Source organism: Toxorhynchites rutilus, chromosome 3 (genome assembly GCF_029784135.1).
Source record: "Toxorhynchites rutilus septentrionalis strain SRP chromosome 3, ASM2978413v1, whole genome shotgun sequence".
Classification (NCBI taxonomy): domain Eukaryota; kingdom Metazoa; phylum Arthropoda; class Insecta; order Diptera; family Culicidae; genus Toxorhynchites; species Toxorhynchites rutilus.
The window spans coordinates 322,984,614-323,045,561 of record NC_073746.1 but is presented as its reverse complement, the minus strand read 5'-3'; the positions used below and the strand labels follow the sequence as shown (position 1 = coordinate 323,045,561).

Sequence of the window (60,948 nt, the reverse complement as noted above, 5' to 3'; positions counted from 1 at the left end):
GTCTCCCAAATACCAGCCCAGAAGTTCGTCACATCGCTAATATCTGGCAAACCTTCGCGGTAGTCGGGCTTCTCGTCGCCAATGTGGTCGTAGAACGCTTTTTCGTTATCTCTGAACATCCGATTTTGTTCCTGGCGCTTTGCAGAGTCAGAGTAACGTTTCAGCCGTTTAGTTAGGACGCTCAATTGCTGTACCAGTGTGTCGAGTTTTTCCGTCAGCTGGTGAGCTCCCAGCTGGCGAAGTTCAGTAGGCCGCACGATCACAGCAACTTGGCGACATAATTTCGCCGATCTGCTGCCTCTTTTGTACGCCATCAGTCTTCCAATTGCGGCGCGCTTGTTTAGGATCCGTTGCTCCAATCTCCTTCGCCATGGAGGCTCACGCCTTTCACGGAGATGTTGGAGCAGTCCGCCTCTTGGCCTAATACGGTATCCTAAACTTTTGGCGGTCGCCACAGCAGCACAGTAAACTTTCAGTTGCAGCTCCTCCATGTTCTCAGCATCAACCAAGTGCAGCGGAAGAACGTGCTCGTTCATGAGCTTTACTGCACTTGTCAGCCTGCGGGAATGCTGCAACTTCGGGATCCTGGGGCGCGACAATGGGTCTGTGTCGCGGAACTGTGAGATCGCCTCGTCGTAGTGGAAGACCAGATCGCGTAGTAGTTGTTGATCTGGCTGTGGGTCTTCCGGCTCAGGGGGTTGTTGTACTGTGGCCTCCACTGGTGCTGATTCGCGTGCCCCACTCGCGAATGAATTGCTCAGCCGTACTGAACTTCGTCTCGACACATCGCTTGCTCTGTTGTTCCTGGAGCTTATTTCTCTCTGCACCTGCTGCTTGATCTCGTCGATTTGCGTTTGGGAGAGCATGTTGTTGCGTACTATCGCTCTACGCCTCGCGTTCATCGCGTTCTGATCAAGCCTCCCGACGAAGTCTGGATACGCTTCCTCGAACATTGTTAGTATTCGAGGGCGACCGCTCATGTCCGTCTCCAAAGCAGTGCAGATGTAATAGGCGCGGATCACGAATTCATTCATTTCGTGTGTCCACATGATCCGGCGCCTAGTGGTACCCACAAGTGTGGACGACTGTCGTCTGGCAGTCGCAACACGTCTCGTAGGCGCAGCGTTTCTTGGGTGATGTCGATGGCTGCTGTTTCCGTGTGGCGGTAGCTCTTCGGGTTGAACCCGGCTGGTGGCCCGCTCTTGCACATCGCCCTCCAGCCGCTGGCCGCTCGCTCTTACGCCCGTTCCAGGATCAGCTCCAGTTCGGGGACCCTCCTCGGGTGATCGCATTCTAATTATTCTTCGTGATCGTAGCTCCATTTTATTGGGTGTATCTCCTTTGCCCGAGAGACAGCGGGTTGGCAAGGCCTCCATGACCCGGGAGGCCTTCCCCGGGAGAGATATAGCGCTCTGACTCGCTCGCACCCCCTCACTTAGCCACTTTCGACACCCGTTCTCGGAGCCAAGACCAGGTGTGTGTTTCCAGTTCACGCCCGATCTAAAAATGTCGTCATATGATCTTCGTGGAGGCGTGAGATAGGAACATTTGAGACCAACAGGCAGGCTCCTACCCTATGTTGATCCCCATTTGAGAACCTGTCCACGTTATATAAGAAGGATGAACCTAAGAATCCTTCGCTTGCAGGAATGTCAATACTAGTTTTGGCAAGAAACTGAGCTTTGACAGCCGTATTGCTGTTCTGCTGACAAACCACCTCGAAGGGCAATTGGCCCACTGATCCGCTTCGAGTGTCAGGTAAGGGATGTAAAGTCATCCTTGAGTTAGAAAGCTTAGCCTGAACAGCAGTGAGGAGTTCATACATGATAGGGAGAGTTTCAGATTCGAATTCAAATCGATCCAGTGAAACGCCTGCCCCATCCAAGAAACCTCTGTGTTCCGGAGACAATCTAACAGATGGACTATACCCCAAACAATTTCGGTTTATCGGCTTTCCAGCCATACGCAAACCCTCCGGTAAGTCCCAAGCTTGAGGAAGTGCTTGGCCTTGAGGGTGCACAAGATCCTGCAGAATCTTTTGTGCATAAACACCGGGGCAAGGATACGAGCTGTACGCCCCCAAGTGATTCTCTATCTCCCCGAAAAACCCAGGAATTCGTTTCAATTCCTCCCCCACAGGTACTTCGGCAGTGACTAGTCTTGGCTTTTCCATGCCAAACTTGATGTCTCTGCCTGAGGGTATCTTCGTGTCGCCGAATCCAGACAAGAATAACGAAACAGACTTTGGGACTGTGAATCCCGTCTCCGCAATCTGAGCCACAAAAGTATGCTCTTCGGGCGTAGTTCTACCTCCAGCCTGCATGTTCAATTTGAGCATACGTGCATATGTCAAGGTGCCCACGAAATAGTCATGTGCACATTTCGGTACTGACTTGGCATATGAAGGGTTTATACTGCAAACCTCAGTATAAGTTTCCTCCTGGATTAATGGTAGTACAGTGGCCCCCGAGTATATTTTTTCTCGTGTGGCGGCGGCCATGAAAGCACTGGAAGGTCCTGGAAAATAAGCCTTCTCTGACAGCGGGTCATTTGACAACTCCGTCGATGTCTTTGAGAGATATTGGCCCTGTGGTACCTTTCCTGGCGGTCTTGGATTGACCGTTGGACTACCCACATTTGTTTTAGGTATTCCTTGCTTTCTGGGTCCTCTTTGTCCGGATTTCTTGCTCCACGAAGCGGTGCTTCGTTTCGAGGTCGACGCCTCATCACTCGTATCCTCTTTGTTATTGAGTGTCTTAAACATCTCTAATAGTCTAGCCTCCATGGTGTGCGCTTGCTTGCGACTTTTATCATGGGTTACCAATTTATTTCTAAGAGCTGAGCTAGTTTGAAATAAAATTGGGTATTTCTATTTTTTTTTTTTTTTTTCTATATCAATTATTTTTAGTGTTACATGTACCTAATCATACGCTAATAGATATATGAGAGAGCTGGGTATGCCTGCATGCCTGCCTATACTTATCTTAGGTGCTCTGGGGTGCATGGTCTTTGAAGACCCATTTCTACGTCATCTTCTTCTATCGCCCTTTTCTTTACTAAAGCATGACCGTTAATTATCAAATGGCTAAGAGAATCAAAGAAGCATACTAGTATTGATACTAACCAGTTCTGGGTTTTCCTGAGGTACCTTAAGTTGACAAATGTGTTGACAATTGTGGCTATAATCTTGAATATGAAGGTAACAAATAAGAAGGTAGAGAATAGGTTCCCTGCATACATCATCTTAGTTGAAAATGCCGAAAATACACCACCTACTTTGACTCGTAATGTATCGATTTCAGTCTCTAGAATCCCATTCGTAAACCTATAATTTCCGGGTAGATCTCCTCCTCCTCTCATTGCTGTTTGGATTCTTGAAGAGACAATTTTTTCTTCAAGTGGAGAGGTTAGTATCTTTTGGTATTCCTGTATTGTCTCAGAGGTGTAGAGCCCTCCTGAGGCTAGGTCCTCTAAGGTATCGAATGTATATGTTAGAGGGTCAGGATTGATGATAGCAGGTGGTGGGACTTTTGTTAATCCTACTGATGTTTGTGCCACCCAGACACCATTTAAATTGAAGATAGAGCCAAGATCCCCTGAACATTGTACGATGGTTCCAACATCAGTGAGTATTCTGGAGCGACCCATCATGAATTGAGTCTGGTTTTTGAAGGATACAACCAACTCATCATAGCAAACCCCTTCTTTAAGTTTTAGTGGCACGACATCTACGGGTTGATATTTGGAAACATGCACGGCCTCTCCTCTCGTAACGGCGGTATATCCTGCTTCGTGGAAATATTGAAAAGCGAAATCACGAGGTGACAGAACGGCCAAGGTCATCATATTTTCAGTTATTCTATTTTGAATTTTGCATCTTTCATTTTCGAAGAGTCTGAACAATTTTTCGACTTGGATCATAGTATGTTGCATTGAGTAAACTATCTTGGAATTTATGTAGTTCAACATATTTACATCTCTAGAAGCAACAGCATCTAATTCAGGGAAATTGATGATATTGGAGGGCATCAATGTCACGAATAATCTGGGATGCTCTGTGTAGCGAGAGGTATATCCACATATCACTGTAGTCCTTTCTTCGAGCTTAATCTGGAAGTCATAACCCGAGTTAGACATCTGGACATAGGATACATTCTTCCCATCTACTTCTGTTGTCACTAGGTCTGCAGTCCCTTTAAATATGACCGATTGTCTACCTTGTTCGGATTGGCATTTGGGCTTTTCAGTTGACCAGAAGACATATCCCCAGTCAGCAAGTTCACACATTTCCGCCTGAAGGCCACACCTCATTCCGTTAGGGAACATGATTGTCTTATCCTCATATTGGGCTATAGCATCACCGGTCGTATATGTTACTTCTAGCGATGTTAGGCGTACAGACTGCTCATATGACTTCCCATTTACCTCAAAATCTGCACCTCCGACACACCCTTTTGAATCGGAATATGAACCATGGCTAGTGAAACTGACCGTCTGCTTTCCCGGTTCTCCGAATTCAAACCTTCTATTCCCAAATTGGGGTATTTCAATGAAATTCCTGTCGACTAATGTTTTACAGTCTTCTCTATTCACTCGGAGTAGTTGCACATTTATAGCTGAAGGGGAATCTCTGCCCCCCCAAGAGCCACACCTATAAATCAGATGGGTCGCCTTTATTAAGCATCTTAGATATTGAATCTCTTTTGATCCAGAAGTCTGGGTTACCATCATCCGCACTTTATCAACCTTAGGAGTTGTATTAGTTTGATTGCAGTCGGGGGTTTGAACCAGAGAGATAGTCGCCTTGGATATCTTAGACCCATTGCAATCATAGGCCACGAGGCACCAGGCACTGGCAATGGCAGCGAAAAAGAAAAAGGTCATGAAGTTGTTCATCGTATCTATTGTGAATAATACTCATTCACAATAGTCAGGTTTTTCTGATATTTCCGTTAAATTTGTGGGTAAATTTGCTAGTTTTCCATACACCAGATAAAAGGGTGTAAATCCTGTGGCAGAATGTACTGTGTTATTGTATGAGAATTCATAGAACGGTAGCCATTCAGACCAAGTGAATAGTTTCCCGTCGCATTGTATTCTCAGATATGTACTCAGTGTTTTATGGGAATTTTCTAAAGCTCCAATGGATTGATGGTGATATGCCGTTGAATTAACTTTCTGTATTTCAAGTATCTTTGCAATATTAGTGAATAGCTCCGACATAAACTCAGTTCCTCTATCAGATGCAATCACTTTTGGTACTCCGTATTTCAAAATTACATTAGTTACAAAAGCGTTTGCAACAGTTTGAGTGCTCTTGTCAGGTATTGGTGTTGCAGTAATGAATTTTGATAATTCGCACTGCGTAGTCAGAATGTATTCAAATCCTTCTGATTTAATCATTGGACCTACTATGTCCAGATAAACTTTTTCAAATGCAGTTTCTGCAGTCGTTGTGATTTTCATAGGAATCTTTGTATTGGTTAGTTTATTCATTTGACATTGTTTACAACGTTTTACAAATTCCTCTATATCTTTGCTCATACCTCTCCAATAGTATCTCTGTTGGATAGTGTTGAGCGTTCTTTTGATTCCTGCATGGCCTGCAGTTGGCAATAAATGAAAATCATTCATAATAAGTAATTTTTCATTTTCGTCCTTGACTTCTTTCATGTGTTTTCCAATTATATATATTTTCGGCATGCCTTTTAATTTTAATGCATTGATGTTTTTTTATTAATTCATTTATCGTTGCAACGTTATTTTTTACAATCAATGCTCCTATTTTTTCTTTTTCAGTAAATTCAATGATTCGGTTCATCATTCCCCGTAGGTGAATTGATGTCGTCATCAAAGGGATTACTATTTTGTTTTTGGAAAACTTTACGTCCTTTGTTTTTTGGTCTATCTCAAGTTCTACACTGTCTATGACGGATGGTGAAGGGTGATCAATCCTTTCTTCACTCGTCATTTCAGATGAACTTTGTTTCGTCGATCGTTCCATAGAACGTGTTGTTATTAGACAATTCTTGTTATTTAGTGATTTAAGTTCTTGGATCGAAATTCGCGATAACGCGTCCGCTATCACATTTTCCGCTCCACGTTTGTAAATCACCTCGAAATCATATTCTTCTAAAGCCAATCTAAATTTTGTTAATCGGCTTGAAGGGTCATTAAGAGAAAAAAGATATACTATAGGTCTATGGTCAGTATATACTATAAACTTCCTTCCCCATAGGTAAGGTCGAAAATGTCGTATACCCCATACCATAGCCAATAGTTCTTTCTCAATAGTAGGATAATTTTTCTCTGCTTGATTGAGCATTTTACTGGCGTACGCAACCGGTCTGTCATTACTATTAGATAGAACAGCTCCAATCGCAATACCAGATGCATCAGTGTGCAGAGAGAATATAATAAGATCATCAAGGTAAACTAAACATTGTGTTCCATTGAGACCTGACATTGCAGTCGTCATGAGTCTTGAAAAAGTAGATGGGCTTGTTTTCAATCCCATCGGCAATCTGGTCATTTGGTATTGTCCAGTTGCTGTAGAAAATGCCGTCACAGGTCTATCTTCTGTTCTTAATTGACATTGATAGTATCCTTGTGACAAATCTAAGTGCGTAAAGTATTTAGCTCCTGCTAAGGAGTCGATCACTTCTTCAATATTTGGAAGTGGAAACTTGTCATTCTCGAGAATATTGTTGAGTTTTCGATAATCAACAACCAGTCTCCATTTTTTAGAATCATCATCCGATTTTTTGGGTACAAGAAAAATCGGGCAGTTCCATTCAGAACGAGTTTTTTCAATAATCCCGTCTGATAACATTTTCCCAATTTGTTTATCAATCTCCTTCTTTTGAGATTGCGGCAACCTGTATTGTTTTGAATATATTGGCTTCGCATCATTTTTTAGATTTATTGTTGGCGTAAATATATCTGTTTTTGTTAGCTTATCATCCTTTAAACAAAAGATGTCCGCGTACTTCATACAAATTTTTCTTATCATCTGCTTCTCCTTAGTTTGCAGATGTGTCATATTAAGTTCCTTGAGCAATTCGCTTGCCCTATTTGTGTCATACTTAGGAAAATTTATATTTTCGATTTGATTATAATTCTTCAAAGGTTTGACCTCAATGTCTAATGATTTGATACATGTTGGTTTGTCCGCTATATTCACTAACCTTACTGGTATCTTACCATGTTTAGGTGTAGCTAGTGAGTTAGCTATAAAAACTGAAGTTGTGATCTGTTTATTTAAAACCAAACAGTCTTCTTTATATTTAGTCATTACATATGTGATTATTTCTGAACGAGGAGGTATAGTTACAAAAGCACGATTATTAGATATGAAGGGAATTACTATTGTTGTGGGATTGTTTCTCAATTCTAAAGTTAAAGAGTTGAAATTGATGATTGCGTCATTTTGTCGTAGAAAATCTGTACCGAGTAAAGCTGGAACGCTTTCTGGTAGTTTCTCTATAACATGTAACGTAATAGGAAATTTAAATTTCTTGTGTCCTAAATTCACATCAATTGTTCCAATGGAACAAGATGTACCATTTATGCCATTAACTTTCAATGAATTATCCTTACAAATTGGTATATTATCTGGCACAAGTCTTTTTGATATTATTGAACAACTTGCTCCAGTATCAATAATAAAATTAATTGGATCATCTAGTAAGTTCAACGGTATTCGTAGTAATCCATTACATGAGTTAGTCACGAAAAAGTTCGCCAACCACATTGACTTCTTCTTCTTCATTCCGCTGTTGCCTAGTATTGTTCTGTTCTGCTACATTCACGTGAGCATTATTTTGTCTGTTGCGGTTGTTAGTGTTACTATTATTGTTATTGTTGTTGTAATTGTTGCCTCTGTTCCCATTGTTATTATAATTCTGAAAATTTCCTCTGCGGAAATTTCCACGTCCCCTGAAAAATCCGCGGCCTCGCCTGAATCCAGACGCGCGACCTCTCCAATTATTGTAGTTTCCTCTCCAATTATTGTTATGTTCTCCTCTAGTGTATTGCTGAAAATTGCACCATAAAGCCATTTCATTTCTTGGTTTCGATGTACCTGGGTTGCACTCTAAGGCGTCAGAGATAGCTTTGTTTATGTTAGTGGGGTTTCTAGCCCTCAGCAGAAATTGCGTAGTCGGATCGTTAAGTCCTTCCACAAAAGCTCTGACTGCTATCGGTTGAACAATATTCGTAGCAGCCGCTTCTGATACAAATGTGCCTTGCGACACATGTGCCGAAGCTAATTTTGTTGCCAAATTCTCTATCTCTGTCCCGAAATCCGTAATATTTTTATTCTGTTGCTTTTTTGAAAGCATTTCACTTTCCACGGCTCTTGGTGTAATTTTTACTGCAAATTTATTTTTTAATGTTAAAAAAGCTTCATCTACCGTTTTTGTATTGTCTATGGTACCGTGAGCAGCACCAGATAAAGTAATTTTCATGAATTTTATTATATCTGCCTCTGGTACTTCGGAGGAATAGTCTTTTAAGAGTTGAACACTCTCTATGTAGCTTGCTAAAGTGTTTGCCGATCCATCGAAAGGTTTAACTACTTTAAGGGCTAGCACTAAAGTTTATTCGCAATCTTATTATTATCTTCAAATAAAACGGAAATATTTACATCTATCTGGTTGTCAATGTCTTTATCTAATTTTAATAACTGAAAACTCTCTTTTATAATATGACCCAAAAATCTTATTTTCTCTATAAATAATTTGTCTTTGCTTAGATCTTTGTTCTTATAAATCAATTTATTAATATCTTCACGTATTTTAATTAGTCGATTTCTCTTTAAAATTTTAGTCTCTTTTTTGTGTTTGTTGAATTTCTTCAAGTTGCTGTGCAATCTGACAACTTCTTCATACAGTATAAAAAATTGTTCCATTCCACTCACCAACCTCTCTACGTATCAAAAATTTATGTTCCATAATTTTTCAATTCCAGCCTCCGATGCCAGTCCGATGTGAAAAACTTTCATAGCTGCATCCTCTCCTTCCAGTTGAAGTATCTTTTGGAATTCCTTGAAGTGACGAGTCTGTTGACTATTGTTGAATTACCCTCGTTTAATCGTACTATTTCTATCTCCAATCAATCGCTCACTGTATGCACAATTTCTAAACGGAAATCACAATTTCTGTATCCTTGCTTTGTCCATAACTGCATAATCACAATTTCTGTATCCATGCTTTGTCCATAACTTCACTTAGTCCATAAATCTTCTGATTTACTATTGGCTCTAAATTCATATCATCGTTTAGTCCACAATTTTCCGCGTTTTTCCGGCACCCACTACTTTCATATTTGCGCTGATAGTTGGCGAGCGGCTCGTTCAGCTACTCTTTCCGTGTGTTGCCGATTCATTTTAATCACTGCTCTTAGCACAATATATCCGGCGAAGAATAGAGCCAACACACATAGCGCCACCGTTTGTGCTGTTTGGTGGGCCTCGCTACTACTCGACGAGGTTGCCGCTACAACCTCATCGGCACTAAAAAAAACCCATTTTTCTATCACTTTAACTTATCACAAAATTGGTAGGATCGCCATGTGGTGTCCCGAGTAACGGACGTGATATTTTGTATTTAAAAGACTCGACTGCACGTCTCCGCAGTTGGAGTTATTCTCAATTATATTGTTTCGCTTCTCTCTTCGTACGGCTAACTCGTGTGGTGGCTACGTGACCCTTTACGCTTACTCAGCACACACGCGTTCATCGCCTGGGTGGCGTGATCGCGTTATTGCTGATCATTATGTTTGCATAAATATGATGCTTATTGCTTCTTTCGGAAGGGCCGTATCCACCACAACGTTATCTGGATTTATCATTAATTGTTGGACCGTTTTATACGCGTCCCCTTTCAGTACCTGTTCTAATCGGTTGAGATTCTCTAAGTTTGAGAAACCTCCTTCTGCTGATGTATCATTAAATATTTTTTTAAATTTCGACCAATCCTTGGCTGCACCGAAGAATTTTGGTAAACTTGTCAGCGATTGTCTTTTCAGATATATAGTCCAATCACCGGACATGTTCGCTGGTTGGTTAATGGAATGCTCTGCCGATTGGTTAATTGTTTGGCCCGCGGATGAACTCGAGCCGTGTCCTTTTACCGTCGCCATTAGTTTATTCATTGAGTCCAATTGTTCCTGTATCTGCTTATCCTTCTGTTTAGCAGACATTTCCAGAGTTGCAAGTCTGTCTTGGATCTGCACACATTTTGGACAGTTCCATTTTTCTTCCTTTGTCGGTGCGACCGTTAAGTTCACGCAACCATAGTGAAACCATCGGTCGCACTCGTCACACGCGACCATATTCTGCTTATGGTCCGGTGCAGTGCATAAGCGGCAATTTCCGCTTTGATTATCCACGAATCGTATCATGGCTATGCTGTTAATAGATTTGTTTACTCACAGCTACTTTGCTGATGCTCAACCCTTTGTCGATGAGCACACACTTGGACTTTTCTCGGTCCTGTTGGGTCCTGTTACCCAACTTATATTTGTTCACGCTTTGAACTCCTTTGGATTTCTTATATCCAACCCTGCTCACTCTTACGACGATGAGCACACACTTAATCTTCTCAGAGTCCTGTTGGATCTTGTTATCCAACTATATTTTGTTCACACTTGAACTCCTTTTAATCCTGCTCACTCTCACGACGATGAGCACACACTTGGACTTTTCAAAGTCCTGTTGGATCTTGATATCCAACTATATATGTTCACACTTGAACTCCTTTGGATCTTATATCCAATTAATTATTCCGCTCACTCTTATGGCGATGAGCACGCACTTCTGATTTAGTTAGTCCGGTTGGATCCTGTTATCCAACCATATAGCACTTGGAACTCTTTTCCAATTAATATTCGCTCACTCTTATGGCGATGAGCACGCACTTAACTTTTTTAAGTTCCTAACTTGTTGGACTCTTTTCCAATAAGTATTTTCCTGCTCATTCTTATGGCGATGAGCACGCACTTCTAACAATTCTTTTCAATAAGTATTGTCTTGCTCATTCTTATGGCGATGAGCACGCACTTATGAGTTCGTTGGGTAAAGAGGCTCCTCCTCTCTGGAGCCACCAAATGTAAGCGTGCGGCGAAGCAGCAAACTCGGTTGCGCGAAGGAATCAACCGTAATGAGTCTGGCTTGCACGTTACCGATTTGAAGTAGAGTGTTGAGTGAAATTATTCAAGAATAAACTGAATAAACCGCCTCCGCACTTGTTCCCAACGGAACGCGTAACGAACGGAAGTGTATCAGAAATATTTCTTATCAATAAATTGAACTAACTGCCTTCGCACTTATTCCATACGGAACGCGTAACGAACGGGACTTAGACAATCTATCGATTTTATCCCTTCGACAAGTTGATTCAACTGCCTCCGCACTTATTCCATCCGGAATGCGTGACGAACAGAAGTTGAACAGTTTGCCGACATCTACTACTCGGGAGGATCAACGAGAACAAGATCTTCACGAACTCCGCGCGCAAATTATACAATTATTGCAACGGACGTTGGAAGTCTGGATGCTGCTGATCTCTCGTTAGAAGACTGAAGACTGTGATATATTTCAAGGAACAACACTTGGTCTTAGTTTCGCTTAAGACTACTTATGGCTGCGGAAGGCAGCCTCAAACTACTTCCTTTATTCAGATATGGTCGAGTTTTTATACAAGATTTTTGCTGACATGATATATCTTAAATCTAGGTCAAATATCGGGAATGAAGGAGAAAATTCTATTCTCATATAGTAAAGTTCTATGCGTCACTCGGTCAAGAATTCAGAGCGTATATCGAATGAATGATCCTTTGTTTTAGTTCCAGCCACAGCCGGCCGTTGGTTTTATGATCGATCGCGCGTTCGCTTATTTTATGGTTTGTTTTGGTTCTATGTTAAGCGGGCGCCCCGTGACCTTCTAAACTATAAATGCTATAGCTGAGCCAAACACATGCTCGCTTCAAGCGATAAAACCTAAACGCTAACTGTTCCAGAAGCTATAAAGTGGCAATGAATGAAAATAGTGAATGACGCGTGATTCTAATCTTGACCTTGATTTTCTACTACTCTCATTGGAATAACAAATTCTGTCGATTTCTTACAATAGTACTTCGTTTTTACGTTTCAGCTCTACTAGTTGTTTAATAGCTTGGTGGAGCTCCTTTCCTTGTTCTAAAATTAATTGATTCTCGACTGTATCTTCTATTTTTGATATTTTTGATAGCTTAGTTATAAGCTTGTTTGCCTTATCTATTCCTTTATTTAATATTCTCTTGGAAGATCTATGTTTCTCTTTGGCTTTTAGTTCGTTGTAAATCTTCCTCAACTCGTCGAGTGATTGTTTCATATAGCCTGTCGCTACCGTTGGTTTAGTTATACCTCGGGTGAATAAATTCACCGAAAATTTGAATATATATATATATATATATATATATATATATATATATATATATATATATATATATATATATATATATATATATATATATATATATATATATATATATATATATATATATATATATATATATATATATATATATATATATATATATATATATATATATATATATATATATATATATATATATATATATATATATATATATATATATATATATATATATATATATATATATATATATATATATATATATATATATATATATATATATATATATATATATATATATATTGTACAGGTTTGCGCTATTGAAAACGATCGATGCGTTTGTATAAATCTTGTCATATTAAAAAAAATTTTTTTTTTTTTTGAACATGAATATATCGCTAGTTACATTTATCTATATTTGTTACTCACTAAAGATGTTGCTCCTGCCGTGGATCCTGGTGTAGCTGTTGTTGTCGCGTTCCGTCGTGTATAATTTATCAGACATGAATGAGAAAACGCTGAGGTGAACGCAATTTTGAGTTTTTGTTATGTGCTTTTGCGTTCCATCGTGACGAGTTTATTCGTGTTGAACGGTCCCAAGTCTTTTATTGAATTAACACATTGCTCAATGGCTTACTGCGCGGGTTTTTTTTTTACTTAACGCATTGTTCAATAGCTTACTCATTTTTTTTTTCGCTTAGCACATTGTTTATTGCCGCTACTGAGCGGTCTGCTGCACTTTATTTTCACGCGGTGTTCGTGGCTGGTATTGAGCGGGGTGGTCACACTTTATTTTCACACTGTGTTCATGGCTTCTACTGAGCGGGGTGGTCACACTTTATTTTCGCACTTTGTTCATGGCTTCTCCTGAGCGGGGTGGTCACACTTTATTTTCACACTGTGTTCATGGCTGCTATTGAGCGGGCCGCGCTGAGTGCTATTCTCTTCTCGCGTTTTTTATACGCTTTATAAAATGTGATCATCAACTGTATCACTACTATTGCTAAGATTAGCCACAATTTTACACTGTGTGCTTCGTGCTCCAGGCTATGCTGTTCCTGGTTTTGGATTACGGTGACCTGCGTGTCGCCGTTTTGATTCGTGTTTTTCGAATCCAGCACCATCACTGTTATATCTGATATGTCGTAAATTTTTTGGCACTTTTACACTTTATTAATCGATTCGTTCGATAACTCTAAGTCTGTTCCGAAGACTTAGACTCTGTTCACGGTCGCCATATTCTGTTCGGAGTTTTCTACTGGAGAGTTTCGGATTGAGGTACTTCACCAGTTTGAGGTATTTACCAGATTGATTTTATTTCTGTCGTTTTGCTTACAAGAAAGTTCTTAGCCTAGTGTATATAATAAATGGTTCAATACTTCCAAGAGAGGGATAGCTATAGTTACGCTATGCTATGTGCCATTCGTTAATAGTAAATAGATGTAGGTCAGGTCGCAATGCGATGCGGAGGGCTGAGCATTGCACTTTGTGTTAATGGTATTGTCGCCACAGCACTATCTTGGAATTCGTTCGTCAGTTCAACGAACGAAATTTCCAACGAACGACATGTCAAATAACCAACCGATGTCATGAGCAGCAGGCCAGTCGATGTGCTGATATTCAGTTTGTTTTTGTTTACTTTCTAAAAAAGCAAAATATTTCGAAGTAGTTTGCGATTAGAAGCATTTTCGGTTAGTTTTGATAATCATTCATTCCGTTCGCCAACAACAGGCCAGTCCTGGAACCGTATACCACGCCCTTTATGGACACTACTTTTTGGGTATTTCCCAAAAGAATTTGGCGATCATTTACGGAAAAAGCCTGTCCACTATTTATGGTTGGATTCAAAAGTTTGAAAGCGAGGGACTTTACCGAAGGAAAAAACGAGCTCAGGTCTTCAAAAAGTTCCAGTCGGAAATGCGACAATGGTTGGTGGAGCTTTATTGCAAGCATCCTCTTTTATTTTTGGACGAAGCCAAGGAGATGTTGCAGGCACATTTCCAGATGACAATAAGTACTTCATCCGTCTGTACTATTCTGCACGAGGCAGGCCTGTCGTGGAAAACCATTGAGAGAAGAGCTATTCAAATTCGTATGGAAGAAATAGTGCGGTTTGTGAATGAGCTCCTCGCCGTACCATGGGATATTTTCAATTTAGTTTTCCTCGATGAAGTGAGTATTGACAATAGGGGCACGTTACGTCAGAAGGGATATGGTGTCGTAGGAAAAAAGTTAATTTTCAGAGGAGAATTTTGTCGCCGTGCTCGTTCATCGTTCTTATGTTTCCTTGGCGCTGATGAAATCCTGGATAGTTTCTGGACTGAAGGCACTTTTAACAGGCTAAAGTTTTTCGAATGCTGCCGAGAGTTTGCCTTGCGGAATCCTAAGGTTCAAAGATATCCAGGATTCCATTCAGTATGGATCATGGACGGTGCGAGGATTCATTGCGACGCTAATCTCATTCGCTATCTTCGATCCATTGGGATCATACCCATATTCCTTCCGGCGTACTGCCCCTTTTTCAATCCCATCGAGGTGATCTTTGGCCTCGTGAAAAAACGTCTTCAGAGAGTACACCGGGAAGGTGAACAAATTCTGGCTGAAGTATGTGAAGCTATGAACTACTTCAATGTTTATCCTTGCCAGAAACTGTTTGAACACTGTGGATACTTCCCTGGAGGATTTTTCAGCCCTGAGAAAGGCTTAACGCAAGATCCAAATGAGGTCGATTTGAATATTGTTCCCAATTAATATAAGAGCAAGTTTTGAAACGTTCACTGTTAACAATAATGAACTATCTGAAACAAATAAATAAAACTCATGAAGACCGTGAAACTATTGCAAATAAAACTTATTTTATTTATTCAAAACCGTAAAATCAAAACAAGAAAAACACTTTAAGAGTGATCAACATCGGGACAATCAGTTACTTTCTCCGCCAACACTTGGCTCACTTCGGACTCTTCTGGTCGGATTGCTGATTGCACTGCGGTGATAAAATCTCCAGCGGCTAATCCTTTTGTTATCATTGCTTCGAGCTTGCGGGAAACGTTGTTAAGTATTCCAAGTGCTGCTGAAATTTCTTCCCTTATTTCAGCCGCTTCTTTCACCCAACCAGCATTCACAGTATGAGCCACTGTGACACCCCGATGTACTGACTGCAGGCGGGCTGCTTCTGACACATTTGTCCATCGGAAGTATTTGGCGAGCTCCAAAGGCGGTGCGGGATCAATTTTCAATTGCTCTTGCTTGTGAGCAGGCGAAGAGTGGATGAAGTTGGCCCACAACATCCACGAGCTTTGATGTCCCTCTAAATCCAAGTGAGTTTCCTTAAGCTCTTTAGCCAAAGCAGCACAATCACGGGTCGAGTGGGCTCCGGCTCGGTCTGAGTTTGTTGGCGTAATGAGCGTCTTCAGTACCATTTGGTGCTGGGCATGCGTCTCCACGTTGGTCGCATATGGATGCACAAAAACTTTGATGTTTTTATCCTTCCATGTAGCAAGGATTCGTGGAGTGATGGCAGAAACATTGTAGGTCTTCCTTTTGGTCGTGTCATGCAGAATGATGAATCGTTCAATGTCTTCTTCATCTGACATTTGCTTCTCAGACCATGTCGGAACGTCATTGTCAAAATCAACTTGCCGAGATACGTGTTTCTTTGCAAGTTTCCACATGAATCCGATCACTTCCGGCACTGTATCTCCACCGACATTCATGGTTCCGATTTCTCGAGGGCGCATTTGACTGCGAAAAAGTCGTCGAAGAAAGGTCCCTTTAAAGAAGAATTCCAAACTCTTCGCAGCATCATCTGGCAACAAAGTCACATCATTTTCCTCGGATGCACCACTTTCTTCGTTTTCAGCTTCCTCCGTCGTATTATCGGGCAACAATGAGAATTCGACATTCCTCGAGTTCCCATCGTCAGAGACCTGGGTCGTATCCAACAAGGATTTCGAGAATCTGAAAGTTCCCGACGATCCAGCCACCGGAGATCCCGCTGTTTCCTGCTCCAGGAACTCTATTCCGTCGTAGCTGCAAATAGTTCAATTCTGTTGAAGATCATCCTATTTTTTTAATAGTTTGTTACTTACTTGTCCTTGTTATTATCCATGTTAAACTGGAACTGGAGGATTAATGTTCTTCAAGCATTTTTTTTTTATTTACCACAACGAGGTGAAACAACGAAAATGTAAACAACAACAATAACGCTGAGGTAAACAACTAACCATGGTGCACCAATCCATGCAGGTTGTTTTGTTTGTGGTAGTCGTCTTTTTATTGTACAAGATCAATAAATGTCAACAGATGAGCATTTCGCATAAACATTCATAGTGTAAAAAGAAGATTTTGCTACGTTTTTTTTAGCTGCATGAGTTTTGATTAAAAAAATCTTAATTCCGTTGCTTAAAAGCAAAATTTGAGAGTAATCAAAAATAATTGCCGTTTTTCATGCTTGAAAGAAGGACTACCATGCATCTAGAAACTATGGAACTTCGTTAGTCAAACGAACGATGTTCGCTTCCAATTTTTCTCCGGATGGCCGATAAACAGATGGAGGTTAGTGAGTCATGTCACTTAGCGCTAGGGCGCTTGGGACTTCTCACGTTACAAATAATGAGTATGGATTCGGGGAAGGAGAGTGTGACACATTGGGTGGTTTATGACATGGAAATGGGAGAATGAATGAATCGGTGTTTTATTGGAAACATATGGTCTAGTGTGGGAATGAGGATATCGGCACAGCACATCTCGGCAGCTTGTCGATACTTGTTGACACTTTATTTGAGTTCCCCGAGTGAGCGGTTTACATCGTCTTAAATACTAGTTTCTTATCTTTAGTTTCTAAGCTGACATCATCTCTCTTGCTTCTCATTCGTTGGCCGTTCTCTGCCTGGTTGAAGATAAGGCTGTTTGTTTTATTTCATGATATTGGATATTATAACTCGCCCTTTCTTAAGAATGAAACGTCTCGATTCATCCAAATTTGCTAAGGGGATTCATTGGGATACTTTTTTGTTTCACCGTGATTTCTTGTTTTTTCTTCAGGCATGAAGGAATTATTTTGTATAATATTAAGAGGCAAATAACTCCTATGATTGTTGCGGTTAAGGTTGATCCTGTTATAGCATCTAAAAACTCTGGGTCTGACTGACTGTCAATTAATCGTGTGTTTATTTCCATGTCTCTGCTTAAATACTAGTTTACACTTATTTTCTTAACTCTACACAAAACGTAACGTAATTTACTGGGCGGAGCATCGCACAGGGAAATGGTACAAGTAGAAAGTGAAAGAGATAGAACGAGGACGGAGAAATGTTCTTGTGCTTGCAGTTGGGTTTCCGCCTTGCACGCACAAGCATATCTCAAGTGGGTCATTGAAATAAAACACTGACGCTTGCGTCGTGCGACGAATTGTACACACGGTTCAAGTATCATGTTTACTTCTTTGGTGGGAATGTTGTTTCTGCGGTCATAAATTGTTTGGTGGGTGATAAACAATTTATGACCTGTGGTTAAAGAGGGTTTGGGATCTCGGATAATTGAATTTCACCAAGTGTGAAATGAGATGAAACATTTGTAATTTAAGTGTTGGAGGAGATCTGTGGGAAAGTTCAATTTTGGAAGGCGCAGTGCCACACTGTGATTACCAGTATTTTCATGTTTTGTGCATGAATTTGTTGTTCCAATATTAATTCGTCTATGTTTACTTTGTCTATTTGTTGTAAGTGCTTTACATTTGTCTTTGTATAAGGTGTGGGTTGCTTTAGTACTATTTTCTCATTGATTGTAAATTGACATTCAGTGTGGATTATGTAAGTTCCTGATAGCTCGTGTGTTTTTTTTCCCCAAATATATATTTTAATAAGACACATGTGGCGTTAGCCTGACGGGGCCGGGAGTTCAATATTTTGACAATTTTTGTCTTACATTGTTAAATTATTAAAAAAAATTAAGTATTGGGTATAGTATATGTATAGTCGTATGGTTAGGACAAGAATGAATCTTTATTTCTAGTTTTCCTTACACGAAAGTTCCTTACGGCTAGATTTGACATAATTAACATAAGGTCGAGCGAGAGCTGTGCGCTGTGCCTTTGGGTTCATTTGCTGGCACTTGGTGCGCAGATGTGTGTTACTAGTTTGCATGGAAAGCAGAGATCGAACCATAGCAAGGTCGTTAATGGTTAACATATGGAGCTTAGTGAGTCATGTCGCTTTGCGCTAGAGGCGCTCGGGACTTCTCACGTTACAAATAATGTGTATGGATTCGGGGAAGGAAAGTATGTCACATTGGGTGGTTTATGACATGGAAATGGGAGAATGGATGAATCGGTGTTTTATAGGAAAACATATGGTCTGATGTGGGAATGAGGATATCGGCACAGCAGACCGTTGACAGGAAATCATTAATACATTCTGATCAGCGCAAAAGTAAACGAGTAAAAAGCCTCGACTATACAACTCGACACTGGCTCTGGAAATCACCAATTGCGCCCGAAGTACGAATGCACGTCTTACCTGGTTGGCTGTTTGACTCTCTCTCTCTAATACGAATTCTCACCCAGCCTAATTGTGTAAGGGAGAGAAAAGATCTCCCTTCCCTACTCAGACAGCCGAGACCGTGTCGGCTTATCTGCTTGCCTAATTCTGCCCGCTTATCTGTGCGGTTCTATTCCAGCGTGGGAATGAGTTAATACTTCTCGGACTTATTTAAAAAAATTAATTTCGGAGTGAAGCTCCTTTATTCATTATTTGAATTAGAACTTTGAACTGACTCTTCACAAAGATTGTCCCTGCCTTTTATACTGGATGAAATAGTTTTTTGAACTTATCCTAATTCAGCATATTTGGTGGGAACGCTCTGGGTGGCCTGATGTTTATGTTTATATTATCGGGAACGGTTCGGATGGCGTGATCGTTGATGTAGCGTGTGAATGTTTATGTTTCGCAGATTAATATTCTGATGACTTGCATTTTGTTTATTGCGAGTGGCTGACTGCTGTTGCACTAACTCCTCCCCTCTTAAGTGACTTTGTCCTCAAAGTTGGATTGTTCGAAATGGTGTTGGTGTATCGAGAAATGCTAGAAGTTGTTTTTTCCTCTCATCTGATAATTCCTCTGAATTGTTGATGTCAGGTTTATTTTCCGTTGTTCTTGGTGGTTCATCTATTATGATGGTCTCAGCGTTTTTGTCGAAGTGGACGGTTATGTTGGCCTTTTGTTTACGTCTGGAAAGGAATCGAAGAATTGCTAATGATAGTTTTAGGATTAGCGATTTGGATTATTGTAGATAGTCCAAATGATCCGAAGATATTCAGTTTCCAATTCAAGGAATGATTTTGCAGATTTAATAGTTCTAATTTTTCACGATGATCGAGGGTTGAATTCTGAAGGTATTCCAAAGGTGGTGCGTCTATGAATCGTTTATGTAGCGTGTGAATGTTTTTGTTTCGCAGATTGATATTTTGATGACTCGCATTTTGTTTATTGCGAGTGGCTGACTGCTGTTGCACTAACTAATGTTCCTTTCCTTTTTATTATCTCTACGCCACCGCATTAACATTTGTTTCTTGTGGTCCTAATCTTTGCTTGCCTCATCCATCAATCTCGTATTTTATTTCATTCTTATTGTCTTATCTACAAAATGTCTTGTAAAAATCAACAGTCCATTTATCGGCGATCGATACACGCCGACCTTACCACGCGAGTTGGTTGCCGGTTAGTAGTCGACGTTCAGCAGAACAGACCGTCCACAACTTAACCAGAAGCTAGACAATGGAAAACCCGCGTAACGAGAATTCCAATGGTAACTTCCTTGCAAGGGAGGGGTTTGGTGGGAACCGTCCTGCAGTACAGGCCAATTCTAGTTCCAAGTTTGTTATAAGTTTTCTATGTTTCACTTGCAGCACAAGTGAAACAGAGTAACTCTGGATTGTAAGCAAAGTGAAAGTTTCAACAAAGTAACTTCCTCACGCCGGAGGAAAACCTTTCTCGGATGATTGAGGACCCGAACGTTTAGATACTTGTCTGATATTCATTTGATACTTTATTGATACTGATTATTTACAGTGTTTGCTGGTTCTTAAATACTAAGATATTGATTTGTCAGCAATTTTGATGTCCCTCGCTTCCCAGTGTGAAAGGATTCACAATTTCATTCAATAATATTTTTGCCACCCGGGAAGCAGAGGGCGATCAAATTCGGTATCCCTTTCGAATCGGGAATATGCGACTATGCTATACTTTTTATGTATTAAGTGTTCTTCCAGTCGCTGGTTGGGTTGAACCGCGACGAAATCTAATTGCTGATCCTAGCACAACTGACCTATATCCATACTCGCTCACGCGTATCAATTCAGCTCTTTGTAACCTGATTCCCCGCTCGGTCAGTGGCACGGCAGCGTACACCCAGGTTTTTTCACGCGGTTTTTTGCGCGGTTTTTTACGAGGTTTTTCTTACGCAAATTTTCCAATTAACGCGGTTTTTTTAAGCGGATTTTCAAAAAAAATCTATGGATGGGTTATACCTATGATATAACCGCAAGGCTGACGTAGGACTGCCGTTGGCTTAGTAATCAATTGTATTTCTTCAACTAGCAATAATCCCACCTCGGATGTTCCTCATTGGGTACGATATCGCCGCTGCGCAGAGCTATCTTTTGTGAGTATTGATTAAAATATTGATTAAACTAGTGAATGAATAGAATTTATTTACGTATTCAATTGCAAACAAATCCCAATTTATGTCAATTCATGCATTATGGTAGTAGTTATCGCAGCAAATAATTGTCAACATTTTGCCTAATCATCAAACGGTACGCGTAAAAGTTTAGTGAGCTGGCGACATGAAGAGATGTCTTCCAATGCATTCTAGAATAATCGAGCCAAAGCGTTGCATTTGTATCCGCTTTTGTAGACAGTGTTAGCAAAACGAATTATGGAGTGTAAAAATGCATGGGGGTATGAAAGTATTGCCGACTTGAATGTATCTGCAATGTCGATTTTCCAAACTTCTTGGATTAGGAATCTGTGTTGGGAAAACACATGAAAGTACCCGTAGTTTGCATCTATTTTTCAATGCCAATTTCCCCAGGGTCCATGTTTTTGAAATCTGTGTTAGGGAAACATTCCAACTTGCAAAAACGCAAAAGAGTACAAAAGCACCCGCTGCTTGCATCTAATTTGCTATGCAATTTTTCCCCTGGCTCCATGGTTTTGAAGTTTGTGTTAGGGAAACATTCCGATTTGCGGTAACACAAGCGAGTTCAAAAGTACCCGCCGCTTGTATCCGATTTCCCCAAGCTTCGTGATATTGAAGTCTGTGTTAGGAAAGCATTCCGATTTCCAAAAAATCAAGCGAGTACAAAATACTCGCACCTTGAATCTACTTTGCAATGTCTATTTCCCCAGGATCCATGGTTTTGAAACCTATGTTAGGGAAACATTCCAATTTCCAGATTCACCGCTGCTTGCATCTATTTTGCAATGTCGATTTCCCCTGGTTTCATGGTTTTGAAGTCTGTGTTAGGGAAACATCCATCCATTCCAGCGATCGTACCTCAATCGTTGCGCAATCTTAACTGAGTGGATTTCCGAGAGGTACTCGCTTATATACCGATTGGTGTGATTTCAATAGCCTGTTTTGAAACCAATTTTAGGGCTATTGAAACAAGTTTTTGAATGAAAAAGTGCTTGTTATAACACGTAGATATTTTATCTTTCGAAAGAAGTGTTTATCATACCATTTCGTTCAGTTGTTTAGGAGCTTTTAACGTTCGAAATCTCGTTCTCCGGCGTAACGCTTCCGTTTTCGAAACTTTTAACTTACACCCCAGTATAGAAATGAAAGACGTAGTCCTACGTCAAAAGGCCAGTGCAATATCACATCTCCTCCTCAGCTCACACTTTTCTCTCATGTTCCCTCAGAGCATATTACGGTAATTAGTGCTTGTAACGGAGCTTAGCGCTTATGATGAAAATTAGTGCCGCACCTTATCACGATTCTTACGTGGATTTTAGGTGTTAGGTAACGGGTAGCGGGCTGTTCAACGGGGCGGGGTTTTTACGGGCAGCGATTCGTGAATGGATTTCCATGTCTTCTTAGCTCTGGACTGTCCATCAGTGGTACTGCACGTACATCGGCAGTAGATTGTACAGATCACAAGGGAATCTTCTAGCAACAGCAGATGACCTCATTCGTGAGGAAAACCGAACTATAGCTACCAGTAGCCAACGAAATTGCAGAAAAAAAACTACGGGTTTTCGGAAGCGAGTAACACTCAACTTTTTACTTCCATTCTACGTAAGCATAGTCCCATTTGATATCTATCATTAGGTGACATGTTTTTTTACGCGGATTTTCCAATTAACGCGGTTTTTTTACGCGGTTTTTTTTACGAGGTACGTATCCCCCGCGTGAAAAAAAACGTGGGTGTACTCATATTGTCGCTTTACAGCTGGTGGAAGGGAAATTGAACGAACGCTAATACTGCCGTAATCTCGCAAAGCGCAGAGCGCAAGCGCCAAAATTGACATTTTACTTTTTTTGTTATAGATCGATAAAGAATACCAAATGCTTTCAAACAACTGTGGAGTTTTACAGAAATGTGAAAAAATGACCTCGTAAAAGCCTAAAAACGGAGTGGCGCAAACGCCATTTCCACTGTGATGTGGCGCAAGCGCCATTTTCCCTATAGTGTGTCGTAATTTGATTGTGATGCGAAGTAATTTTTTTATCTGATCTGATAGCATAGAATGGATTAGCAGGGACAGCAAACTTCAAATAACAACATCTTCCGTAATAAACGTTTAGCATAATGAAAATCACTTTTCCGAAAAGCTCGTCATTCCAAACATTTTAATTCAAAACAGTCCATCCCCATGCAGTGCTACATTTATAATAGCAATTTTGTTTCAGAACTACAAATCATGTACTTTGCACTGTTTATAAATCTCGTCAAATATTTAAATTCATAATATCAAACTCATCTCAAAGGAAAAAATTATCCTTGATCGATCACATATTGAACATAAAAATTGTAACTAATTAGTTTAAACTCATCAATTTCATGGTTGATTACTAGAATTGATGTCTTTCGATGGCAATGATGTCTTCTATCCTCAGGTATTAAATGATAAAGCTTCTTGACGCTGTTTACTTTCTCACCTGCTCATTTCTCTTTCAGATGGATTGAAGCTGAGTGTTGATTGAAGGGTAAATGTCGGATTTGGTGAAAAGCTGCACTTTTCTAAATCCTCCTCCTGCTGTCTATAATTGTTACAATCGGGTTCTCAACTATGTTAGCCTGTTCAACGCATGTTACAAAGTCGGAAAATGTGTAGAACTTTTCTCCCTGATGCCTTCTCATGCTCCGCTCACCAGCGGCATTTTGGTGAAAATAATTGGAAACAGATTCTCGCATACTTTTATGGATGAAGGCCAATCGGTTGTGGAAACAGCGATTAAAATTTGCAGTTTCCACAACAAACTGGCATTGGTAACATAGCTCAAATAAAACGGCATTTTTTCAAAAATCAAGCCGATGGCAACGTTTTTCCATTCGTGTTATCAGCATTGATGGTGCCTCACCTTCGTGAAGTGATGCCAACTTCCTAACTCGAACTTTTCCACTGTAATCATCTATTATTAAAACTGATTAAAATCAGTGTTGTAAACGGTCGACATTTTTGGCAACCATCACATACTGCCCTTGCGCGAGAGTTACGGCTATCAAGGTCCGTAATTGGGTTTCTTACAATTGGTGTATTGATACACGGTGTAAGGTCAAAACATGAATGAATCTTTATTTTTAATTTGCTTTACACGAAAGTTCCTTACGGCTAGATTTGTACGGAATTACTTATACACTATCTGGGCGGATTCCCCAGTTCGAGGGAGAAAGGTATTGCGGTACTGAAAAAAATTTATCTTAATGAAAAGAAAAAGTTTTACGCTTTCACGTGAGTTCTGATTTCATACTAATTGTATTTTCAAAATTTGTACAATATAAGTTATATTCTCTATGGAGATTTTCGAATTTTTAAAAATAAACGATGTACTTTGATTTAGAGCTAGCATAAAACTAAACTATATTTCTGGTTTCTTACATTGGTTCAAAACTTAAAGTTATCTTACGCTGCATTTTTCGTCCTACCACTTATCGCGATGCGATGTCGTCAAGAGTGAAATATGATGCGCGCGCCACTTTATGCTGATGTGTCCTGTTGAGCCGGGAGGTCCAGTTTGGTGTTTATGCTTTCTGCTGTGCGGGATGATAACGGTGTTGATTGATTTACGCTTTGTTTATGTTGATGTTTCTCATGGTTAATTTAATGAATTAATTGTATGGCTGCTCCTATGATTCAATTCCCCTTAGCGCGACTACTACTTTTTGCTGTTTTCCTGCGATATTGATTCTAGCCGTTGTGAGATGTTTTCCGTTGAAGGCGATTTGATAATGTCGTTCTTAACATACATATATGCATATCGTCTGTCTACACATCTGTTCTTTCGTTCTTCTTATCTACATGTATGTTCAGTTTGTTAGGATAGGATGGTGTGGGAAAGAGACGATCATAAAACATGTCTCGCCATGTTCACGGATTTACCTCCCACGAGGATAAATCCTAAATAAACACGCCGAGACGATAATGATCGTTCGTATCACAACAAATAAGTGATGTGATTATGTGAACGCGAACTATCGACCACTCGACGAAACGAAATCCTGAGAAGAAAAACGTGTGAAATTAACTGGACCAACTATAAATTCTATTATTAAACTAACGTAGTTTTTATCGAAATCCAATCGCGACGGCGAAGAGTTATCTTTGGGAAATCTGAGAAAGTAACCGAGAGAATTCTTTATATTCTATTATTTATCACGTACTTTTCTTCGAAATGCACTGCCGAGCGGTTTTCGGATGAATACAACACGCCGACGATATCTTTACAACTGACTGACTACAAATTATCTAGTATTCAAACCAGACTTCATGAGTGACCGTTTTCAACTGATTTTATTGTTCAATTTATTTCTTCGCGCACCCATGGTTAGCGATCGTTGCTTATCTTAGTAAGCTAAACAAAAGATAGCATGCTAACGCGGATTCCGCATTTGTTATTGTTACAGATCGTATTTCGATCTCGGTCTGACCGTTCTATTGCGGATGTTTGTAATGCTTTTATGTTAGCTACCGTAGGGTGGCGTTATATTGATATTCGGTACATTATAATTTGTAAATACAAATCTAAAGATGTATGTGTGTGATATACAGTGTAGGGATTCATATGTATGTGTAATCTATAGGTGTGTGTGTGTGTGTTCTAACTCCTCCCCATTTAGATTGGCGAATCCTCCTGGCATTCGTCTATTCCTCTTATTCGTCTAATTTTTGTATTTAGATCTTTCAGTTTTATAGTAGTCTCTATTTTTGTGCGTCCAAATTTTATTTTAATTATAATAATTGTGACGATTAGACACACTATTATGGTTGTCAAAATAAATGATACGATGTGAAATTTAAAATGAAGGCTCTCTGTTTTAAGTTTAATATAATTTAGTTTCTCTCTTTCAATTTCTTTTTCATTGATTATTTTGTTATAGGTTGTGTTTTTGTTCGATTGTATTATTTTAAATTGATATTGTGCCTCGTGTACGATAAATGTCTTGTTTTCAATACACATTTCTTCTGTTATTTTCAGTATTTTAAGTGGAAAAATTGTAATTTGACCTTGAATGGTTGTAATGTTTGTAGGTTTTCTTATAATAATCAATGTGTCAGTATAAATATTTTCATTGATTTCTTCGTCCTCAGTACATTTAGAGGCTAGTAAATATTGGTTACATTCATATTTTTCCTGTGGTGTACAACTATTCCATAGTGTACCATTTTTGTCAATCAATCTGTACTCTCTTTTCATATTTTCGATAGGTAAAATTCTATAAAGTTGAATTTTATTTATTTCCCTTGGAACTTTGTATATAAAGAGCATATTTCTGTTGTTAGAAGTAATTTTGACTGTTCCAAAGTGAATTATCTCTGAGATTGATAAATTACTCTTATTTTCTATTTTCAATAATTCATTTTTTGTAAATATGTCTGGAAATATTATTTCTTGTTTTGCGAATGAAATTGCTTGTGTTATATAAACTAATTCCTGTATCAAATATTCCAGATTGTGGCTCAGCTTGAGATAAAAATATATCATGTTTTTTTCTTGTATAACTTCATATATTTGTGTCTGTAAGCCATTTATTCTTATCGTCAATTGATCGTTGATTATAACTTGTTTATTTTCTTCTGTTATTATGTTGTTCATTGTATTATTGATGATTCTTAGGTCATTGGCATCAGGTGAACCTGATAGCCATTTCCAAACTTGTCCTAAAATTTCCCATCTTTTGAATCTTGGGGTGTATATTTTGAAAAATAAATCTTTTAATTTTGAAAGTTTATCCTGTAGTTCATAACTAAATGTTGAATTAATACCTCGTGTCATTGTTACGTATTCGTATTCCCCGATTACATGTTTTATTTGTGTAATGTTGATTTGATGGATTAGAATAACTTCACCATTTGAGACGATACATTCCTTTTCTTCATAAAGTAGATACGCCTTATCCTTGACGTCGATTATTTCTATTCCTAGGATGGCGGTTATTAGGAATATCCACGTGAGTTTCACTCATTTCCGTGTTCCTCGCATTCGTCTATATTATTTATTAGCTGGTTTCTGTTTTCATAATTCACATGTCGTGATCGTGTTGAACGATCGATTTCCATCGGCTCCCCTCTCGGATTATTTCTTAGCTCTCGATCACGCTGAAGTTGTTGCTGGAACTGTTGGTTCTCATGTTGCTGTTGTTGGAATGGTTGGACTTCTCGTTGTTGTTGTAATTGTTGTAAATCTCGCAGTTTTTTTTTTTTTTATCCAAAATATATATTTTTATTAAGGCTCATATGGCGTCAACCTGACGGGGCCGGGAGTTCAATATTTCGACAATGTTTGCCTTATAACTATGTTAGTAATATGTAACCGATTACTCGCGGTTGGCTCGAGGTTAGTATTACAAGTGTTTTCGTAATTGTGATGTTGCTGTCTTCAATGATCTGTACCTGTGCCCGACACGGGATACTTCCTATTGGGATGCAACTGACCATTAATCAGCAACGCCCCCCCTAGTCTGTACCCCATATCTAGCGTGGTGCGTCTTCTCGAGGAATCCAGGATAGAATGGTCACTAGCCGGCGCAATCATCAGCTCGTGTAGAGTTGTCATGAGCGGTACAACCTTTGGCTTTTGTTGAATCATCAGTGGACTGCACAACCTTTGGCCCGTGTATCTGTAAAGAGTGTGTGTATGTATTGCCGCGACTAAGTAAAAGTTTATAGATCGGATAGGAGGGATACGAAACAGGGACACAACGAAGGAAACATCATTAAACGTTGACATCGGGGTTTCTGAGGAACAGGTATAGATGAAGCAGAAGATCAGGATCACGGCTACCTAAGATATCCCGGACGGGGATATCCGATTGTCTGCCTTTTGCTCTCAGTGCTCTAGAGAGCTGAGAGCGAGCAGCATGGAACCGGATACACGACCAGACAATATGCTCGATGTCGTGGTAGCCATCGCCACAATCACAAAGATTGTTTGCTGCGAGCCCAATGCGATAGAGATGCGCGTTTAGGTTGTAGTGATTGGACATAAGCCGAGATATCACGCGAATGAAATCACGACCGACATTCAATCCCTTAAACCAAGCTTTCGTCGAAACCTTAGGGATAATCGTGTGTAACCAACGACCGAACTCATCTTCACTCTACATGCGCTGCCAACTAACGAGTGTGTCCTGACGAGGAATGTGAAAAAATTCGTTATAAGCAATTTGCCTTTCAAAAAGTGTGCCTTCTGAAGCGCCCACCTTAGCTAGCGAGTCCGCTTTCTCATTCCCCGGAATCGAGCAATGAGAGGGAACCCATGCTAAGGTAATCTTGAATAATTTTTCGACCAAAACACTCAATAGATGTCTTATTCTTGTTAGGAAATAAGATGAGCGTTTATCAACTTTCATTGAGCGGATTGCCTCTATTGAGCTGAGACTGTCTGAAAAAATAAAATAATGATCGATGGGCAATGTTTCAATGATCCCCAGTGCGTAGTATATCGCACCCAGTTCAGCGACATACACGGAACAAGGATCTTTGAGTTTGAAAGAGGCACTGGAATTTTCATTGAAGATGCCGAAGCCAGTGGACCCGTTTATGCATGAACCGTCAGTAAAGAACATTTTATCAGATCTAACTTTCCCATATTCTGCCGAAAATATCTCCGGAATATAATCGGAGTGTAGATGATCTGGGATTCCATGGATCTTTTTTGACAGATCAAAATTGACAGAGGAATTGCAAAAGTATGGGAAGCAAACTTGGTTGGAGATGCCCGGTGAAGGATGCACTTCATGGGTAAGGTACTCATGGTATAAAGACATAAAACTTGACTGACGAATCAGTTGGAGTAGATTTTCGAAGTTATCAATCACCAATGGATTCATGATCTTGCAACGGATGAGAAATCTGTAGGATAATTCTGTGAACCGAAGAGTAAGCGGGGGTACTCCTGCCAAAACTTCGAGACTCATCGTATGTGTCGAATGCAAACACCCCATGGCTATACGCAAGCAACGATATTGTATCCTCTCCAGCTTGAGAATATGAATCCTGGCAGCTGATCGGAAGCAAAAACTGCCATATTCTAACACTGATAATATCGTTGTTTTGTACAACTGAATGAGGTCTCCTGGATGGGCGCCCCACCATGTTCCGGTTATTGTTTGGAGAAAATAGATTCTTTGCTGGCATTTCTGTTTCAAATACGCAATGTGTATTCCCCAGGTACATTTAGAGTCAAAATATACTCCAAGGTATTTGAAAATACCCAGCTTGAGAGCCCACGTGAACAGGTTGTTCAGGGTATCTTGCAAGGATTTTTGCAGAACGGCGGGATTAGTACCCGTGATGGAAATAACTCCATCGTCTGCAAGTTGTCTCAACGTGCAATCTCTAGTTAGACAATCATCCATATCATTGACGTAAAAACTGTACAAGAGGGGGCTTAGGCACGAGCCTTGTGGCAGGCCCATAAAACTGTATCGAGAAGATTTCAAGCTGCCATGATTGAAAAACATGTGCTTTTCTGAGAGTAAATTGTACAGAAAATTATTCAGAATTGGCGAAAGTCCAAGATTATGAAGTTTCTCTGAGAGAATTTCCATGGAAACGGAATCAAATGCCCCTTTGATATCGAGAAAAACGGAAGCCATTTGTTCTTTGCGAGCAAATGCGATTTGGATTTCAGAAGATAGCAGCGCGAGACAATCGTTCGTCCCTTTACCTCGGCGGAAGCCAAACTGCGTATTTGACAGCAAATTGTTCGTTTCAACCCACTTGTCCAAACGAAGTAGAATCAACGGGGACCCTCCTCGGGTGATCGCATTCTTAGTATTCGTCTTGACCTTAGCTCCATTGTCTGGGTGTATCTCCTTTGCCCGGGAGACAGCGGGTTGGCAAGGCCTCCATGACCCGGGAGGCCCTCCCCGGGAGAGATATAGCGCTCTAACTCGCTCGCACCCCCTCACTTAGCCACTTTCGACACCCGTTCTCGGAGCCAAGACCAGGTGTGTGTTTCCAGTTCATGCCCGATCTAAAAATGTCGTCATATGATCTTCGTGGAGGCGTGAGATAGGAAAATTTGAGACCAACAGGTAGGCTCCTACCCTAGTGTTGATCCCCATTTTTTTTTCTTCTATATATCTAGATTACATATTTTTCATGGAGATGGTACTGGCTATCTAAGGTGCTCTGGAGTTCCAGGACGTTGTGATCCTAACTCTATGTCTTCTTCCCCCCTCTCTTTGGGCTTAACAAGGGCGTGCCCGTTTATAATTAAATGGCTTAGAGAATCAAAGAAACAAACTAAGATGGAGATCAACCAGTTCTGTGTCTTCCGCAGGTATCTTAAGTTAACAAATGTGTTTACAATTGTCGCTATAATTTTGAAGATAAATGTGAAGAATAGAAAAGTCGAGAACAAATTCCCTGCATACATCATCCTTGATGAGAACACTGAGAAGACACCACCTACTTTTTGTCTTAGAGTGTCAATCTCGGTCTCTACAATCCCATTGGTAAACCTGTAATTGTTCGGTAGATCTCCACCCACTCTCATAGCTGTTTGAATTCTTGAAGAAACCACCTTTTCCTCTAAGGGTGAAGTTAGGATTTTTTGGTATTCCTGGATTGTCTCTGATGTATATAATCCCCCAGAAGCCAAGTCATTCAGTGTGTCGAAAATGTAGGTTAGAGGGTCAGGGTTAATGATAGCGGACGGTGGTACTTTGGTGAGCCCTACTGATGTTTGGGTTACCCATATGCCGTTTAGATTGAATATCGAACCGAGATCACCCGAGCATTGTACAATTGTTCCATCAGAAGTCAGGATCCTGGATCTTCCCATCATGAACATAGTTCTGTTTTTGTTCCCATCATGAACATAGTTTCTGTTTTGTATGAGACCATCTCGCAGTTGATGTGGTTGAAATTCTCGTTGTTCAAAACCTCGTTGTTGTCTTTGAAATGGTTGAAATTCTCGTTGTTCAAAACCTCGTTGTCTTTGAAATGGTTGAAATTCTCGTTGCTCAAAACTTCGTTGTTGTCTTTGAAATGGTTGAAATTCTCGTAGCTCAAAACTGTGTTGTTGTCTTTGAAACGGTTGGAAATCTCGTTGGTGTTGTCGTTGTTGGTATAAAGTACCTTGTTGTTGATACTGAAATCTTTGATCTTGTCTTTGTTGTGGAAAATTGTTATTCGGTTGGTTGGATGATCTTCTCTGATAATTTCTTGCTGGTACTTGTGGAACGTTCGTAATTTCGTTCTTCAATCTTGTGTTAGCTTCCATTGTAATTACATGATGATATGCTTCTTCAAGTGTCTTTGGGTCATACCCAGTAATAATTAATCCATTTATGCCATTTAATCCACGAAGATATGCCGATACAGCTTGCATTTTGTATTGTTCAATTAATGGCTTTGCATTTTGATTGCCGTATTTCAGAATTGTAGAAGATATAAGTTATATATAGTCGAGTCGTAATGTATTCATAAAATTCGTGATTACTTTTTCCATGTTGCTCCGCTGTAATAATCTCATATAATAAATGTTCAATTTTCTTCTTTTCACCGAACGCCTCAATAAGTAACTTCTCCATTAGTGAGAAATTTGCTTCGTAATTATTTTTTGCAAGCACTTCCTGTGCAGGTCCAATAATTTTGGATTCTAGTCCAAGCAGAAATGTGTAATAATGACCCTGTTTTTGTTGAGCATCCGAATCCGTTGCAAAAAAAATTTGGTTGATCCTCCTCGCTTTATTCAGCCAATGGTTAAGGAGATTCGGGTTTCCATCGTAGTCGTTTATAGTTTTTAGAAGAGCCAACGGATCCTCGTGCGACACCTGAGCAATGTGCCCCGTCGTGGGGTTTCTAATTTCGAATGGCGCGAAATTAGCTTCCGGCGTTGGGTTAACTTGGTTATTTAGTTGTGTCACTTGTTGTGCTAGGACACTGATTGCTGCGTTCAAACTTTCAAGTGATGGTGGTATCGACATTTTTTTCTTTTTGAACTTACTTGTTCCTCTCAGAGTGATGTCGTTGTCGCTTTCGCTGGCTTGCTACTAACGAGACCTTCACCCGGCTTCCGATTGGGATTAGAACAATGCAGTATTTTTTTAATTGCACTGTATCTGGATTGCAGTACCTCCAGATTGCACTTAAATTTTCACACTTTCACTTTCGGGCGCCAATTATCTAGTATTCAAACCAGACTTCATGAGTGACCATTTTCAACTGATTTTATTGTTCTATTTATTTCTTCGCGCACCCATGGTTAGCGATCGTTGCTTATCTTAGTAAGCTAAACAAAAGATAGCATGCTAACGCGGATTCCGCATTTGTTATTGTTACAGATCGTATTTCGATCTCGGCCTGACCGTTCTATTGCGGATGTTTGTAATGCTTTTATGTTAGCTACCGTAGGGTGGCGTTATATTGATATTCGGTACATTATAATTTGTAAATACAAATCTAAAGATGTATGTGTGTGATATACAGTGTAGGGATTCATATGTATGTGTAATCTATAGGTGTGTGTGTGTGTGTGTTCTATCTTACATTATTTTTCAATCCCCTAACATATAAGTTAAACTCGGAGAGTTGTTCGGTAGGTTTTAAAAAAAAATAAGACTTAATACATCGGGAGCTAACTTAGAACTTTTTTTTTTATCCACAATATATATTTTTATTAAGGCTCATATGGCGTCAGCCTAACGGGGCTGGGAGTTTAATATTTTGACAATGTTTGCTTACAACTATGTTAGTAATATGTAACCGATTACTCGCGGTTGGCTCGAGGTTAGTATTACAAGTGTTCTCATAATTGGGATGTTGCAGTCTTCAGTGCTCTGTACGTGTGCCCGACGTGGGATACTTCCTATTGGGATGCAGCTGACCATTAATCAGCAACGCCCCCCTAGTCTGTACCTCATATCTAGCGTGGTGCGTCTTTCTCGACTCGAGGAATCCAGGATAGAATGATCACTAGCCGGCGCAAACATCAGCTCGTGTAGAGTTGTCATGAGCAGTACAACCTTTGGCTCTTGTTGAATCATCAGTGGACTGCACAACCTTCGGCCCGTGTATCTGTAAAGAGTGTGTGTATCAAGGATGCAAAATTTCGAAAGAACATGTTGAAATCGAAAAGCAATTTTTATCAGTGCAAAATATCTCCACCGGCATTCTTCACTTCTTTCTATCGCGGTGCCGCTGTGCCTATGACCGCTGGCTCACCATCTCGTTTGTTTTAATATAGTTTTCGTTCCATCAACAGAAATATCAGTTCATTCTCGATGTCAGTGAATGCTCAAGCCGAAAATATCACCTTTCATTGCGTCCTGGTGAAAATTTCGTTGGTCATACACCCATAAACTCAGCACTCAAATGTGCCGTTGCCCATCGATGTGTGTGTGCAATAAGCGGCACAAAAATGGGACCGGGGCTAGAAACATACCAGGAAAACATACACACGAACACGCGTTTAAACGTCTGACGCGGTGTCAGTGAGATGATATTTCCTTGTATGGAATTTTGTTCCCTTCCACTGTCAGCTGATCGAAGATGCGTATGAAAATTTCGGGCGTAAATTCTCAGTGAGACAGTGGAACGAATGAGTGTGGGGAATAATGCAAAAACGAAATGTTCCACGTGACGGAGTGTCGGTTGCATGGAATTAAGTTTGGTTCATTTGTCATGAACTGTAGGGGAATTGGTGGTTGATTTTGATGTTGTCTCAATATCTTGCGCTGTCAGTAAAGTGAGTGTGAGATTTTGCAACTCTGCTCTAAACGCTCCATATAATTCGTGCCTTGCACGTAATGGTCTAGCGTTCCGAATGAAGGCATGTTGCGATATTTACAAACAACGGAAAACAAAGAAATAAAAACAACTTACTTGATACACTCGTTTTTTTACCGATACCAGAACCCGAGCAGTTGAGAAGGATAACGCCACGAAATGAAAATGAAACATGGACTACTGGTTTCACAGGACTAATGGTTCACTATCACTCACTGTTTTTACTGGCATCATTGATCTTATTCACTGTTTTCACTGGCATCTAAGTTTTATTGTATAGGGGAGAGGGAGGCAAGTTGGCGACGTTCAGCTTTGGCGAGCCCTGGATCTTGGAATTATATTTTTTATGTTGATGCTGATTCATATAGCCTGAAGTGTTTTCTATCATATTATCTATTGGATGGGCAAAAAAACTAAAAAACTTGTCTACTCGAAAGCTTTGCGCAAAAAGCGTCGAATTCCTGGGTGCAAGTTGGCGAATATGGTTTGGTCACCTAAAAATGAACAAAATTTATTATTTATTTATCCTTGGTTGGAACAGTGGAAATGCAATGCAACACTGTAAATGTCACACGCAGGAAAACGATACTGAGCTCGTATATCTCCCAAAGTTCGAAAAAATAAGTGACAATTTTCTTTATTGAACGCCATTAATCGATCCGCTGAGGTATTTTCTGGCTTTCTCAAAGATAGCTTATGAGCCTTCATAAACATTTCAACCCATGCCCGTCCAGCGCATGTACTTTTGAAAGGGTGCTCTATGCCATTTTTAACCGCATCTAAGGTGCGGTTAAAGGTGGACCTGAATGTGGCTTTAAAGCGGCCGCATGGCCGCTCGCTGAATGTGGCTTTTAAAGCGGCCTTTATTGGACGACGTATCCTGAAATTGATACAGGTTTAATATTTCTTGCATAAAGAACATGGAAACGCAAATGCTGAATTGAAAATCTAACCTCCATGTTTGGATATTTTCGTCGATAGCGTCTCAAAGTTGGTTCTGGCACACCGAACTGTTTTGAAGCACCCAGAACAGACAAACCTTCTCCTATAGCTTTCATAACATTCTCAAAACTGGTGTCCGGCCAATATTGGTCTCTTTTTCGCTTAGAAGTTCTAACCATCTGCAATAAAAAACCAAAAATTAACATAATGTTGCAGTTCGCCAACTTGCCGCCAAGTGACTTTTTCAATAAAAAAAATTTAGCTGAAAAAAATTCATGATTGCAACTCGCCGGAATAAAACAGATTATGTACAATAGAGTATTTATCATTTATAAAATTGTTTTGAAATTTACACTTTTCTCGTAAAGTGGATAATGAAATTTGAAAAAAACGGAAAAAATACAAAATCTCGATTTTTCTCATTTTTATTTTTCACTTTTTTGTGATAACGTTTGCGGCCGAGTTACCGAGTACAAAGTTTGGCCTTGTTATGATGCATCTTCAGTAAAAAGTAGGTGGTGCTACCTTCATTACAACGAGTCAATTTACCGATTCGTCATTTTGCCTCCCTCTCCCCTATCTGAAACAAAATTTTATTTCTTATTTCTTTTTTTTTTTTGGCAGACTTATCTCACTTCTTAACTAGGCGAACCTAGCCAGAATTTTCACCTGACCCGGGCTTCTGAATGCCAAAGGGGGGCTAGGCTCTGCGGAATGCACGTATCGGCATGCTCGTGCTGTTTTAGTCCTGACTGAAAAATTGTCGGACAATCGCGCAGGTGCTAAGGATGACCGACTTTTGGATGCCGGCCAATTCCTTCTCCATGTTCAACACCTTTAGCGCTTCAAGAAGAGTCTTCGGGACAATTCCAGTTCCAGAGAGAACGACTGGAACAATTCTTGGGACCTCCCTTAGCCCCCACAGTTCCTTGAGCTCCACGGCCAATGGTCGGTACTTGCAAATTTTGCGACCGTGGGTCTCCTCCAAATTTTGGTTCAGTGGAATAGCGACATCGATGATGGTGACGTGTCGGTCGCTGTTGTCATACACCATGATATCTGGACGGTTGTGGTGGACAGGGAGGTCGGTCAGAACAGTTCGATCCCAGTACAGCTTGAAACGGTCATTTTCCAGGACAGGTGCAAGCAGGTACCGGTAGTTTGGTACGTTGACTTCCAATAGATCACATTGACCAGTTGTCGATGGACAATACGGGCCACGTTGTTGTGGCGCTCGGTATAGGCTGCGTTGGCCAAAACGGGACAGCCTCCCATAATCTGCATTACGTTTTCTCCGGGTTGATGGTACATCCTATAAATGTCATCAACGCCTTGATACCAGACGTACCGCCTGCAGTTTCTCGTCGGCATTATACTGTCCTGGATGGCTATCACGTGGGCTTCAACTACTGAAAAGAGTTCACCACGCGTTAGCCACAGATTAGATGCGGTCTTGACGAGTGTGACCGGTCCAGTTGATGGAGGTGGGCACCACGCACTGCCTTCTGCTTCCAAGCTGCAATGTTCTCCTCCACTGTCTGAAGATTGGAGTTGAGTTGGTACTCCGCTTGCGCCAAGTGCAGAGCGCTGTATCCTCTGTCAGCGGTGCAGACAGCCTGGTATAGCGCGTTCTGCGAAGTACTCACGCAGTTGTCGTACCTGGGCAATACACAGTGCAGATACGTCGACTTTTTCAAGTCCCCCTTCTTTGCATGATAGTGACTCTCTCTCCAGTGCCGATTGAGGATGGTGCATTCCGGCCTCTTTGAATGCTTTCCTCATCCTCCATTCGTTTATTTCGTGTGTCCACATGATCTGTCGCCTAGTGGTACCCACGAGTGTGTATACCACTAGGCGCAGCGTTTCTTCCATGGTATTGATGACTGCTGTTTCCGTGTGGTGGCAGCTCTTCGGGTTGAACCTGGCTGGTGGCCCGCTCTTGCACATCGCCCTCCAGCCGCTGGCCGCTAGCCGCTCGCTCTTACGTCCGTTCCAGGACCTGCTCCAGTTCGGGGACCCTCATCGGGTGATCGCATTCCAATAATTCTTCTCGATCTTAGCTCCATTTTATTGGGTGTATCTCCTTTGCCCCGGAGACAGCAGGTGTATTAGAATCCCACCTTGCCAGAGGAACCTTTTTGGGGCGCCGCCTCTAACATGGGATCAGACGCACCCCTAAGCCTCCACTGACCCGGGAGGCATTCCCCGGGAGAGATATAGCGCTCTGACTCGCTCGCATCCCCTCACTTAGCCACTTTCGACACCCTTCGTCTACATCTGGTTATGGACTTTGCGTAAAAATGCGAACCACTTCTTCGCTGTTGGTTCGATAAGAATATCCGGCTCTTTCGTAAAGTCGTCTTTCAAGGAAGAGTAAATTTTTCCCTTCCGAGTGGAAATAGTTGACGATGGAATCGATTTCTCTCTGGGACAAGTCTCCAGGCCTTCGCCGAGAAGACCTTCTTCTAATAAGTTTATGGCGGAAACATTTGCAAATGGAATTTGAATTTGTGCAGTCGTGGATGATGTGGCAGTGGGTTCCATTATAGAAGGCATATAGCAGTCTGATTTGGGAACGTGCACGAGAGAGTCTCGAATACAGTCTCTCCACTGTTTCTAGTTCTGAGACAGTCCATATTCCTGAAGAGTAGTACCTGTTTCTTGTATCTTTATATCTTCATCTGAGGCAACAGCCAGGACTGAAATGCAATCGACAAGGTTCCCCTCGATACAAGATGTTCTTGGTTGGTTCTCAGATGACTGAGTACTGCTATTAAGACTTTGGCTAGGAGTAGATCTGGTTTTCCTACATTTCGATTCTAATGAGTCGGCCCCATCAACGAGTCTCTGTATACTTGCAGATATATCTTTGAAGTGCTCCTCCATTCTGTCATCATCATCCGGCAAGGTTTTCCCTGTCGCATAGTATTCTTTTTTTACTTTTTCTTTCCACTCTGAAAATCCGGGAACTCGAGCCCCCTGTTCTGTCCCATTCATAGTTGGTAGCTGAGGAACAAGGATGTACTCGTCGACTGTCTTCAAATATTCTCCTTCGAACTCATAATTGATCTCGGGGGGATCCTGCTTGGACGGAGACTCAAACCTGTTAGGGGCAGCGGGGGAATGTGATAGGGAGTTGACAGGGGTTCCTCGCCCAATGAAGCGGGATCTTTGAGATATTGTCAAACGGCTTGTTAGGACACCTCTTCCGACTGAACTCATTGTAGATTTCACCTTCTAACAATTGTGATTAGTACAGTTTGTCAATTGGTCTTATACTCGAACGGTAAACGGTGATTTTTTGAAGTGTATGGTGTATAATGATGTTGGTTGCTCCTCCTACGGTCCTGTACGGGTTTATTGTTTCTCATTTTTGAAATGCTATAAATTTTGATGTTGGCAAGTTAGAGGGGCCGGATAATTGTTTGCGTGCTGCTGCGAGCAGTTCCTTGTCCGATGGAAGAATATTTTGTAATGCATTGGGATTGGAGAAGTAGTGAGATTTGTCTGCGCGTCACGAAAGTCCGATACATAGAAATAACTGATCCCATAAGAGAATAACAAAAAAAAACTTTTTTTTACTTAATGTTTACAAATTTTTATAATAATACTCTAAACTGAAACTAATTTTCGAAAATCTATCTATCTAGGTGCACAACCGTCACATCCAATTGTTGCGTCGAGGAAAATGTTTCCATTCGGTCGCCGTTGGTTGGTGTGCGGTTTCAACTGCCCTGCTGGGTCAGGTAAACCGCGTCCTCTTTGCTGTCAGCAAGATTGACCACGCTGTTACCAGGAATGCCACGTCGGCTTCTCCGTCAGTGCTGTTACCGTGTTGAAACAGGAGGAGAGCCCACGAGTTGTTGGTGTTACATCCGAAGGTGATGGTGATGTCCGTAACTACATAATGATATTGAAACATATTCTAAAAGTTCTAACGTTGATTCCAAACGTATTGTGAACAAGGTTTGTTTTGGTTTAGAGTTTATTGCCGTCAGCTGCGCGCGGCTGACATAATAATGTTCACTGTTTTTAGTGTTTTTCGTTTGATTTGTTTCTGTAGCATCTTGTATCCCAAGTAAATTATTTGGAAATTCACTTTTTCTTGCAAACACCCGACTGTCTATAACTGTGAAATATGTACCACATGGACTACGTCAGCATTTTCCTTCACTGTCATTGAACTTCTACTTCTACTACATCGAAGATGCATAGCTTTTGTATTTTTTTGTATGTAAGATCGGGCGAAATGAATTTTTCCGCGTGGGTATGATTTTTTTTGTCTGTATTATAGTGACTCACTCACTAACAGGGCGCGTACCACTGTCACAGTCGCCATATAGAGGTTTGGTGTTTTCCGTACATATATTTGGTCAGCTTTTCCATGCCAAACCGATATAGTGGTTCTCAGATTTTCGTGAAAAGTGGTAATGTTATTCTTTATCACAAAACATTAGACCCGTATTTTTCCGTTAGGGTGACCATTTTCATTAAAAATATTTTTTTTTTCCGTTTCAGATGATCAACATATCAAATTGAAGCCAATGCAAAAAAAAAATGGATTTTATTTTCGTAATTATTGATTGTAGTCGTTTTTTGTTTTTTCCGTGGCTTTGGACTAGAGGGCGCTATATTGTTTTATATTTTTTCTTGAAAGCCTAAATAAAAAAGAAAGCCTAAAAATCATATATCAAAAACGAAAAAAAAGCATCTCTGATATCGAGATATGTAATGTAAGTAATGTAAAAAATCCTCACCTTTCAAGGTAAAATATAAAAAAAAATAGTGCCCTCTGGTCCAAAGCCATGAAAACAAAAAAAAAAAAAACAACGATCAATAATTACGAAAACAAAATCCATTGTTTCTGCTAGTTCAATGTTTTTGAATTTTTGAAAAAAGTCATTTTTGGAAAAAAGTTCGTGTACTTCTAATCGAGTTGAGCACGTTCACCTGAGGATCGCTTGAGCTCACCGCTGACTTTGAGTTTGACTTCCCCATTTTTGCGATTTACACTGTAATTTTATACAATTTACACTGTGCTTCCGTTTTCGTGTTTACATTAACTTCACCGAAATGGCTTACATTAATTAATGTCGGGTAACCATTCTGGATTATTATTATCGATACATTGTAATTTCTATTGCAATAATATTTATCTCTGTGTAGATAAGTGCGGTATTCGCTCGTCCAGCACGTTCAGCTCGTTCAGCTCGTTCAATTACGATGTTGTCTTGTAAATGTCCTCACGAAAAATGAATGCGTTTCACCACCAGAATATCGCTTAAGTATTCTTTTTGTGCGTGATTGAATCCAGAGAAGGTGTAAAAAATCTAAGGGAATTACTCCCCTAGATGCTTGCCTGGCAAGACTTTTTTCCTTTAATGGGACAAGCCTCTTGAGCGAACAAGTCACAAGTCCCGGCTAGGGCAGTCACAAAACTTCGAACTCAACCGGCTCCAGTGCGGTCCGTCGAGTCGATGCAAGTAGTCTGCTTTCGGATTTGGGACCCGTTCGTTTATATTTACCTTGAACTCCTTCCCTGTTAGAAGTTCGACTTAGGGGTGGCTTCGGTTGGTGGCTTCGGCTAGTGGAATTTAACTTAGTAATTTGGACTGTTGAATTCGGACTTCTGGATTGAACTGAGCGTTTGAAATTGATTATTGAACTAACTTTATTTAACAAAACTTAGACTATATATACACAATTATAAGCCTAGCTAAATTCTAAAAGAGAGAAAAAACGATCTCTCTTTCCTACTCTTTCAGATAACCAACCACGTGGTTATCTGCCTCCTATTCTCAGCGTGGGATTTTTCCCAGCTGTTTCCTATTCAGATAACCAAAACATATCGGTTATCTGTATTTACCGCATGGAACTTTTCCACTTGTTTGCGGTCCTATGCTTCTCCCGTCATTCGCGCTTATCTCTGGTGCGCCGAAGAGGACGGGACCTAAACAAATTAGTGCGCTTTGCGCATGTTTACGCCTGTCGTAAAACATCACCCCTTGGTGGTTCTTATGTTATCTTGACCCTTTTTATTTATTTATGATTCTTCCATTCGCATCGGCATCTGTATTGGAATCTGTGCCGTGGAAGGAAGACCTAAGCCACTTGATTGTGTTTTCTCCCGGAGGGTTTATTGCTTTTCATGATCTTTATGGCTTCTCTTGGCTGATTCTATTTTCGTGAGCGTCATAGATTATGCGCTTGCACTTATCTCATACAGACCCAGGCTGAGTCAAAACATATGCTCGCCTGAATCTGTTTACAAACAAATTTGTTTTCCTCTATAATTGCCCTAGCTGGCTTTGGTCGGTGTGCGGTGTCAACTGTCCTGCTGGGTCAGGGAAACCGCATCCGTTTCGCTGTCAGCAAAATTGTCCACCCTGTTGCCAGAAATCCCACGTCGGCTTCTTCGTCGGAGCTGTTGTCGGGTTGAAACAGGAGAAGAGTCCACGTGTTGTTTACGTTGCATTCATAAGGTGGTGGTGATGTCCATAAAACACTTTTTCCCTTTCGCTAACCTCGGGAGGTCCAGTTTACATTCCCATTCACAGTACTTCGACTTCACTTTTGACGGACCAAACACTGCTGCAGTTTCACTTTGAGAAGTTAGATGATGTGATAATGCCAGCGAGAATGTAAATACAACTGTTTCAGAGAAAGACTGATCATGACTCCTCGTATATTTCTCAACCATTCGCTTAAGTACTAGTTTACATTACTTTGCTTAACTCTACACAAAACAACTGTTCTGTTCCGAATAGTACCTGTGACGCTATATGGAAAGACGGGAAAGATCAACACCTTCGCTTTTCTGGACAAAGGCTCGTCATTGACTCTTGTTGAGGATGCACTGGTGGCGCAGCTAGGTTTGACAGGAAATCCACATCCGCTTTGCTTGCGGTGGACGGGAAACACGTCACGCATAGAGATGGAATCGCAGACTCTGACGATCGCAATATCGGGTATGCTTCAGGAACGTCGTTACCAGTTAGCAAACGCTCGTACCGTTCAGAGTTTGGACCTCCCAACGCAATCTTTCGACTTCGAGGAGGCAGCAAAAAGATTCGCTTACCTCGGACAATTGCCGGTTCAAAGCTATCGTAACGCTAGACCGGAAATTTTGATTGGATTAGACCATTTGAAACACGCCGTGCCGTTGAAGACAAGAGAAGGCGATGGATCTGGGCCAATTGCCGTGAAAACACGCTTAGGTTGATGCATCTACGGAAGACGTGATTCACGGGCCAATGAAGGATTTAGCTTCCATATTCGCGGATGGACGGGAAACGACGAATTACACGAGACAGTCGAACAGTTCGTAGTAGGAGGACAACGGAGCAAACCAACTCGGGATTTGCCCTAGCGCGGAGGAACAGCGAGCTCAAGAGCTACCAGAAAAAAACAACGAAGCGTATCGGAAGGCACTGCGAAACGAAACTTCTGTGGGTCAAGACAGATATTGAGTTACCCGATAATTACCGCATGGCGCTGGAGCGATATCAGCGTCTTCAACGGAGGATGGACCACAGCCTGGACCTACGCGAGAATATCGGCCGTCAAATGGAAGAGTATGTGAAAAAGGCTACGCACATCGAGCGACCCCTGTCGAGTTGAAGATTGCAAATATAGAACAGAACAAGAACGACAAGAACTCATTGCGATTCCTGTGGAGTGACACGCCCGGTGATCCAGCGGAGATTTACCTAATGGACGTTGCGACGTTCGGAGCTACATGCGTGCCTGCCTCCGCACAATATGTGAAAAATCTGAACATTCCTGAAGTAGAACTGAAGTAGAAGGAGAGAGTATGCTTTGACACTGATTCATTTCCTGATTATGGCCTCCAGTGGAGCTAAGCGCAGCAGTGTTAATATCGGGAATTCTCAAAGGAATTTTCGGGAAACCTGGACAAGCAAGGAGCCACATTTTGCCAAATTCTGGCAACGCTTTCTGGTAGAGTATCTGCCAGTCATTAAAATACAGTCGAAATGGTTCGATTAAACCAAACCTCTACAAGCTGGCGACCTGTTCCTGGTTGCGGACGGTGAAAAACCTAAGAAGTGCATTCGAGGCAAGGTAATTCAAGACTTCCAAGGTGCAGATGACAAGGTTCGACAGGCTTCGTGCAACCAAGACTGGGAATCTTCAGACGTCCGTCTTCAAGACTAGCATTGCCCGATGTATATGATTGAAGTGCTGTCCCAGGAGACGGTGGGAAGCACCGGGGGGAGAATGTTACGGTACCATCGAGTTAGTCATCCTTTCCCGATCGGTTGCTTACGATCGCAGCAAACTGGGGTGAAAAAATATGACATTCTGGCAGAAGCGTCTCTAACGTGCAGAAGGCTTTTTAACGTGGTACAAGTTAAGTTGTTTGTTATGTAAATCTTTAACTTTGAAAAATTACTTACTAATTAGCGAAGGTAAGGAAAGGAATATGTTAATTTATGTTCGAGAGGGAAACTATACGATATCATACGAATATTTAGCGCATAACCTAAACCGAAGTTGGACAGGCCAATTGAAAGGGCTAGTAAAGAAGAGGTCACTGAAATGTAAGCTAAGCTATGATATAACGATTCTGTTGATTTAAATTATATTCTAATTATAGTTTAGAGCATACATAGAATAAAGTGTCGCTATCAAAAACGGTGAGTTGCCTTTTGATTGCTGTCGCAACACTATGGTTCACGAGGGTTTGTGATTCGGGATAATTGCATTTCACTATGTGTGAAATGGAAGGATTAATTACAATTATTTCAATTTTGTGTTTATCTTAATTCAGCATTCGGGATTCAATGCAATATTCGGGAACGATCTTGGTGGCGTGATGTGTTAATAGTAACGGGAACGATTCGGATGGTGTGAGAATGTTTATGTTCGTCGATCGTTCCCTGGCTGATCGGTATTGTGATGACTCGCATTTCGTTTTCGCGAGTGTCGCATATTGGGCTGACTGGTGGTGTTGCACTAATAATAAAAGTTAGGATGTCAGACTTTATTACACGAATGGTTGATTGGTGTTCGATTTACTGTTACACTGATCTAGTTTATTCAGTTCTCAATTGGTTTTCCGATCTACGATTAACTTATGTGTATTCCTATTGCATACGTAAGCTACAACGGCGGCATCGTTTTTTAAAATGTCGGGAAACTTTTCTGGATTCTCAGCGATGTACTATACACTGTACTTTCTATTACAATAATATTTATTTTTGTGTAGGTAAGTGCGGTATTCGATTTCATCGGCACTGTTTTTGGTCTATGACAAGAGTTCAAACAAGATTCCTATTTAAAAGGAATGTTCTGTTTTGAATTTATACTAGACTATTATATAGGTCTATCTCCTAAGTGACTCACCTCCGCCTGTTTCGATGTCGTCTTGATGTTTCGATGCGCTGGAATTGCTGCAGCGGTATTCCATCAGGCCGCCCGCCTGTTGCTCTTCTTCCTTGCCGCAAACACTAGGGTGTTCATCCTGCCTGGTCCCTGGGGTGTCTCTGCTGTCCACCTAGCAGATTTCCGTTCCCGTCTGATTGTTGCACATTCTTTCTCCTTTAGAACTCATATGCATAAGCTTCCTTTTGTTCACTTCGCTGGATCTGCTGCTACGCCGACTGTGTTGCTACCATGCTGTTTTAATTATTCCTTTCTCTCCGCGTTGACCGGAGAACACCGCGGGCACTTATTTTGCTGCTGTCATAGTTGATTACTTCGCACACTGTTATCACTTGCTGATTCTGGAATGTCTCTTATTTATCAGCACTCGCGAAATCATTACTAACACTTTTTTTCTTTAATCGCTGTAATTCATTTCATGTGTTCTTTTACCACATCTGTTGGGAGCACAGTTTTTTAAATTTTTCATTTTTCACTTATTTCAGCATACCACAAAACTTTCCGGCTGACCTTTGGTACTTATCACTTGTGATTTTTAACACTAACTTAGGTCGCCGCACTTTGTCACGGTCGCCAAGTGGCGGACAATCAAGTGGCGGACAAGTTTAATAGTCACGTTCACGCCAATCATATGCGTGATAAATGAGGTCTGAATGAGGTGTCGTGTTGTAATTAAAAGAGTAGAATTTTAACCAGTCATCCCAATCAGATTGATGTTCGTTTACGAAAGATCTCAAGTATTCGTTTAAACACCTGTGATTTCTCTCTAACGATCCAATCGTCTGAGGATGGTAAGCCGTACTAAATTTTTGTTTAACTTGTAATATTTTACAGATCTGTTCAAAAACTTCGTTGTTATACTCCGTTCCTTGATCAGAGCGTAAAATTAAAAATGTTTCATAGATTAAAAGAAAATCATTTACTAAAGCTTTTGCAATTACATTGGCTTCTTTCGTCGGTACTGGGATCAGTACGACATATTTAGTCAAGTCGCATTGAATGCTGACTGCATATCTATTGTCACTATTGCTTTTAGGTAAGGGTCCGATTGTATCAATGGAAATAATTTCGAATGGGTATGATGGAGTTGTTGTTACTATTTGCTTTTCCTTTGTATGTTTTATGACTTTGTTTCGTTTGCATAATTCACAGGCCTGAATGAATTCTGCAATCGATCTTTTCATATTATTCCAGTTATATACTTCTCTTAATTGAAGATATAATCTATGTTGTCCGACGTGTCCTCCTGTAGGAGTGTTGTGGAAATTATTTAATATTTTAATTATAAAGGATAATTTCTATTGAATACACTAATGTATTCGCTAAGATTTTAAAATTTTCAATTGATACTAGTTTGAATAATTCGTCTTTTATAGACAGCGCTATTTTCTTTTGATTCATTTTTCTCATTACTTTTTCTAAGCTTAGAAGAGCGGACTCTAAAGTTTGACTTCCATTCAGTATTTGTTGATGCACTTGTGCAACGATTTTATTATTTTTCCTCAATTTGAACTTCAATTCATTTCTATCAATTTTCGTTTCAAGCTTAACTAATTTGTTAGTTTCTGACGGGTTATTCGTCATGTACGTGGAGAAGTGATCAGTTTCTCTTGGTACAGGATTTTGTTGTCGACATGTTGTGTCCTTATTTGAGTTAATTTGAATATTACGAGTCATCGATCTCGTGTTTACTTTTAATATATTTAACTGTTTCAGTTCAACTGAATTCGTTACTATTCGGGATAAAGCATCTGGTCCTACGTTACTTTTTCCTGGTATGTATTCTATTGTAAAATCATATTCTTCTAAATCTAGACGCATCATAGTTAGTTTAGAAGTGGGATTCTTCATTCCAAACAGATAAACTAAAGGTCTATGATCTGTTTGTACTTTGAATTTTCTTCCATATAAGTAGGATTTAAAGTGATTAATGGCCCAATGTATAGCCGTTAACTTTCAAAATGACAGGTTTATTCTTTTCGCTTGGTGTAAATGTTTTGCTTGCGAAGGCAATTGGCAAATTTCCATGTTGAGTTGGTTGGGATAAAACTGCTCCGCAGCCAATGTCTGAAGCATCTGTCGTAAGTATAAATTCTTTAGCAAAGTCTGGGTATTGAAGTAATGTTGGTGACAAAAGAGAATTTCGTAAGGTGTCAAATGCGAATTGGCATTTTTCAGTCCAAATAAATTTTGAATTTTTTTTAGAAGTTGGTTGAGTGGATGTGCAATGACTGCAAAGTTTGGAACAAACTTCCTATAATAATGGCAAAATGCAACAAATCTTCTAGTTTCATCTGCATTTGCATTCCGTTATCTGTAATTTTATGACCTAGGTAGGTTACTTCCGTGCTAAAAAATTTACATTTCTGGGCGTTGAGTTTCAAATTATAAAATCTCAATCGTTCGAAAACTATATTTAAGTTAGAAAGGTGATGATTTACTGAGCATCCAATTATAACAATATCATCGATATAAATAAAAGCTAGTTCTGGTGTAAGACCTGCCATCGCAATGGTCATCATACGTTGAAAACTGTTCGAACTTATGTTTAATCCGAATGGTAATCGTGTGTATTGGTAATGACCGTTTTTTGTAGAAAATGCTGTGAATTGTCTGGACTCTTTGTCGAGAGGTATTTGGTGGAACCCTGACATAAGATCCAGTGTTGAGAAATATTTGGCTCTTCCGAGTTCTTCCGAGATCTAAAATGTCATCGATTCTAGGGAGAGGGAATTTATCAGCTAAGATTTTCTTGTTTAGTTGTCTGAAATCAACAACTAAACGCCATTTCTTTTCATTGTTATTAGATTTTTTTGGGACAAGTAGAATTGGGGAGTTATATGGCGAAACTGAAGGTTCGACTATATTACTCTCTAGCATGTTATTCACTTGGTTATTGATTTCATCATGTTGAGCATGAATCGTCTTATAGTTTGGGATATATACAGGAACATTGTCATTAAGAACAATATTCTGTGAGTAGAAATTGTTTTTGGTAATTTTCTCTTCGGGTAGACAAAATATGTCTTGATATTTGCTAATTAATTTTTTTAATTTATCCATAGCATATGAGGGTATGTGTTCTGTGTTGATATTTTTGAAAATTTCTTCGAATTTGCTATCATTTTTATTTTCGTTGCTAATATTAAGAATTGTATAACCTTTTAAATGACTTAATGTAGGTTTAAAATCTGAATAGGTTATGTATAAAGGTTCATTAGTAGTGTTAATAAATTTTACATAGGGTTTTGTTGCAGAAATTATTGTGTTTCCGCAGAAAACTCCTGATAAAATCTCTTCTAAGTGCACTACCATATCTTCTGTGATGTTTAGATGTGGTACTCTTCGAATAACTTCACACCGGCTTGGTAACATGAAACCTTCTTTTAGATTATCTTCTATAGGTATCGATACTTGTATATTATCTATATTAAATGTGAGTAACCAATATTCATAATCGATTACGCATTTGCAATTAGCTAAGAAATCTCTACCTAAAATTCCATCGGCTTTAATGGGTAAATTAGATGCAACAAGATGAAAATCTTGATTTAAAACTAGACTATTATTGAAACATAATGCAGTATTAACTACTCCTAAAGTTTCAATACTGTTTTCGGTGATTCCGGTTAGTTTAATTTTATTATTAATATTTACAGGTTGATCTGGGTGAATATTACATGCTTTGAATAGTGAGATATCTGCACCAGTATCAATTATTAAGCTGCAAACTGTGTTTCCAGTCATGTGCACTTTGACTTGGATGAAGTTTGTTGCGTTTAAATTGATTGTCAATATAGGTGTACCGGTTGGTAACAATTGTTCAGAAAGTCGACTTTTCTGTTCAGTTGTCACTGGCGGACTAAAAAATAAGTCGAGTTTGGGTTACTACCATTATAGGTAAAATGAGTTTCATTGCTCGTTTGGTTTGGATAATCAGGATTCGGGTTATTATCACTGTAGTTGATATGACTTGCGTTGTTCGCTTGTAATTGGTTGTGGTTGTTGTTTGAGAGCTGGGGAATGTTGTGTTGGTTCGTGAGGTACATTCTTGCTGTGTTAGGATATCGATTTGAATTTCTGTTGAAGTTCTGATTAGCATTCCTATTATTGGAGTAAGGATTGTTTGGAGGCGCATTTCTATTAAAATTCGTAGGATAGCGGGGCTGATATCTGCTTTGTGTATTATATCTTTGATTATTCCTGACGTTTGTCGGTTTTTTATTAAATGAATTTCTGTTTTGGTATCGATTTGTGTTTAAAAATTGTCGGTTGGTGTTAAAAGTTTGTCGGTGGGTGTGAAAAACTGAGACACTTGGTGCTTTGCTAGTTTCACTCTCAACCATTATGTTGATGGCTTCCTGCACATTGTCAAACTTTCCAATTCTAAGCATCATCTTAGTTTCACTATTTGATGAACTGTTGATTTGGCTAAGATTTTGAATTTAAAATGTCTTTGCACTAAGTTAATTTCACTGTTGGACCTCAATAATGAATTATCAGTAACGAGTTTCAATTTCCTTTTGAGTGATTCGCTAGAAGTATTTTCTTGACCTTCTGATTCACTCTCCTTACGGTCTATAATATCTGTATTTTCTAATATTAATAATCCTTTTTGATATAAACGTTTGATAGATCGATAAATCAACACTTCTTCATTCCATTTGGATGGTGACTTTGGTTTCAATAATTTTTCAAGTAATTTCAATGTCTTTCTATATTCTGAAAAATTATCCCGTAAAAATTCAATTTTTTCATTAATATTTTTGATAGTACGTTTTTTATTAATGTTCTTTGCGAGGTTAAAATATTCTTTTCTGATTTTTCCCTCGATTAGTTTTAGTCGTTCCATTCAATTCTAATTTACCACATCTCAATACAACAAAACAATCATGAAAGCGTCTTTTAATTTTTTATTTTATTTCGTATATCTGATGTTTAACAGCTTATATACAGCTATCATAAAGAAGTTTATCTCAATAAATGGTTTAGCTAACATCCTACAAGTTAATTCAGTTTTTCTGTTTAAGTTGATTTGAATTAATTTGATTGATTTTTATGAATTTATTTAAAATAGCATGTTGGAATTTTACTTATCTATATACTTGTTGATCAGGTTTACTCCATTAGGTTGATGTGTTCAATTTCCCTACGTCGCGAGAGGATTTTGTCTTCTCTCGTGTTGCTCCAATCGATGCAAGGGGCATTTGATGTGATGTTGTTCGCAGTGAGCAGAAACTTTGGCGGTTATGATGCTGCTTAATATCTTGTACAGACTCGATAGGCACGTTATCGGCCTGTACTTTGATGGGTTCAATGTGTTGCTGTCTTTCGGGAGGAGGAATGTGACGCCACGGGTGGCGAATTCAGGCAGGTTGTGTGGGTCACGTAGCACCTTGTTGAAGCACTCAGCTATCTTTTGATGTGCGACGGTCAGCTTCTTGTGCCAGAAGTTCTGAACACCACCGGGGCCCGGTGCTGCCCAGTTCCTCAGGTACCGCGAGGCTTCGCGGACTTCGTTCTCTTCGACGATGATAGCTGGCATCTCTCCAATTACACCACAACTCTCCTCCTCCCGTCTTAACCACATTTGCCCGTCGCGATGTTGTACTGGGGTCTCCCAAATACCAGCCCAGAAGTTCGTCACATCGCTAATATCTGGCAAACCTTCGCGGTAGTCGGGCTTCTCGTCGCTAATGTGGTCGTAGAACGCTTTTTCGTTATCTCTGAACATCCTGAACATTTTGTTGTTGGCGCTTTGCAGAGTCAGAGTAACGTTTCAGCCGTTTAGTTAGGACGCTCAATTGCTGTACCAGTGTGTCGAGTTTTTCCGTCAGCTGGTGAGCTCCCAGCTGGCGAAGTTCAGTAGGCCGCACGATCACAGCAACTTGGCGACATAATTTCGCCGATCTGCTGCCTCTTTTGTACGCCATCAGTCTTCCAATTGCGGCGCGCTTGTTTAGGATCCGTTGCTCCAATCTCCTTCGCCATGGAGGCTCACGCCTTTCACGGAGATGTTGGAGCAGTCCGCCTCTTGGCCTAATACGGTATCCTAAACTTTTGGCGGTCGCCACAGCAGCACAGTAAACTTTCAGTTGCAGCTCCTCCATGTTCTCAGCATCAACCAAGTGCAGCGGAAGAACGTGCTCGTTCATGAGCTTTACTGCACTTGTCAGCCTGCGGGAATGCTGCAACTTCGGGATCCTGGGGCGCGACAATGGGTCTGTGTCGCGGAACTGTGAGATCGCCTCGTCGTAGTGGAAGACCAGATCGCGTAGTAGTTGTTGATCTGGCTGTGGGTCTTCCGGCTCAGGGGGTTGTTGTACTGTGGCCTCCACTGGTGCTGATTCGCGTGCCCCACTCGCGAATGAATTGCTCAGCCGTACTGAACTTCGTCTCGACACATCGCTTGCTCTGTTGTTCCTGGAGCTTATTTCTCTCTGCACCTGCTGCTTGATCTCGTCGATTTGCGTTTGGGAGAGCATGTTGTTGCGTACTATCGCTCTACGCCTCGCGTTCATTGCGTTCTGATCAAGCCTCCCGGCGAACTCTGGATACGCTTCCTCGAACATTGTTAGTATGCGAGGGCGACCGCTCATGCCCGTCTCCAAAGCAGTGCAGATGTAATAGGCGCGGATCACGAATTCGTTCATTTCGTGTGTCCACATGATCCGGCGTCTAGTGGTACCCACGAGTGTGGACGACTGCCGTCTGACAGTCACAACACGCCTCGTAGGCGCAGCGTTTCTTGGGTGATGTCGATGGCTGCTGTTTCCGTGTGGCGGTAGCTCTTCGGGTTGAACCCGGCTGGTGGCCCGCTCTTGCACCTCGCCCTCCAGCCGCTGGCCGCTCGCTCTTACTCCCGTTCCACGACCAGCTCCAGTTCGGGGACCCTCCTCGGGCGATCGCATTCTAGGTATTCTTCGTGAACGTAGCTCCATTTTCTGGGTGTATCTCCTTTGCCCGGGAGACAGCGGGTTGGCAAGGCCTCCATGACCCGGGAGGCCTTCCCCGGGAGAGATATAGCGCTCTGACTCGCTCGCACCCCCTCACTTAGCCACTTTCGACACCCGTTCTCGGAGCCAAGACCAGGTGTGTGTTTCCAGTTCACGCCCGATCTAAAATGTCGTCATATGATCTTCGTGGAGGCGTGAGATAGGAACATTTGAGACCAACGGGCAGGCTCCTACCCTAGTGTTGATCCTCATTTGAGAACCTATTTTTTTTTTGTTCGTGAACACTTATTGTATTTAGTTATCGGGCTTCAATTTTATTACACACTAGCGGACTGCAATGCTTGAAGTCTAGCTTCCTGTTGTGCTGTCGTCCTCACTAAGTTCTTATTAAAGTTTTGGAACATTTTTACTAAAATAAATAACACAAGTACTAATGCGATCGTGCACAAAGCACCAGCAGTTAACTTTGCTTCCATAGTGCTGCTGCTACTGGTGGCGGTGATGATCTCATCAGCGCTGAACCACCCCATTGCTATTACAATTTTCACTTATCACAATCTTTAATTATCAAATACGGATAATTTTATGTTGAACGAACACTACTTTCGATCACTGCTCTTAAAATACAACTTTTTTTTTTGATTTTCAGGTTGCTGAGCATTTTAAGAATTTTTCTTCTAACACTTTCCAATTGATTTTACTTTTTCCGGCACTCGCGTTTTGAACGTTGCACGTTCGAATCGGACGGTCGCCATTTAATAGTCACGTTCACGCCAATCAATAATATAAAACACCGTTTTCTTTTAGTCTAAGTTTGATACTCAGACCCTTGACTCGAGACTGTTTTCTCTAGACTCTGGACTCTGCCTTTATTTTTATGACATGGGTTTTTATAATCTTACAAGTTCGTAACAAAGCATTACACTCTTATATTCTATGTGTTAGTAAAATAGACTCTACAGAATCAATATATTTTCCAATTGGTTTTTCCTGATTGGTCTGTGTCTAATTGATAGGGCGTGGCGCATGAATAGAGAATCGAGCCACTTGCGCATGTGGTAGAATAGTTGAAAGAGAGACGGTAAAAAGAGCATTCGCTCTGTGTGGTAATTGAACTGCTTGGGTCTGTTTATTGATTGATACCAGATGTTGAGTTAGGTCAGTTCAGTGGGTCATGCAAAGTGTGACAAACATTATGCACATGTCATGTGTTTCTATCTGTGGGAAACGATTTGTCGTTTCGATGGGAATTAGTGCATCGTCGGTGGTATGTTCTTCTGCGCAATGTGTTAGTCATTCATTATAATTTATGGATTGTCATTATGAGGAAAATATATGCGTCGGGTTTGAAATGTATGTCATTTATGTTTTCCCAGGAAGGTGAGTAATTTAAGAAAACTTGCGTATAGCACACAAGAAAAACACGATCGCCAAGTGGCGGAGAGAAAAGGGGGGGGGCATCCGTCACGCCCAAGGGTTCTTGTCATCAGGCATATCGATACGCACCGTTTTACATTCCGAACTCGACTGTCCTCTTGTTTATTCACTTCACCAAGTTTGATCAATTCTTACAATTCGTTTCCTTATTCTAAGTTAGTAAAAGAAATGAACATAAACATAAACATAGAAGTTTGTTTGTTTGGCGCGCGCTTGTTATGTTTCATTGAGCGCGAGTTAAACATCTATGCAGTTCGGGTCACAAAATAACTCTGAATCTTTATTTCTTGTCTGAGTTTAAAAAGGTACAGTTCGTTTTCAAATGTAGATTATTTATGCTAAACAAAGTGGCCTATTGTCCTGCATCGGTCTGAGAATGAAAAACAACACATGTTTGTAAACACATGCTGCCCAAAATCAGTAATGCTAACATCAGCATGTGGTGCGTCGCGTCGCTGGCTCGGTGGTGGTTGGTGACTCGGTGCATGTTGGTGGTCCGGGTTGTTGATGTTTTCAACATGTGGTACCTCATGCCGCTGGTGTAAGAATGTAGGTGATCGGGATCTTTGCTAACTCCAGAACTGTACCATTATTATCAATTATGTACAACCAAAAACGACACTTACTGTTTTATTTCCATTTTTGATTTGTGTTTCTGTGCCAATTGTCGTCTTAGTTCGCTTGCCGCGAAGAACAAGGCAGACTATTATGCATTTCTCGCTGGCTAATGGGTAATTTCGGATTCAATTTCTGTGATTTCTATTATCATACGCGTATTATCAACATGACTGTTAGCGTTGAACTTGTTGTACTAACGTCGAGTTTATAATAAGTCTTGCGGGTTACAGATATTTCAGATTTTCATCGCATATATTTGAGAAATGAGCATTTGGTATCCCTGAATCGGGTATTCGCTCGATCGAAAGACAACAGATTCTCTACCGCTTCATCCATCGATGATAAATTCATCATTTGATTGGACCCACCACCAAGCATGGAAAAGTTCATTCGCTCATTTCTCCACGCCTAGTTATAAATCTGTCTTGTATCTGCTTGGAATAATCATGGCGAAGAGAATGCAGCAAGCAATCGTGAGATTACACGATGAATCATTTTCAGCTCTCCGACCATTCGGGACTGTGAGTGAACCTAATATAACAAAGAGTGGGCAACAACATTCAATGCATGAATACACCTTTGAGAGAATCGTGCGAAACAAAATAACGAATGAGTCAAAATAGGCATGTATGATTTTATTTTCCCTTCTACTCTCTTCCTTGTTAGGATTCAAGCCAAGCAATGTACTTGAATCTGCCTTCCCGCTCACCAATAACTTGCCTTAATATGATCTTTTGCGTTGGTTTAGATCGTTTCATACAATAAAACAGAGATCGAAATGCTCGCCGATTTCAGACGAAAAACATCCATTTTCACCCATAAGGAAAAATAGCTGAGAATATAGGAGGCGAGAGAATGTTATACGCTCACTTCGATTCTCGCGAGAAACGCAAAGCCGATTTTTATTTTTCGGTGAGTTATGATTGCCGAAAAATGGTTTCGTTTTCAGTGACTCCTTGATGCCGATAATGGTTTTTCACTACTTCAGTACAGCTGAAAACATTGCATGAAAATATGCGGCAATATTGGGTTTCATCGTGAAGTGAACATGAGATGGATTAATATTTGTACAATTCAGACGCTGTCCAAATGCAGATCGTTTGGACGCTGTCCTAACAGATTAACGTTGGTAAAGTTAGCTATGAGTTAGCTCCATATTTTCAGTACCAAATGAGAGACGAAAAACCATTCTCGTTGAACTTCCGAGAACGAAATTTTCCACATCTCTTTCTCTCTGAAAAAGAATTTTCGGTGAAAACGAAGAGACGAAAATATCAACAATACACGGTTCATCGAAAACTAGATTGATTGATTGAATATTTATCGTGCATCCGAGCGAGGGTTTCGATCTCTGCTATAAAAAAGGAGTCATTGCAATAGTGAACAGGGAACAACTTGATTTCGACTACCTCCCTGTATTTTACTGCTGCGATCAAGGCTTCAATGATTGCTATTTGAGTGAAAAACGAATCGCTTTACTCGTATGAGAATTCAATCAAAACTGTATCACAGGGACACACATTGGCTCGAGTGAAAGATTCCAATCTGATTCTCTCACCATCTAACGTCGTTGAGAGAATGAGAGAATGCAAAATTTCCCAACGCTATGTCTTACCTGCACGAAGGTCCAAAAAGAAAAGAGGTCGAGTTCGGGACATGAGGACGACTGTCACGTAGCAATCTCAGTTTATGTGACAATCGTCGATGTATCTCGACAGATGGAATACGATGAGAGTTCATTCGCGTGATATATATGGAATCGCCTGTCATACGAGACAATTGTCGTCCCATCTCACTCGCCGCGCAACATAAGGCCGACTATTATACAATTATACGGATTCAATTTCTGTCATTTCTATTATTATACAAGTAAGGGGCGAACACGAAATTATTGCGACACCGAAAATGTCATGCCAAGTGGCACTCAGATTTGTAGATCTCGCCATTTACTGTGCCCTTTGTTACGAAAGGCTCACTCCACAGTCCGCAAGAGCAGATGGCTTGCCAAACGAGATATTTGGAGGCGAACTTCGACATTTTCTTCTTCTTAAATTTGTCGTCCACATCGAACTTGCTCTTGCCGGTGAAAAACTCCAACCCCGGAATTTGCTTAAAATCGGCTTTTATATACGTTTCGTCGTCCATCACACAGCAGCCATATTTTGTCAGTATCTTCTCGTAGAGCTTCCGTGCCCGAGTTTTAGCCGTGGATTGTTGCCGCTCATCGCGGTTTGGGAAGATCTGTACCTTGTATGTATGTAGTCCAGCTTTCTTCTTTGCATTCTGGACGTAGCTCTGCGACATGCCGATCTTTTTAGCTTTCACGGCTTGAGACGTTGGGATTTGCTTTAATGATCCGCTTCACCTTTCCCTCCGTCTTTTCTCTTTTCTCCGGTCCCGGTTTTCTTCCAGCTCCTTTGCCGTGGTCCAACGTCAACCGCTACTGGAACCGCTTTAACACTGGAGACGATTGAATGGTGAATGTTCAACATTTTTCCCAACTGCCGGTGCGACAGGTCAGGAAATTCCAGGTGTTTGGAAAGAATTTGTTCTCTCGACTCGCGTTGGTTCACCTCCATTTTCGTTGAATCGAAAAACACGACTTCGAGTTTGACAGCATGTAGACAATACACATCAATGAGAAAGTGTGCAAAATTTGGTTGATTTTTACCCAATGGTTAAAAAGTTATGCCCTGTTGAATGTGTCGCAATAATTTCCTGTTCGCCCTTTATTATCAACACGACTGTGGATCACACCATTGAGGGAAATGGCGTATCCTTCGGCTGAAGGAGGCCTCGAGTTGATAGTTGATAGCAATATAAACACTTGGATTAACATGTCGCGCCGAGCGGTCTTAGGCTTCTTTTTTTTTAATTTTAAACAGACAACTGTTTCCATCAAAGTACAACTCCCGACACGTTGTTTCCATTCTGTTGTCCCACAATACCCAACACCTTTGATCATCGACCTTCCGCATGACTCGTCGTCCTCTTCTTCTGACCATCCGGCTGGGATGCCGAATCATACCTCTTCCCTTCAGCGGTATGCTGAATTTTGTCTTTGTCTCACACCTCGTTGAAAATCAATTTTCGTCGTTCCAGTCTGACCATACGGTATCACGGTATACATTTATTCTTAATTTTTTTTATTTTTCTTGTACATTGTACATTTTTTTCTTTTTTTTTGCTTTTTTTATTTACAATTTTATTTTATGTCTTTTCAGATTTCTAACTTTTAAGCTCAATGAAGTTTTCAAAACAGTGCTCAACTTCTTTATTATACATATTTCTTTGATTTATTTGATTTAGGTGTAAATTATGTCTGAATAGTTTGAACACTGGAGGTCATCCTCTGAATAGTTACCATTATAATTGAAGTCACCAATCACTTTCGCGCGAACAAGGAAAATAAAACCACTTTTACTTAATTTAGCAAGAGTTTCCTCCCGACTCTCCTTCATGACTCTTAAGGCTGATTTAGATGATGCCAGTCAGCGCTCTAGTTGAAGTATCCAGTGAATAGAGAACAGACACTCTGTTCAAGTTAGAGGCCAATTACTTGTTCGATACTGGTACAAGTAACTTGAACAGAGTGTCTGATCTCTGTTCACTGGAAACTCTAACTAGAGCGCTGACTGGCATCGTCTAAATCAGCCTTTAGACTCTTACTGTCCTTTTTGTCAGTCGATTTATTATCACTTCAATAACTCCCTCGAGCCTGTCCGACTCGTATGCTTTTGTTATACGTTATATTTATAATTTTTGGTTTCTTATTTACTAACTTAATTTCAGGTCGCGCAAGAATCGTACGCACACGTTTCCGTGGTGCTTATTCTGCAAGAAATCCTGTTATATAATCAACCGCGATGCTGAGCTTGCCCTCCCCGGAAATTTGGCAAAAAAACAAAAACTGAAGTGCGGCAGATTCACTATACGCGGAACTATTGAAATCAGGGCGTTTTATTGGGTAGTTCCTTCATAATTGTTAAATCCTCGGTTATTTTGATTTGTCTGGTATTGATAACTGACATTGTTTGGTTGCGGGCCCTTCTCATAACTTTGAAAATTACTGTTTTGCTCAAGGTTCGAGTATCGTTCCCTATTATGATTGTACTGTCGGTTGCTGGTAAGTCCGACTGTTCCGATCTACGAACCCATGGTTCAAACTGCTGGGATTCTGATTGTTCTGATGGTGCCTGTTATTCCACTGTTGCTGATTCGTGGTTAATCGACAGAATTGAAGTCTATGTTCAATATCCTCTAACTGCTGGCACTCGACATGTACTTCCTTCAAATATTGAATTAAATAATTGAAAGTGCGCCGGTGAAGTTCCGGTGTGCCTTCGCTGCTTGTTTTGAATTCAAGTTTGTCCTAGTCCTCTCACGAAATGAATTTTTAAGCATTTTCCCGCAAATGTTCGTTCTGTTGTTGAGCTTGGTTGGCCATTTGTTCTCAGTTATAATCCATTGTGTCTATATATTCTTTTATTTGTAGTGTTCTATTAACATAACCACTAAAAGGTTCATTGTCTTTTGTTCTAGAGTTTTTATTAATTGTAGAACCTCTTCTTCCGATTTTTTTTGCTGAAATTATTTTTTTGCATTTCTTCCCACGTTTTTGACTTTACACGATTGCTGAAACAAGTTGATCAAAACAATGTTCGCAAGCAGTTAATCGATTAATAGTGGGTCTGTCCTTTGCGTATTCTCTTTCTAGTTTGTCAATGTGGTCTGTAAAGTTTGAGTTATTTATTTTTATCCGCTTCCTGGCTATCGACTATCAAAGTTGAAGATAACGGAAAATCTTCTGTTTGGCTCCCTCGAGAGATAGCAAATTCTAAGGAAGACTCATACGTCATACGTCTATTTACTTACCTGTTACAGCATCAAAGGGGATTTTTTCAATCCAAAATATATATTTTTATTACGGCTCATATGGCGTCAGCCTGACGGGACTGGGTGTTCAATATTTCGACAATGTTTGCCTATGTTAGTAATATGTAACCGATTACTCGCGGTTGGATCGAGGTTAGTATTAGAAGTGTTCTCATAAGTGGAATGTACCAGTCTCCAATGCTCTGTACGTGTGCCCGACACGGAATACTTCCTATTGGGATGCAGTTGACCATTAATCAGCAACGCCCCTCTAGTATGTATCCCATATCTAGCGTGGTGCGTTTTTCTCGACTCGAGGAATCCTGGCTAGAATGGTCACTAGCCGGCAGAATCATCAGCTCGTGAAGAGTTGCCATGAGCAGTACAATCCTCAGCTCTTGGTGAATGATCAGTGGGCTGCAGTACTTCGGAGAACCTGTAAAGAGTATGTATTGCCGCAACTAAGTAAAAGTTTATCGATCGGATAGGAGGGATATGATACAGGGATACAACGGAGGAAACATCATAAAACGTTGACATCGGCAAATGGGGATATAAATGCCTTATATTTATCATCGCTAGAACTGGACTACGATGCTTATGCATTTGTGGAATCTTACTTGGACTCCTCTGTATTTTCTATTTTTGTTCGTGTTCTTCGGTCTACCGCTGTGACAGGGGCACTATTAACAATGATAAACTGTCCGGCGATGGGGTGCTTGTTGCGGTTCATCGTTGTATTGTAAGCACAAAGTTTACTCGAGCTGAAAACAATGGAGCAAGCTGTGTTAAGATGAAAACATTGAATGGAAATGAATTGTTTCGCAGAGTGAAGTAGCCATTGTTATGGGAGTTAATACTTTCGGACTTACTTTGTATTTAAAAACTATAGTTTCTACTTTTGGAGTGAAGCTCCTTTTTTATTCACTAGTTGAAATATAATTTAGAACTAACTTCACAATGATTATCCCTGCCTTTCTATACTGAACGAAATGGTTTACAATATTTAATCTTATTCTAATTCAGCATATTCGGTGAGAACGATCTGGGTGGCATGATGTTTATGTTTATAGTCCGGATGGCGTGATCGTTGATGTGGAGTGTTTATGTTTATTCATCGGTCGCTCGCTTGGCTTGATCGATATTAGGATGACTCGCATTTTATTTATCGTATTATATAAAAAGTATTTGTTACCATATACGTTATATCTTTATTTGTATCCAATCTCCATGCGACCTATCGCATGGATTGTAACTACAGAACTCACTTACAATTAATTACAAAAGTCGTAAGCTAAACTTCCAAACGATTGTGTAGAGTTATTTTCTATTTTCCACTGGGAGGAGCCAAGTTAAACAAAGGGGAAAGACCAATCAATCGAATGCAGTGTTCGATGTGAATGGGGTCAAAAAATGAAAATGGTTACTGCGCTCGTAAGCGCCCATATCGATTCCATGGGAAATCGAAAAGTGTCACGACGACTTCATATATGGTCGCGTGATTCATTAGAATAGAATTGGGTTTGTTTTGGTTTATTGCCTTCAGCGGCGCACGACATGATGTAAGAATGCATTCATATCGCTAGCGCATGCTGCTAGTTTTGACGTAGGACTACGTCTTTCATTTCTATACCGGGGTGTAAAACCAAAGTTTCGAAAACGAAAGCGTTACTTAAACAACTGAACGAAATGGTATGATAAACATTTCATTCTAAAGATAAAATGTCTACGCGTTATATACTTGTTACTTTTTCATCCAAAAACGTGTTTCAATAACCTTAAAATTGCTTTCAAAACAGGCTATTGAAATCACCAATCGGTATATAAGCGAACGTCGCTCGTAAACCCACTCAGTTATAATTGAACAGCGATTGGAGCATGTTGTCGCTGTTGTGGTGAAGCTAATTTCGTTTATCACGAAAGCGCTGATGAACGGTGTCACCAAGAGCCTGTTTGTGCACCTAAGGCCAGAAGGGAATCCATCAGGAGGAAAGTGATGCCACGGTTCCGCTTGAAACATCGGAGCAACCGCCACACACACTCATACACGCGCGGAACTCTCGTTGCTATCATCGTTGCCGAAAAATAATCTGCCAGTTCTCCTGGGAATTGAAAAATACATTCATGCGAAAGAGTTTATTTTAATGTTTTCTATCCATATAACACTGCAACCAAATACATTTGGTTTTGTGATTTTTCAATCAATCTTAATTAATAGGAAAGCTTCTGAATATTTTTCCCCCATCAGTGGAAAATTTTCGTATCCAATATTGGATGTTTAACATGAAAAACGGAAAATGTTTCACATCGCGAAAATCCAGTCATTTTCGAGCGATTATTTGCTTTCTACTCATATAATGCTGCGACCAAATACATTCCGTTTTGGATTTTTTCAATCAAGTGCGATCAACGTAAGACTACGTCTTTCGGCAATTTATTAGAGGTGCAATGAATCTTTAGGAATTCCCGCTCTACGCGCACTGGCAAACAATGTTTACTCAACAATTTCTCAAACGAGAAATGGGTGTTGTGAGAAAGGATTAGCGAACGCGAAAACGACAAACGGGAGAAAGATATGTTTGGAGGTTAAAGGAAATTGGCAGAAAACTTCTTCATTCTATCATTCAAATAATGTGATTCATACGCCATCGTTTTGCCAGAAAGAGATTATTAATGCTCAAAGGAGGAATCGAGTCCTCCGAGGAAATTACCCAGCGCAAATTAGAGTCGACTGCGGCATTCGTACACAAATAATTTTATAATGCAGTTTCACCAAAGTGATTTCTTCGGATATATTCACTACATCATGTCATGTATTTCATATTCTTC

At 40.4% G+C, this 60,948-nt stretch overlaps 3 protein-coding genes and 1 pseudogene across 3 annotated transcripts; 1 reads left to right on the top strand and 3 right to left on the bottom strand.

The window, feature by feature from the left end:
• Nucleotides 1–14,008: 14,008 nt before the first annotated feature.
• Nucleotides 14,009–16,587, top strand: LOC129774516 (uncharacterized). The gene is made up of 2 exons (XM_055778266.1): nt 14,009–14,042; nt 14,116–16,587. Exons 1-2 carry the CDS (start codon nt 14,009–14,011, stop codon nt 15,168–15,170), a joined length of 1,089 nt encoding a protein of 362 aa, XP_055634241.1. The 3' UTR covers nt 15,171–16,587.
• On the bottom strand, nt 15,252–16,610 carry LOC129777943 (uncharacterized). Its single transcript, XM_055784551.1, has 2 exons — nt 16,511–16,610; nt 15,252–16,451 (listed from the first exon to the last, which is right to left on the bottom strand). The coding sequence occupies exons 1-2, from the start codon at nt 16,528–16,530 to the stop codon at nt 15,317–15,319; spliced, it is 1,155 nt and encodes a 384-aa protein (XP_055640526.1). The 5' UTR covers nt 16,531–16,610; the 3' UTR covers nt 15,252–15,316.
• Nucleotides 16,611–20,887: 4,277 nt separating this feature from the next.
• On the bottom strand, nt 20,888–21,073 carry LOC129780920 (U4 spliceosomal RNA; annotated as a pseudogene).
• A 9,864-nt stretch (nt 21,074–30,937) lies between these two features.
• LOC129774515 (GATA zinc finger domain-containing protein 15-like) lies at nt 30,938–32,085 on the bottom strand. Its single transcript, XM_055778265.1, has 2 exons — nt 31,599–32,085; nt 30,938–31,266 (listed from the first exon to the last, which is right to left on the bottom strand). The coding sequence occupies exons 1-2, from the start codon at nt 32,083–32,085 to the stop codon at nt 30,938–30,940; spliced, it is 816 nt and encodes a 271-aa protein (XP_055634240.1).
• Between the last annotated feature and the right edge of the window lie 28,863 nt (nt 32,086–60,948).

Excerpts from the sequence above, each read along its gene's own strand:
- LOC129774516 (XM_055778266.1), top strand. The coding sequence starts at position 14,009 with ATGAGCAGCAGGCCAGTCGATGTGCTGATATTCA. Across the intron at positions 14,043-14,115 it reads AGTCGATGTGCTGATATTCA|TTTTGATAATCATTCATTCC; the intron begins GTTTGTTTTTGT and ends ATTTTCGGTTAG.
- LOC129777943 (XM_055784551.1), bottom strand. The coding sequence starts at position 16,530 with ATGGATAATAACAAGGACAA. Across the intron at positions 16,452-16,510 it reads ATGGATAATAACAAGGACAA|CTACGACGGAATAGAGTTCC; the intron begins GTAAGTAACAAA and ends AACTATTTGCAG.
- LOC129774515 (XM_055778265.1), bottom strand. The coding sequence starts at position 32,085 with ATGTCGATACCACCATCACTTGAAAGTTTGAACGCAGCAATCAGTGTC. Across the intron at positions 31,267-31,598 it reads AGCGGAGCAACATGGAAAAA|ACAAGATCAAAGATTTCAGT; the intron begins GTAATCACGAAT and ends TCCACAACAAAG.